At 41.5% G+C, this 72,089-nt stretch overlaps 2 protein-coding genes across 3 annotated transcripts in view; both read right to left on the bottom strand.

Annotated features, from left to right (window-relative positions):
* ttc21b (tetratricopeptide repeat domain 21B) overlaps nt 1-7,467 on the bottom strand; it is an 18,551-nt gene extending 11,084 nt beyond the window's left edge. The window contains exons 1-10 of the mRNA XM_024388925.2: nt 7,251-7,467; nt 6,954-7,005; nt 6,240-6,369; nt 5,505-5,615; nt 5,252-5,418; nt 4,821-4,943; nt 4,225-4,382; nt 3,435-3,519; nt 3,032-3,130; nt 2,578-2,770 (exon numbers count right to left, since the gene is read on the bottom strand). Of these exons, the coding sequence (XP_024244693.1) occupies nt 2,578-2,770; nt 3,032-3,130; nt 3,435-3,519; nt 4,225-4,382; nt 4,821-4,943; nt 5,252-5,418; nt 5,505-5,615; nt 6,240-6,369; nt 6,954-6,986 (1,099 nt within the window). The 5' untranslated portion in view covers nt 6,987-7,005; nt 7,251-7,467. The remainder of the gene's footprint in view (nt 1-2,577; nt 2,771-3,031; nt 3,131-3,434; nt 3,520-4,224; nt 4,383-4,820; nt 4,944-5,251; nt 5,419-5,504; nt 5,616-6,239; nt 6,370-6,953; nt 7,006-7,250) is intronic.
* Nucleotides 7,468-28,136: 20,669 nt separating this feature from the next.
* Nucleotides 28,137-71,079, bottom strand: scn1laa (sodium channel, voltage-gated, type I-like, alpha). 2 transcript variants are annotated; one of them, XM_042306408.1, is made up of 27 exons: nt 70,799-71,079; nt 61,866-62,179; nt 59,824-59,942; nt 59,492-59,581; nt 59,268-59,396; nt 58,375-58,466; nt 55,940-56,203; nt 55,385-55,448; nt 55,028-55,169; nt 50,986-51,192; nt 49,482-49,760; nt 47,025-47,363; nt 46,296-46,428; nt 45,939-46,177; nt 45,653-45,826; nt 45,164-45,520; nt 44,545-45,042; nt 38,562-38,694; nt 38,211-38,365; nt 37,275-37,448; nt 36,915-37,037; nt 35,355-35,624; nt 35,132-35,185; nt 32,759-32,896; nt 32,501-32,605; nt 30,983-31,253; nt 28,137-30,889 (listed from the first exon to the last, which is right to left on the bottom strand). In XM_042306408.1, the coding sequence occupies exons 2-27, from the start codon at nt 62,124-62,126 to the stop codon at nt 29,724-29,726; spliced, it is 5,976 nt and encodes a 1,991-aa protein (XP_042162342.1). In that variant the 5' UTR covers nt 62,127-62,179; nt 70,799-71,079; the 3' UTR covers nt 28,137-29,723. The 2 variants fall into 2 exon arrangements, with proteins under 2 accessions (XP_042162342.1, XP_042162343.1); XM_042306409.1 differs by lacking the exon at nt 47,025-47,363 and having other exon boundaries at nt 70,799-71,064.
* Between the last annotated feature and the right edge of the window lie 1,010 nt (nt 71,080-72,089).

Genomic DNA, 72,089 nt, shown 5'->3' with positions numbered 1-72,089 from the left:
ATGAAGAATAAACGTTACCAAATTCTACATAGAGTTGATGTCGGAAGTTTACATACACCTTAGACAAATACATTTAAACTCAGTTTTTCACAATTCCTGACATTTAAACCTAGTAAAAATTCCCTGTCTTAGGTCAGTTAGGATCACCACTTTATTTTAAGAATGTGAAATGTCAGAATAATAGGAGAGAGAATGATTTATTTATTTCATCACATTCCCAGTGGGTCAGAAGTTCACATACACTCAATTAGTATTTGGTAGCATTGCAATTTCATTGCCTTGAAATTGTTCAACTTGGGTCAAACGTTTTGGGTAGCCTTCCACAAGCTTCCCACAATAAGTTAGGTGAATTTTGGCCCATTCCTCCTGACAGAGCTGGTGTAACTGAGTCAGGTTTATAGGCCTCCTTGCTCACACATACTTTTTCAGTTCTGTCCACAAATGTTCTATAGGATTGAGGTCAGGGCTTTGTGATGGCCACTCCAATACCTTGACTTTGTTGTCTTTAAGCCATTTTGCCACAACTTTGGAAGTGTGCTTGGGATCATTGTCCATTTGGAAGACCCATTTGCGACCAAGCTTTAACTTCCTGACTGATGTCTTGAGATGTTACTTCAAAATATCCACAGAATTGTCCTACCTCATGACACCATCTATTTTGTGAAGTGCACCAGTCCCTCCTGCAGCAAAGCACCCCCACAACATGATGCTGCCACCCCTGTGCTTCACGGTTGGGATGGTGTTTTTTTGGCTTGCAAGCCTCCCCATTTTCCCTTCAAACATAACGATGGTCATTAAGGCCAAACAGTTCCATTTTTGTTTCATCAGAGCAGAGGATAGTTTTCCAAAAAGTACAATCTTTGTCCCCATGTGCAGTTGCAAACCGTAGTCTGGCATTTTATAGCGGTTTTGGAGCAGTGGCTTCTTCCTTGCTGAGCGGCCTTTCAGGTTATGTCGATATAGGACTCGTTTTACTGTGGATATAGATACTTTTGTACCAGTCTCATCCAGCATCTTCACAAGGTGCTTTGCTGTTGTTCTAGTAACCGAAGATCAAATCCCTGAGCTGACAAGGTGAAAATCTGTCATTCTGCACCTGAACAAGGCAGTTTACCTGCTGTTCCTAGGCTGTCATTGAAAATAAGAAAAAATTATTAACCGACTTGCCTAGTTAAATAAAGGTAAATAGATACCCTTATTATTAGGAACCTGCTTGCAGTTCCTATGGCTTCCACTAGATGTCAACAGTCTTTAGAAATTGGTCGATGTTTTTCTTTTGAGAAATTAAGAAGTAGTGCTATTCATTCCATGTGTCACTGACAGCCCCTACTATTTCTGTGCACGTGAACAAGAGTGCGCTCCGTGTTATTTTTCTTTGGTATTGGAAACAGATTATCCCGTCTTAAATTTGATCGATTATTTGCATTTTAGCATACCCGAGGTTGGATTACGAACGTTGTTTGAAATGTTTGGACCAAGTTTACAGGTAACTTATTAGATACTTTGTAGTCATGTTGGGCGAGTTGTAACTGGTGTATTTCTGAATCAAACGCGCCAAATAAATTGACATTTTGGGGATATAAAGAAGGAATTTAAAGAACAAAACGGCCATTCATTGTGTCACTGAGACATTTGGGATTGTAAAAAGAAGATCTTCAAAAGGTAAGGCATTTATTATATCGTTATTTCTGACTTTTGGGGCAGAAAAATGTAAAAATTATTTTCATGTGTTTGTATGCGGGGCGCTGTCCTCAGATAATCGCATGGTCTGCTTTCGCCGTAAAACCTTTTTGAAATCTGACACTGTGGCTGGATTAACAAGAAGGTAAGCTTTATTTTGATGTAATACACTTCTATTTTCGTGAATGTTTAATATTGATATTTCTTAAGTTTGAATTTGGCGCTCTGCAATTTCACTGGATGTTGTCAAATCGATCCCGCTAAAGGGATTGGCGCGTGAAGGGATCACTAAGAGGTTAAAAAAAGGTCAAATAAAATAAAATACATTTGCACTTTTCACACCAAAGTAAGTTTACCGCTAGTAGACAGAACGCGTCTTCTTCCTGAGCGGTATGACGACTGTGTGGTCCCATGCTGTTTATACTTGCGTACTATTGTTTGTACAGATGAACGTGGTACCTTCAGGCGTCTGGAAATTGCTCCCAAGGATGAAGCAGACTTGTAAATTAGCCTATCAGAAGCTTCTAAAGCCATGACACCATTTTCTGGAATTTTCCATGCTGTTTAAAAGCACAGTCAACTTAGTGTATGTAAACTTCTGACCCACTGGAATTGTGATACAGTGAATTATAAGTGAAATAATCTGTCTGTAAACAGTTGTAAAAAATTACTTGTGTCATGCACAAAGTAGATGTCCTAACCGACTTGCCAAAACTATAGTTTGTTAACAAGAAATTTGTGGAGTGGTTGAAAAACGAGTACTAATGACTCCAACATAAGTGTACGTAAAACTTCAGACTTCAACTGTAGGTACAGAATTACATGCATAGCTACATTACAACTAAAAAGTTTGAGATCTACGGCATATGTCTAAACAATCAGGGAAGCCCGTCTCACCTGTCAAAGCCGAGACACTTGTTTCGTCCAGAGTCATGGCAGTCTTGTACCACTTCATAGCCTCTTTGATTCTTCCCTGCAGAACCAACTGGTAGCCCAGCTCTGTGGCCAGATCAGAATCCCCTTGGGCTTGGGAGAAGGCTCTGTCCACCATGATGTGAGTCTGCTGAATCACTTTCTCATTTCTTCCACACTAGCAAATGACAACAGAGTTAAGTCTGTGTATACCTCATGTCAGACATGCAATTGTCCTGGTTCAGGGACTGTAATGTCACAAGGTGAAGTGAAAGGGTTCTCGATCTCTTCAGAGGTGAAACCTAGTCACACTAGTTTCCATGTAAAAACATTTCTTATCAAAAAGCATTAAACACTGAATACAGTGTCTTATAAGCCCATGTGGGCTGGGCATCCTGAAGATGCAATACGCTCGACTAATAAATCAAATTAGTCTTACCACCCGCGTGAAAGCCAAGGACATCCTGTAGAAAAGGTCTGGGCTGTGAGGCTCTTGGGCGTCCAAGTTGCTGACGAGACTTGAGAGCATGTTTAGTGACTGCCAAAAGTAAAAAGGGTATCCCACTTGACCACGTACACATCATGGGAATCATTATGTACCATTCACACGTAGTTGTGTGGCAACAGGTTGAAGTGCATGCTAGCTGATCCCTAAGACTTCCAGTCTTTGCAGCAACTCTAGTTAGCAGTGGCTCGCGAAACTACCTCCAACTTCCTTCATACTGGAAGCAGAGATATAAAAAATGGTATCCGCGAGTTCATCTGACTCTAGGGAAATATATAAAGGGCTTCATTGCCAAAATCCCGAACCATCCCTTTAACTATTCATGTTTGGAAATTACCTCTGTGATGTCCCCCTCTCTGCATAAGGAGTGAAGAGCGAGCATTCTCAGGGCTTCTAGGTTGTTTTTATCCTTCTGCAAGAGCCTAGAATAGGACATGAAACATCTCTTTAATGATCAGCACTGTTTGATGCTAATGAAAATGTGGTGTTGTCAGAGTATTGTATTCATTTCTTCCCATGATGGCTTATATGCCTGACAAGGCTGGAGGAAAGGGAGAGAGAATACAATCTAAGGAAGACCACCCACTTAGACAATGAGAAAAAAAAAGAGAGCTGGACTGTGCACTGCATGTGTCCATTCCTGTTCAAAGAGCTATGACTCAGCAGGGCTAAACCAGTGGCTCTGGCCTTGGGCTTAGTCCCCTTAGAAACGGGCTCCACCTGAGTGATCCTCCTTCCTGCAGTTCATAGAACCTGGAGAAGTGCATCCTGGGAAACGTGTGGCTCTAGCGCTTCAGCTCAAAAGCCTTTTCATATTCCCTGGCTCTGGCCAGGGTCCAGCGGGCGAGCAGTCAGGAACAATGGCTCAGTCATTATGCCACTGGTTCCAGGCATCACGCTCCATTTTAATTTGCACTTCAATACGGGCCACTTGCAAAGGCTGACTGGCTCGTTCTTTATATGGCTGCTATTGATTGACCAAATCCATCAATGAAAGTATTTATTTGATCCAAACAATTCTTTACAAACTAAGATTAAAGCCAGCTATTATTTCCAGTGTCATTAGCTTAAGTAACAAGAAAACAGAAATTCTAGAGCAAAATCACCTCTAATATGAGATACTATACCTCTGTGCTGCATCTACAGTTTGCTCCCAGTCCTGCAGGGTCAATAGAAGCTTCATCTTCTTGATAAAGGCAGGAAGGAACCCAGGGAAACTAACAATCACTTGGTTGACTGTCTCCAATGCTCCAGAATAATTATGCCGATACTCATAGTAATGTGCCTGAAACCGATAAAATATCACACAATGTATGGACATGTTGAGGGAAAGTAAAATGCACTGTTGTACATCTGTTTCAAAAGCTAATTACTCTACACAAAGAGCAAAAGATAGCAAGCTAACAATTGGTCTCACTGTATTACCACAGATAAGGCAATATAGAGCTTTGGCATTTCAAAACAGTCCATTCAATATTCAAGATATGGTACAAATTGAGAAACAGATTGTGTTAGTGAATAATAGACTGACATCCTAGTGAGGTTGTGGGATATAGAGAATCCAGCACAATGGGGGATTATCATTCAGGCACAATAACTAGGTGCCACATGAAATATGAGACGTGACAAAGACCTCAACAATGTCTCCAATATCTTAACATCTCTTCCCATTGCAAGTGAAGTAATCTATTCATGGCAACACAAGGGTTGTGTGCCTTCTTACCTTTCCCATCAGAGCAAAAACATCTGCTTTCTCTTTCAGGCCTTCGTCAAAGTATTTCCCAGCCTTCTTGGCATATGCATCCTTACCAGAGGTCAGATCTATCCAGCCTTTTAGGATAATCCCCTGAACAACAGACATTAATCCAAATGTTAGAAGGGTAGACAAATATAAATCAGAGTAGACCTCTACCTGGTTGTCAAGTAAATCCACTCAAAATGCTCCTAAAACAAATTCTCAAATAGCCTAGCGCTGACAAAGGCCATCCCTAGGCAACCCTATAGTGCCCTAGAGTGGGCATAATTTCATCCATTTAACTGTTTGAGGTATGTATACAGTGACACTTGCAGACCTCATAAGTTTTTGCAAATGCATTTTCAAAAAATATATATATTTGATAGAATTTGAGAGAAACACAATATAACCAAACTCACTTCTCGGGAACCATTAGAGACTTTGATCATTCTCTCTATGTATTCCCTTGCTTTGTCATTTCGTCCCAGAAGCCAGAGGAACATCCCAGCGTAGTAGAGACCCTTAGGTGTTGCACTTTTACGGTCCTCTTTCACCTTAGCATCCAGTTCCTGAATGACATCTCGATCTGAAGTCAACATAAAAAGTGTATAGATTCAGCTACAGAAAAATACACAGAGAAGTAACCATGGATCAAGACAAATATGGGTTTACCTGGGTTTGGCCTTTTCTTTTCAGCAAAAACAAGAGCCATGAATGTACAGAGGGACATATCTCTTCTGTCTTTTATAGTCTCAAACTCATGGATGGCTTCCTGAATTTGATCTAAAACGAAACATATAAACCATTTGTATTTATTATGGATCCATATTAGCTGCTGACTAAATTAAGGCAGTATACAATAAATAAAAAAAACACACTGTGATTGATATTACATGAAACAGATATACAGGTCCAAAAGTATTTGGACAGTGACAGACCTTTTGTTGATTTGGCTCTGTACTCCAGCACTTTGGATTTTAAATGATACAATGACTATGAGGTTAAAGGGATACTTCGGTATTTTGGCAATGATGTCAGATGAATTCATGGATACCATGTTTATGTCTCTGTGTCCTGTATGAAGCAAGTTTGAGGTAGTTTTGTGAGACAATGCTAACTAGCGTTAACAATATTGACTTCCAGTCATTGTGCTATTTACAATAAAAGTGACTCCAAAATGACGCAGGGGGTCTATGTACAAAAAAATGATGCAATTTCTAAAAAGTGAACCTGATATGGATGAAAATACCCTATAACTAAAGCTGACAGTCTGCAATTTAACCTCATAGTTGTATCATTTCAAATCCAGAGTGCTGGAACATACAGCCAAAACAACAAATAATTGTGGACCTCCCTGTAGCTGCTTTATTTAATTGTTTCAAACTATGCAATGGAGTACTCATTGACCTTGCATCAGGGTGCCGTAGGCATGGAAAAAGCTGAAGATTGGATCATTGCTGAATTTCCTCTGTGCCACAGCTGCAGCATTTAATACATGATTGAAATACTTCTCGTGGCAATAGTAGTTGATCAAGGCCTGGGAACAAAAACATGAAATGTAGAGCTGTGATAGAAAATTGCTTAATTTATGGCAGAGATCAAAATCACAAAAACATTTCAGAAAATACCTGAGTAAATCAAAGTAGGCTGTAAACCAACATTGTGCTGATAAAAAAAAAGAACAACTCTTATGGAATGCAAACGGTCAGCATGACAATACTTGTCCGTAATATCCTCCATGTCCAAGTTGGCCTGTGTTACTGATATGAAGTCGTGTGTTTACTCAACAATGTAACCAATATGCCGATGAAGACCATTCATAACCTGAATAACCTAGGAGCTTTATCCTGAATGTTTTGCCCCTTATTCTGTGAGGATAAATAAATACCTTACACGTTTTTATGATAAATGTCACTTGCATGTCATCATAAACATCCTGCCTGGCGGATAAGGTTAACTGTGCGTTTTTCATTTCAGAACTTTGAAAGAACCACTGCAGCTTGACATTCTAAACAAGCTAAACAGGCTACACGGTGATGTGTTGCTTTATTGTATACATTGAGGTGAACATGTCTACATGTCAAATAGAAATTGGCTACAGTGCAACACGACAACACTTACCAGCATTGACTCTTCGTCCTCCACTTCTGCCATGACAATGTTTCACCTCAAACTGCAGCAATGAAATAGACCTTAAATGTTTAACTGAATACTGCGTCCACATCTACTCTTAAAAGGCAAGATAGAAACCGATTATAGCTACATTTTTTGCCATCTTACAAACACCAGTAAGCGTCTTTCGTTTACTTGACAACCACCGCCGCCATTTTTAAATTGTAGAGGAAGTTGAAAATCATTGGTTTAACGATAATGTTTCACAAGGTGGCGCACCAAACACGCTGAACGTAAAATACTGACCCCACCCGCATGCCGCGCTTGTGGCTCTTTTGGCACAAAGGCTGTGAGAAGAGGCTTGTAGCTACTTTGTGGTGTTTTCTCGTTTGGATAAAAGTGACCTAGGTTCCCATCTTCAGTCTGTGACCCTTAAACCGATTCTAAGTGGTCGAGGTTTACACTAGTTACCACAAAGTAAAAATGTATATAACAATTCATGAAAACAACCATTTGAAGAAGATAAATTGTAGAAATAGGCGGGGTCTATGACTTTGTGGCTGTGGTAACTAGTGACGACCAGTGATCGAGTAGTGTCATTTCGTTCGTTGGAAAACGGAAGACGGTCCTCCCACAGAGTTTCATTAAAGACAGTACAGTATGAAAATAGACTAAAGCTGCTTGTCCAAAATAAATCCCCGATCACACTCGTAGGTGATGTCATGGCGACGTTGATTAGCTAACCTGAAACGTAGAAACACTTCATCGGGTATGACGGTCTCTCGAACCGAACTGCGCATGTGCAGGCCGTCAACTCAAAGGCACTTCTTCGATATAAAGTTGTTTTTGACGAAAATTAAAAACGTGAGGTTGTGGTAATAACATGTTCTACTAGCAAAGACATTGCCTCAAATCTAGGTTGTGCCTATAGATTTCGAGAAAATTAACAACTAAGGAAGAAGTGTTCCGTTCTCTCATTGACTTCTCAAACCCCAGACCCCGGCCTGGTCTTGAAAGCGTTTTGAAAACCATGCACACGTTTAAAAACAACATGCTACTTATATGTTTTATTTATAAAATGTCTTGCACAACTAACTTCACTTGTTTTTAGCCCTTTAAACATGTATTTGGTGATCCCCTCTGTAAATGTAATTTGCCTGATGACACGTGAGAATTTTCGAACACATTCTCTCTCCTTGCTGCCTTTCCTCGATTACCTTTGACAATTTTCAAAAGTAGGCAAGAGAAAATATAAACGCAACATGCAACAATTTCAAATATTTGACTGAGTTACAGTTCATATAGGGAAATCGGTCAATTAAATAAATTAATAAGGCCCTAATCTATGGATTTCACTTGACTGGGCAGGGGTACAACCATGGGTGAGCCTGGGAGGGCATAGGCCCACCCACTGGGGAGCCAGGCCCAGCCAATCAGAATGAGTTTTCCCCCACAAAAGGGTTTTATTACAGACAGAAATACTCCTCAGCACCCCCCACCTCCCCAGACGATCCCACAGGCGAAGAAGCCGGATGTGGAGGTCAGACCCGGCACCAGAACTAATCAGTTGGACAGGCATTTGATTTTTGTAGTCGGGCCTGTTTTTTCACTCGACCTCCTATGTGTGCACACGCCCGATCTGCGTGCCAATTATGGATATTTATATATGCACATTTTCGTGGAACAGTTTCATGTCAATAATTACGTTTTCGTTTCTCAAATCATTGTCACATGTTTAATTTTAAAAAATCAGAAGTAAAATGCAAACTCTAAAAGTTCAAATTCAACTATGGCGAGTGCACTTGTCTCTGCCGTATAAACTGTGATCCATTGGCGGCTAATGAAATGAGAGCTTAGAACTCCGATAGTCTATAGGCCAATGCAGCAGTAGGCCTATAACTTCCATCATCAACTAAGTAAAAGAATTAAGTCTAAAGCCGACAAATAAAAACAGTAGAATCACATTCATCTCTCTTCTCCGCCTGTCTGCCTCCCTTTCTACATTACATTACCAAAGGTTTGTGGACACCTGCTCATCGAACATCTCATTCTAAAATCACCATGGGCATTAGTATGGAGTTGGTCCCCCCTTTGCTGCTATAACAGCCTCCGCTCTTCCGGGAAGGCTTTCCACTAGATGTTGGAACATATCTGTGGGGACTTGCTTCCATTCACACACAAGAGCATCATTGAGGTTGGGTACTGATGTTGGGCAGTTAGGCCTGACTCGTAGTCGACTTTCCAATTCCCCCCAAAGTGTTGGGGTTGAGGTAAGGCATCTGTGCAGGCTAGTAACTTTATTATTAGCAATGTTAGCTATCTTATCAAGCTAATTGGTTGAAGAATTGGTCAAAACACACACAAAAAACCACTAACACAATCATGTCAGACTTTTGACAACCCACTTCTCGGTTTCCCACTTTCCACAAGCACATGAATGCCCCAACAGCCTTTGAGAGTACAGGTTCTTCTTCAATGATATAATGGCGGTACGCAAAACCAAAGTTAAAGGTGCTGGAGTGTGTGGTCAATCACGGTTTACAACATTACTAAATCCTCCTACCTAACTCAGTACCTCTGAGAAAATAAAAGAGACCTACGAACTTGTAATAGACCCTCCCTCATCCCCCAAATCCCTTCCAAACCCCCCCCAACCCCAATGACCCGACACTTCAATCTTTCCCTCTCTTCAACATACTTACAATATAACAACACAAGCTCCACCGTTTCATCGACCATACACTCCTGAAACAAACCATTCACATGCTTGCCAACCAGATGTAACGACGAGTTCAATGTACAATGTCCTAAGCGCAGTCAAGCGAACACCACCTCTTCCTTCCTAATCTGACCTTTGAATCTTGGTCCACCGACCTTTCTTTGGAGGGCATATAAATTCCATCCTTGGGTTCAGAGTCCATCTCCACACATCTATCAAAATGGCTCTAATCTTACATTTAGAGCATTAATATCCATTATATCTCGTTTTTCAAAGCTCTGTTGGCTAACTGGTCTACAATTTCATTCCCTTCCACACCCGAATGTGTTGGGACCCAGCAGAATCTCACAACCTCATCCATTCTCTCAATTCTCCATAACAACATTAACCCTAGGATGCATAGTAAACATGGCGCCCCAAGAATACATGTGCCGGGTCAAAATGACCAGATAATATTATGAAAATTCTTAACAGCTGTTGAAAATATTAGCATATTTTTCTTGCAATCAATCTTACAATATAAACAACAACATTAACAATTGTGAATTTAGAAAACATGAACACTAAAAGGAACAAAGTGTGCGGGTGTGTGATGCTTACTCATGCTGTCTCGGTCCATGCATTTGTTACAAACCACAAGCATGTATGTGACTGTGCTCTTTGCAGACGGGTGTGTTGCACTGAGAACACCAGCAGCTGACTTTTCTATCCTTTGTGTGTGGGCAGAGCTGGCACCTCTTCCTGTTCTGGCTGCTCTGAGTGGTGGTGGCATGGCTCTCTTTCATCACCCCACATTTTTCCATTGCCTCAGTTCTACTGTGGAGATGGAAGAACCTTCCAGAAGGACAACCATCTCTGCAGCACTCCAACAATCAGGCCTTTATGGTAGAGTGGCCAGGCGGAAGCTACTCCTCACTAAAAGGCACATGACAGCCCGCTTGGAGTTTGCCAAAAGGCACCTAAAGGACTCTCAGACCATGAGAAACAAGAGTCTCTGGTCTGATGAAACCAATATTGAACTCTTTGGATGGAATGACAAGCGTCACATCTGGAGGAACGCTGCAGTAAGACCCCCTTTTGACTGGTTTTCACTCTCCTCAGAGGAGGAGTCTTTCCCGTCTGTAGAATCATCTAGGACAGCTGGACTACCAGGTGCATCCACAACTCCAACTTGACCCACAGGCACATAGTCTGTATAATCTGAATTGGATACCTCAGATTCTGAGTCAGAGGCAACAAAAGCTTTCTCATCCAGCATCTGTAAAACCATTTTGGTTGTTTATCTGCCAACATGAAAACAATTACACACAAAACATGAGGGGAAACAGAGGGTTAAAAACAAGTAGTTTCACTGGGGAAATGCAAAGGCATGTAAAAAAAAAAAACAAGGTTATGTTCCTTTGAATATATAGAAATTAGTCCAGATAGCTCTGATTTGGCAATGGCTCCTATGCACAGAGGTCGAATCTGTGTGTGTGTATTGGTCATCTGTTTTTCAGACATGCACATTTCCACCAGCAAAGAGTCACCAGGGGGTAGCCCAGTCAAATATCCAGATACATAGAAAGAAAACCGGAAGATATTGCATAGTGTCAAAGAGGAGCGCTATGAGGTTCCTGTCTTGGGAACCTTCAGGTCAGATACCAATTATAAGCATAAAGTGGGCTAGGTTAAATGCAAGTTCAGTTACTGTATTGCCTACTTATCAGTGATGCCAAACTCCCACATACCAGTCCGTCTCATGTACGATGGAAATATGTTCACATCCAGTCAGCTTTAATTGGAGGTTCCATGTTACACAACAGAAACATTGATTGTGAAATCATAACCCTTTGATGTCTGGGCACTGACTCAATAGTAGGAGCATCCAATGCCCAGTGTTCATGGGCACAGAACAGCTGTCCCAAGGGAAACCTTTCCATGCCATGTCAGATACTATCTAACACAAGCACTGGCACATAATCATTACTCTCTGCAGCACACATCAATGGAAGAGTAAATCAGGTTGCTATCGAGCTCTGAGCATGGGCAACTGTGATAACTGGTTATGAGCTGTATAGCTGGTTCCCTTTAACGAGTGTACCACACGCTGTGTTGTGATCTAACAGGACTGCTGCGAAACAATCATTGATCATAAAGGCTACATTAATGAACCAGTGCATGTGAAGTGAGGTTTTAATTTTTTTCACGTAGTTATAGAAACACCCTTATAAACACACATCAACACAGTTTGTGTAGATGTTATTGTGGAACTGTAGTGTTGCAGGTTGAAGGAATAGCACTGCAAGGATAAGGAGGAATAGTATTTAACAAGAACACATCAGAGAGCCTGTTAGGAGAGACTGATAAATGTGTGCCTGTGGGATATCCTGCTACATGCAGTATGTTACTGGCCACTTCAATTTTGGATTCTCTCTTTAATATGCTACTTAATGTCCCAGCCAATAACACACACAGCTCTTTTGGCTGATTTACACTTGAATTTTGTCCATGTTGTTCTAAGACCATTTCATAAATAATTGAATACTTCAAATGCATGTACAGTATAGTTTAGTGTACAATCCTATTCATTAACATAACTTTATAGTGAGTCGATTTGGATTGTTAGCGATTGAGTTATGGGAGGGGGGGAGAGAAATTAATGAATGATGGTATTCTATAGCAGCATAAACTGGACTGGCATTTTCCTGAACGCATAATATCAAATTACTAACCATGTTTATTAAGAGTAAATACATTAGGCATCATCCCTCCTGGCTCATTACTCTGGGTATCCCAGCTAACCTGGCTGAAATAATTGCAATGAGCTCAAGTGTCAATGCCTGTCTGTGCTGTGTCAATATGTGTGTGTGTGTGTGTACTGGGGGAGGTGGGGCCCTTACTATCTATCGCTAATGGGAATCCCTTTCCTGTCAAGAACACTAGTCCATCTAAAAAGCAAAAATCTGTTGTTATAGAGTGGGCCCCATTTGGGACATCTGTTTCTCCTTTCCACAGTTGTATTTTCCCATCATATGGTCAGGATCAGAGCAAACTCCGTAGGTGTGTTTGCCCTCCAGATAGATAGACATTTTCACATGTGGCCATGTTACGGAAGGGAAAGAGTGGGGGAAGGGAGGACAGCCAGTGCAGGCGGACTCCTCGTTTGTACAGAGAATTCTGGGAGGCAGGCAGTAAAGGTTGAGCAATAAGGAACAGTGAGACACAGAGGAGCTGTGATGTCAAGTTGCTAGACAACAGGTGAGGAGAATCTGCAGCATCACTCCTCATTTAAATGACTCTCCAATAAGAGCCCCCAGACATGGCACTGTATCCATCTGCCATTTTTAATCCCGGCACAGATTTAGTAACACACTAACTCTTCCATTGATGGTGGATAATGCTGTTTTAATTAAGGACATACCGTATAGGTCACAGCAATGCATTTTAATTTCAATAATTCATAAATTGATCGTCCTGTCCACTACAGTGACGAAATATACCGAATGACCAAAAGTATGTGGCCACCGGCTCGTCGAACATCTCATTCCAAAATCATGGGCATTAATATGGAGTTGGTCCCTCATTTGCTGCTATAACATCCTCCACTCTTCTGGGAATGCTTTCCACTAGATGTTGGAATGTTGCTGCAGCCACAAGAGCCTTAGTGAGGGCGGGCACAGATATGGGGCGATTAGGCTTGGCTCGCAGTCGGCATTCCAATTAATCACAAAGGTGTCCGATGGGGTTGAGGTCAGGGCTCTGTGCAGGCCAGTCAAGTTCTTCCACACCGATCTCGACAAACCATTTGTGTATGGACCTCGCTTTGTGTCCAATGGCAGTGAGCTTTACACCACTCCAGCCGATGCTTGGCATTGCGCATTGTGATCTTAGGCTTGTGTGTGTGGCCTGCTCGGCCATGGAAACCCATTTCATGAAGCTCCCGATGTACAGTTATTGTGCTGACGTTGCTTCCAAAGGCAGTTTGGAACTCGGTAGGGAGTTCGGAGGACTGATGATGTTTACGAGCTAAGCGCTTCAGCACTCGGAGGTCCCTGTCTGTGAGCTTGTGTGGCCTACACTACCACTTCGTGGCTGAGCCGTTGTAGCTCCTTGAAATTTCCACTATATCAGCACTTATAGTTGATGGGGGCAGCACTAGCAGGGCAGACATTTGACGAGCTGTCTTGTTGTACTATGACGGTGCTGCGTTGAAATGTACTGAGCTCTTCAGTAATGCCATACTACTGCCAATGGTTGTCTATGGAGATGTGCTGGATTTTATTCACCTGTCAGTAACAGGTGTGGCAGGAAATAGCCGAATCCACTAATTTGAAGGGGTGTTAACATATATTTTGTATATATAGTGTAGCTACAGTAGATTTTGTGTTGACCTAGGGGTCAGCTGGAGGTCATCAATAACATTAAACAACAGAATGCCACCGGATATATACAGTTGAAATATACAGTTGAAGTCGGAAGTTTACATACACTTAGGTTGGAGTTATTAAAAATCGTTTTTCAACCACCAAATTTCTTGTTAACAATATAGTTTTGGCAAGTCGGTTAGGGCATCTACTTTGTGCATAACACAAGTCATTTTTCCAACAATTGTTTTCAGACAGATTATTTAACTTATAATTCACTGTATCACAATTCCAGTGGGTCAGAAGTTTACATGCACTAAGTTGACTGTGCCTTTAAACAGCTTGGAAAATTCCAGAAAATGATGTCATGGCTTTAGAAGCTTTAGAAGGCTAAGTGACATCATTTGAGTCAATTGGAGGTGTACCTGTGGATGTTTTCAAGGCCTACCTTCAAACTCAGTGCCTCTTTGCTTGACATCATGGGAAAATCAAAAGAATTCAGCCACAACCTCAGAATTTTTTTTTGTGGACCTTCACAAGTCTGGTTCATCCTTGGGAGCAATTTCCAAACACCTGAAGGTACCACGTTCATCTGTACAAACAATAGTATGCTAGTATAAACACCATGGGACCACGCAGCCGTCACACGCTCAGGAAGGAGACGCGTTCTGTCTCCTAAAGATGAACGTACTTAAGTGTGAAAAGTGCAAAACAATCCCAGAACAACAGCAAAGGACCTTGTGAAGATGCCGGAGGAAATAGGTACACAATTATCTATATCCACAGTAAAACGAGACCTATATCGACATAACCGGAAAGGCCGCTCAGCAAGGAAGAAGCCACTGCTCCAAAATCTCCATAAAAAATGCCAGACTACGGTTTGCAACTGCACATGGGGACAAATATTGTACTTTTTGCAGGAGGGACTGGTGCACTTCACAAAATAGATGGCATCATGATGAAGTAAAATTATGTGGATATATTGAAGCAACATCTCAAGACATCAGTGAGGAAGTTAAAGCTTGGTCGCAAATGGGTCTTCCAAATGGACAATGACCCCAAGCAAACCTCCAAAGTTGTGGCAAAATGGCTTAAGGACAACAAAGTCAAGGTATTGGAGTGGCCAAAGCCCTGACCTCAATCCTATAGAAAATTTGTGGACAGAACTGAAAAAGCGTGTGCGACCAAGTAGGCCTATAAACCTGACTCGGTTACACCAGCTCTGCCAGGAGGAATGGACCAAAATTCCCCCAACTTATTGTGGGGAAGATTGTGGAAGGCTACCCAAAATGTTTGACCCAAGTTAAATCAAATCACATCAATTTTATTTATATAGCCCTTCTTACATCAGCTGATATCTCAAAGTGCTATACAGAAACCCAGTCTAAAACCCCAAACAGCAAGCAATGCAGGTGTAGAAGCACAGTGGCTAGGAAAAACTCCCTAGAAAGGCCAAAACCCTAGGAAGAAACCTAGAGATGAACCAGGTTATGAGGGGTGGCCAGTCTTCTTCTGGCTGAGCCGGGTGGAGATTATAACAAAACATGGCCAAGATGTTCAAATGTTCATAAATGACCAGCATGGTCAAATAATAATAATCACAGTAGTTGTCGAGGGTGCAACAGGTCAGCACCTCAGGAGAAAATGTCAGTTGGCTTTTCATAGCTGATCATTGAGAGTATCTCTACCGCTTCTGCTGTCTCTAGAGAGTTGAAAACAGCTAGTCTGGGACAGGTTCATGTCCGGTGAACAGGTCAGGGTTCCATAGCCGCAGGCGGAACAGTTAAACAGTTAAACAATTTAAAGGCAATGCTACCAAATACTAATTAAGTGTATGTACACTTCTGACACACTGTGAATGTGATAAAATAAATAAAAGCTGAAATAAGTCATTCTCTACTTTTTTTCTGACATTTCACATTCTTAAAATAAAGTGGTGATCCTAACTGACCTAAGACAGGGACTTTTTTACAAGGATTAAATGTCAGGAATTGTGAAAAGTTTGTCAGGAATTGTGAAAATTGTGAAGAGTTTAAATGTATTTGGCTAAGGTGTATGTAAACTTCCGACTTCAACTGTAAGTGTAATTTTGCTTTCATGATAAGGCCGGACAGAGAAATACAACACAGCACAATCACTTAGATTGGGCGTGGTGTATGGTTATAATCACTTCAATGTGAAAAGGATTGATAGTAATAATCAGCACAGTGCCATTGTCCTCCTTTTGTTCACTGTGCTCTATAGAGAGCAGCACCAGAGAAGCCCCAGGTAAATGCCATGCAGTGTTTGGGCTATGATTAATTATTCATCAAATGTTCCACCCACTCAAGATGTTAATGGCCTCCAACAGCAGCCACTGCTGAACCACTCAGAAACCAGATTATTTCATCCTGACAAACAGCAGTTTGTGTATCCAATTGTAATGTACACAATACTTCCCTCATATTTGTTTGTTTCTTTTGTTCCCTTAGACCTCCTCGATAACCTTCTTAAACTTAGACGTTATAATTGAGTTTTAATTCATAATGGCCAAACCTCTCAAATAATACAATATGCAGTCTTTGATACACAGAATAAGTTAAAGGAAAAACAAAACAAAATGGAGGAACTTATTCAACAAAGATTAAGTGTAATATATTATAAAAATAAAGTGAACTGAATGGAAGTTGGGGAGGAATGCATCACATTATTTTTTAATCTTCAACATAGAAATGCTACCAAAAATTGTGAAATGAAACTTGACAAATGACAAATGATGGAGTCAACCATGACTCACCATACAATATTTTAAAAGAGGAAGCAAAGTACTTTAAGCACATGTTTTTGTTTCAGTCTCCTCCATCTCCACTAACCGAAGATAACTGTATGGATTTTTTTCTATGAATAATGTCAAATTAATAGCTGTACAGAAAGACATGTGAATTCCAAATTACAGAGGAAGAACTTCTTGATGCAAGCATGTTTTAACCACGCCTACAAAAATGGTAGATTATCAGATACTCAACAGGAAGGTCTGATTTAATTATACAGTATAAAGATACGATCCATTTAAAAAAATTGGAGGCCCCTTACACTTCTGTGTTGTGATGCAAAAATTCTAGAAAAATGCATAGTGCATAGAATTAAAATGGTATTGTCGGATATTATTCATCCTAATCAGACAGGTTTTTTACATTGGATACATTGGAGATAATATATGACAAGTACTGGAAACAATAGAACACTAAGAAAAATCTGGGAAACCAGGCCTTGTATGCATAGCTGACTTTGAAAAGGCTTTTGATAAAGTACGACTGGAATTTATATATAAATGCCTTGAATATTTAAATTTTGGAGAATCTCTTATAAAATGGATTAAAGTTATGTACAGTAACCCCAGGTGAAAAATAGTAAATAATAGTACTTCTCTGAAAGTATTAGACTGTCGAGAGGAGTAAAACAAGGTTGTCCACTATCGGCATATCTATTTATTATGGCCATTGAAATGTTAGCTTTTAAAATAAATCAGATCCAACAATAATATCAAGGAGTTAGAGATCCAGGGCTGAAAAACAAAGGTGTCATTGTATGCTGATGATTCATGCTTTCTTTTAAATCCATCATTTGGATCCCTCCACAGCCTAATAGAGGATCTCTTGATTACAACCAAATGATGATAAGTGTACTACATTAGCATGTAGTTAACCAATAAAATGGTCTGAAGGGGATGTGGACATACTCTGTATTCATATCCTGAAAGAAAGAAATGATCTCACTACAATACATTGTAATTGAAAGTTGGTAAAAAATAGATACGATTTTTCTACGATGGAAAGTAAAACATCTGTCTATTTCTGGAAAAATCACCCCGAGTAACTCTTTAGTCATATCCCAGTTTACCTATTTACTTATGGTCTTGCCTACACCAAGTGACCTGTTTTTTAAAATTGTATTAGCAAAACATTTTCCATTTTATTTGGAACGATGAGCTACGTAAAATTATACGGGCCTATTTATATTATGAATATAAATTCGGAGGGCAGAAATGATAAAATATTAAAGCATAAGACCTCTCACCAAAGTCAGTCATTCAAAAGTTATACTTAAATCCGAACTGGTTCTCTAGAAGATCAGTAAGAATGCCTCACCCCATGTTCAAGAATGGCCTTTTCCCCTTTATTCAGATTACAATCGCTCACTTTCAGGTATTTGAAAATGAAACAATCTCCAAAATATCGCTATTTTTATAACAAGCCATAGAAAGTTGGTTGCAATTTCAGTTTAATCTACCAGAAAAGACAGAACAAATAATACAATAAATATTCTGGTTAAACTCAAATATACCAAATGATTAAAAAAACACATTATTTTTCAACAAAAATAGAAAAAGTTATAACCTTTGTAAATTATCTCATAAATAGGACTGGTGGAGTTACATGCAGCTAACAGAAATATATGGAAATGTCTGCTCCACCCAAAATCACAACCAACTAATCGCAGCATTACCGCAAAAATGGAAGAGGGAAGGGGGAAATGTAAGAATCTTGTCTGTTGGCCAAAATTGGTTAAAGAAAATTGTGATGAACAAAAAAAGTATACCCGTTTCATTTAAGGACCAAAAAATTGACAGCTGTGCTATGTACCGATTCCATGGCACATGGTTTATGAACTGATACGCAAACCAACGCCAGATTCAAGACCTTAAATTATTATAAGAAAGTATTGCAACCAATAGAATGTTATATGTTATATAGGTGGGTTACAACCATCCCAGCTCTGAATATTTAGCTGTGAAGGGACAGAATTATTAGATCATTTGTTTTGGTACTGTCCATGTAGCTTGTTTTTGGTCTCATGTCCAGGAATGGGTGAAGAAGTGCAACATCTACCTGGAACTAACTCTGCTGATAGCGCTAATGGGGGTTTGAAAAGTCATTGTCAGTCGACCAATAATAGAATAATACTTTTAGCAACAAACAAAAAATACTTCATTTACAATCTGTAAAAACTATGAGAATAGAAAGGTTCAGAACTTTTGTGAAACATCCCAGCAGAGTTGAAAAATATATGGCAAATATAAATAATATAAATAAAACATGGATGGCGTTGGGGGATAGATGGAAGGGGTTGTGTGGAGCTGAAGGGTGGGATTAAAAACAACAAGACAACGAATGTAAAATATACTGTGTACGTAAAATGTACATGGTTCGGAACATTTGAGAAACAGCACAGTTAAAAATATATTGCAAAGTAGAAATCAAACATGAACAATGGATGGAAGGGGTTGATGGTAGCTGAAGGATGGGATTCAGAGATGGATGGGAGGGGTTGATGGTAGCTGAAGGATGGGATTCAGAGATGGATGGGAGGGGTTGATGGTAGCTGAAGGGTGGGATTCAGAGATGGATGGGAGGGGTTGATGGTAGCTGAAGGATGGGATTCAGAGATGGATGGGAGGGGTTGATGATAGCTGAAGGATGGGCTTCAGAGATGGATGGGAGGGTTGATGGTAGCTGAAGGCTGGGCTTCAGAGATGGATGGGAGGGTTGATGGTAGCTGAAGGATGGGATTCAGAGATGGATGGGAGGGGTTGATGGTAGCTGAAGGATGGGATTCAGAGATGGATGGGAGGGGTTGATGGTAGCTGAAGGATGGGATTCAGAGATGGATGGGTGGGGTTGATGGTAGCTGAAGGATGGGATTCAGAGATGTATGGGAGGGGTTGATGGTAGCTGAAGGATGGGCTTCAGAGATGTATGGGAGGGGTTGATGGTAGCTGAAGGATGGGCTTCAGAGATGGATGGGAGGGGTTGATGGTAGCTGAAGGTTGGGCTTCAGAGATGGATGGGAGGGGTTGATGGTAGCTGAAGGATGGGATTCAGAGATGGATGAGAGGGGTTGATGGTAGCTGAAGGATGGGATTCAGAGATGGATGGGTGGGGTTGATGGTAGCTGAAGGATGGGATTCAGAGATGGATGGGTGGGGTTGATGGTAGCTGAAGGATGGGATTCAGAGATGTATGGGAGGGGTTGATGGTAGCTGAAGGATGGGATTCAAAACAAACAGAAGATAACTGTTGTAAGGTGCATTGTGCACATTAAATGAATATAATACTTATAAGCTATAAGTAGAATCCTAAGTGTTGTTGTCCATTAGTTTACTCCAATTAGGAGAGGTTGGGTAGGGTTGTGGGAAATGAATAAAGGAACATATATAACAAATAGAAAATGGAATACAAATAAAAAAGTATTTGATCACATACTGCGCCATTAGGTGTTTGTAATTTAACATTTTGTGGTGAGAAGAGACGTGTTTCTGAGACACTTCCTCACTGCTACTCAGCGGTAAATATGAGTGAAAAAGTTTTCTCCCATCAAACGAAGATGACTTGCCGTTAAGTGCTCATTAAAATTTGCCACATGATAAATGGACACTGTTGAGACTATTGCTAATTATTGTGGTTTGGGTGCAACAACCATGGTCAAAGTCCTAAAGAGTGACTGGAAAAGCTTTATGCCTAATGCTTTTGCAATTATGTGGTTAGTCACTTGAGACAGGTCTGGTCCAATCAGTGAACCTAATCTTAGCAAGGAAAAAGTATATTGTTTAGGATGATGAACACAATATCCTGCTACATTTCCTGTTCAAACAGTAATGTAATAGAACACACAATGCAGGAATTAGAAAGCACTTACACAGAATTAAACATAATACAATTTCTCACAAATTATAGTGTGCTAAAGTCAGTCTGTCTCCATGAGGCATCCTTGAATCCTTTAGACACTCTGACAAGGATGTGGGCACACTGACAAATCATCAGTGACTTGGTCAGGATTTAGACACAGATTCAGCCTTTAAAAGGCACAGAGAGGAAGAACTGTTGTAGCAATAGATGTTTTTCAGATTGGATTTGGCAGCAACAGATTGTCCCCTTGTAGATTTAAGTCTGTTGAAATGTTATTCACCGGACAATAGCGCCTGAAAATCGTAACATGTTCTGTAAAATAGTGGACAGTTAGGTATTTTTCAATAGAGTGGAAATGTTAATTGAAAAATCACTGACCGAGTCTCATCTCTGGAATTGAGAGTGAATCTATTGCTTCATACAAATGTAATGTTAATTTGTCCACATTTCCAACCTTGCTATGATGCAGAGAATGATGGTTTCACACTGCCCTCAATCATTAGCTAGTAGCTATACTCCCAGCAGGGCCATGCAAAGCAGTGACTAAGCCTGAGCTGAGTAGCAAACATTAGCTGGCATCAGTGGAGGCTCCTCAGAGGAGGAAGGGGAGGACCAACCTCCTCAGTGAATTTCATAAAAATAAAATTGTAAAACATAAAAGTTAACCTTTTTAGATAAACAATATCAAATATATTCACGTCATCAAATAATTGATTAAAACACACTGTTTTGCAAACACACTGTTTTGTAGCCTCAACCACACTTTGTAGGGTAGCACCATGGTGTAGCCAGAGGACAGCTAGCTTCCATCCTCCTCTGGGTACATTGACTTCAATACAAAATCTAGGAGGGTCATGGTTCTCACCCCCTTCCATAGACTTCCACAGTAATTATGACAACTTCCGGAGGACTTACTCCAAACTATCAGAGCTCTTGCAGCATGAACTGACATGTTGCCCACCTAATCAAAGGATCAGAGAATTAATCTATTACTGAAAGCATAAGCTACAGCTAGCTAGCACTGCATTGCATAAAATGTGGTGAGTAGTTGAATCAAAGAGAGAGAAAGACAATAGTTTAACAGTTTTGAACAAATTAATTTCTTATAAAATGAAGGAGAAGCAAGAGAGAGATAGAAAGAGTGATTTTTTTAAACATTCAGTTTCACTTACTTAGCTAGCAAATGCAGTTAGCTAGTTTAGCCTTCTCAAACACCCTGCATAATTGTAGTGGGTTTATTAACGTGTTAGTTCTATTAGCTATGTTGCTATGACGTTACTTCAGCTAATATGGTGACGACGATGTAGGCTGTGTGTAGCGGTTATGATATGGTTTGGCTTTCACCTGGTCACATACAGTCGATGTGTTGTGCATTGAAGCTCACAAACAAAGGGCAAAAGGTGAAAGGAGGAGAGCTCATAGATGCAAGAAGGAATACAACGTGGATGCTATGAAAGTGTTTACGCATTTACTGTGTTTACGCTTGATCAGGGGTGTGTTCATTCCGCAAATTCCACAGTGCCTCTTTAACCTCAGGAGGCTGAAGAAATTTGGCTTGGCACCTAAAACCCTCACAATTTTTACAGATGCACAATTGAGAGGATCCTGTCAGGCTGTATCACCGCCTGGTACAGAAACTGCACCTCCCGCAACCACAGGGCTCTCCAGAGGGTGGCGTGGTCTTCCCAACACGTCATCGGGGGCAATTTACCTGCCCTCCAGGACACCTACAGCACCCGATGTCACAGGATGGCCAAAAAGATCATCAAGGACAATAACCACCCATGCCTGTTCCCCCCGCTATCATCCAGAAGGCGAGATCAGTACAGGTGCATCAAAGCAGGGACCAAGAGACTGAAAAACAGCTTCTATCTCAAGGCCATCAGACTGTTAAATAGCCATCACTAGGCTGCCCCATATACATAGACTTGAAATCACTGGCCATTTTAATCATGGTAAACTAGTCACTTTAATAATGTTTACATATTTTTCTTTACTCATCTCATATCTATTCTATTCTACTGTATTTAGTCTATGCCACTCCGACATTGCTTGTACTAATATTCATATATTCCTTAATTCCATTATTTTACTTTTAGGTTGTGTGTATTGTGTGTATTGTTGTGAATTGTTAGATATTACTGCACTGTTGGAGCTAGAAACACAAGCATTTCGCTACACCCGCAATAACATCTGCTAAACATCTGTATGTGCCCCCCGCACCAGGCTGTCTCTCCGTTTTCTGCCTACAGGTGCTCCCGCCTGTCCAGCGCTGCCAGAGCCTTCCTCCTGTCCTGAGCCGCCAGAGTCTCCCGTCTGTCCTGAGCCGCCAGAGTCTCCCGTCTGTCCTGAGCCGCTAGAGTCTCCCGTCTGTCCTGAGCCGCCAGAGTCTCCCATCTGTCCTGAGCCGCTAGAGTCTTCCATCTGTCCTGAGCCGCTAGAGTCTCCCGTCTGTCCTGAGCCGCTAGTCTCCCGTCTGTCCTGAGCCGCTAGAGCCGCCAGTCTGTCCTGAGCCGCCAGAGACGCCAGTTTGCCCTAAGCCGTCAGTCAGCCAGGAGCTGCCAGAGCCGTCAGTCAGCCAGGAGCTGCCAGAGCCGCCAGTCAGCCTGGAGCTGCCAGAGCCGTCAGTCAGCCTGGAGCTGCCAGAGCCGTCAGCCAGCCAGGAGCTGCCAGAGCCGTCAGCCAGCCAGGAGCTCCAGAGCCCAGATGCAGCCAGCCAGGAGCTGCCAGAGCCGTCAGCCAGCCAGGAGCTGCCAGAACCGTCAGCCAGCCAGGAGCTGCCAGAGCCGTCATTTTGTAGGTCTATGGTGGCCTGGTTTGGTTCCCAATCAGAGGCAGCTGTTTATCGTTGTCTCTGATTGGGGAACCTATAAAGGTTGCCATTTTCCAGTTTGGGTTCATGGGTTATTGTCTATGTGATGTTGCATGTTTGCACTCAGTTTTGATAGTGGTCACGTTAGTCTTGTTATTTTGTTTGTTTGTTTGTTTAGTGTACTTTGTGTTTTTTTGTCTTTAATTAAAAAGATGTATTCACATCATTATTATAGGTTTAGGCTACTACGTGATACTCAAATTTCCCCTATACGCATCATGAGGTTGCTGCAACCTAATCAAATCAAATTGTATTTGTCACATACGGTCATGATCGTCGTAGTGAGGAGACCAAAGCTCTCCTCACTACGACGATCATGACCGTATGTGACAAATACAATTTGATTTGATTAGGTTGCAGCAACCTCATGATGCGTATAGGGGAAATTTGAGTATCACGTAGTAGCCTAAACCTATAATAAGGCTATGCTATTCTTAAACGGCACCGACCGCCACTGGCTGTCATTGACTGTCTTTAGAGACAGGCTCAGCTGCCATTCCTACTAGTGTACCTGGCTCCACCACTATTCCTTCACCCAAAAGCCTTAAACAGGTTAAACAGGGACAGTCAGCCCTGACCTCTCAGCATAGACGTCAGCTGCTACTGTATCTCTGATGAACTCTCAGGTGTTGAAATATAGCTCTGATTTTGGTAGCAGAGTTGCTGTTGGCCTAAAGCAATTCCCCCTCTCTTGAAACCCGAGTGCATTCAAGACATTTACACCACTTAGGAAAAAAATGACAGACAAAAATAAAATGTATAACGAAACTGAATCTTGTGAAAAATAACTTTATCGTTTTCCATTCAAGAACAGTACATCATAGAGTTGAGGAAGAGTTATGCTATGCAATGGGAAGAAAATCATACTACTTGATACCCATTGATACCCAACAGTAACTTAGAATTTACTAATACCAATTCATATCCAGCATTTTGTTCACAAAATCTAAGACTGCATTGAACTATGACAGGTACAAGGTATTCACAGATCAGCATACAGATAGTTCAACCTGAAAATGTATTCCAGCTGAATATTGTATTGTGTTCATATTTTGTTTGGAATATATTTGAAATGAAACAGTATGCTGTAAAGCAGTAGTATTCAAACTTTTTCAGCGGGGACCCCATTTATTTCGCAATAATTTCTGGGGAGTTTTTCTACAAGAAAAACTCATCTTTAATTCATTACATTTTAGTTTATCAAAATGAAAGTTTTACTCAATAATTTTTTTTCTAATTATCTTTCTCAAAAACATTTATATATAGTCCCATACAATAATCTGTACTCTTAATCTTTTGTTCCAAAAATGTTTATAAAACACTTTTATTTAAGGGTCTCCCCAGTGGCGCAGAGGTCTAAGGCACTGCTTGAGGCGTCACTACAGACCCGAGTTCCATCCTAGTGTAACAGTTTAGCTTCCGTCCCTCTCCTCGCCCCTACCTGGGCTTGAACCAGGGACCCTCTGCACACATCGACAACAACCATCCTCGAAGCATCGCTCCACAAAAGCCGTGGCCCTTGCAGAGCAAGGGGAACAATTACTTCAACGTCTCAGAGCGAGTGACGTCACCGATTGAAATGCTATTAGCGCGCACCCCACTAACAAGCTAGCCATTTCACATCGATTACACTCACCACCCTTTCGACCTCCTCCTTTTCCGCAGCAACCAGTGTTCCGGGTCAACAGCATCAATGTAACAGTTTAGCTTCCGTCCCTCTCCTCGCCCCTACCTGGGCTCGAATCAGGGACCCTCTGCACACATAGACAACAGCCACCCTCGAAGCATCGTTACCCATCTCTCCACAAAAACCGCGGCCCTTGCAGAGCAAGGGGAACAACTACTTCAAGGTCTCAGAGCGAGTGACGTCACCGATTGAAACGCTATTAGCGCACACCCCGCTAACTAGCTAGCCAATTCACCTTGGTTACACTAGTCTGTATCACAACAGGTCATGATTGGGAGTCCCATAGAGCAGCGCACCACTGGCCCAGCGTCGTCCGGGTTAGGTTATTGTTTGGCCCAGGGGGGGCTTTTCTTGGCTCATCGCATTCTAGCGACTACTTGTAGCCTGCAGGCTGACCTCTGTCGTCAGTTGAGCAGTGTTTCCTGGGACACACTGGTGTGGCTGGCTTCCGGGTTAAGTGGGCAGGTGTTAAGAAGCGCGATTTGGTGGGTCATGTTTCAGAGGACGCATGACTCGACCTTCGCCTCCCTAGCCCGGGCAGTTGGGGAGTTGCAGTGATGAGACAAGATCGAAATTGGGGAGAAAAGGGGGTAAAAAAATAAAACAATAAAATAAATGTTATTTATTTTTGGCTGTCCGCACTGCAGTTCTCCCAAGACCTCACTAGGGGAAGAAACCAGACTTTGAACACCACTGCTGTAAAGCGTATTAAGAGGCACCTATAGCTAAAAATAGCTAAAAAATGTTGCTGGAATGCTGCCGATGGAAGATAAACGATGGACGAACACATTTCTCCTCTGAAGTACACAGGGGGGAAAAAGAGGAATAGAGTACCAAAAAAAATGAAATAATGAAATCAAGATGCCCTACATATATGAATGATTGTGCTTACTCATATCGATCATTCAGAGCTTTGGGATTTAGGTGCGGCTCTCAATCATCCTACTAAAGTGCATACAATACAGTAGTACAATTTTTTATGCATACTGTAATACTGTACATGCATTTACGTTTCTTGGGTTAGTCATGTCAGGAGTAGATTCAGTAATCATGTGCCTTTGGTGAGATTAATGAGGAGTGGTAACAGCACATGGTTCAGCAACATCCACAACAATTGCCAATGCATGCAGATGGAAGGTGATTGTGAGAGATGGCTGATGGTTGTTATAGCTCTTGTTTTATATAATAGATGGCTGGGTTGGCATTGTGTAATTGTCTTGGTAGTCCACGTACTGTAATTCATTCCAATGCACATGTTATGTCCAGTCAAATCAAGCCATGCTTAAAGTGGCACTCCAGTCTCCTTTTCAGCTCATTCTAACACCTGATTTATTTAGCAAAAGGCATTATCTCAATAACGTTAGGTGGTCCAGGTACTGTAAAGGCATGCTTTACAGCTGAAACAGTTCGGTAGAGTTTCTGCATATGTGACGTTTTTGTACGTTTTGGACTTTGTTGAAGACTGTTTTGGCTGTTCAGCCACACACAACAAAATCTGAAGGCAAGCCGAAGTTCGGAGCCGAAGTCTACCCCCCTTTGTCGGTGATTGGTCAACAATAGGGATTCTTCAATAAAGTTTTTGTTGTCATTCAACGAGACAACTCATTTTCATGCTATTTTTATATTGAAAAATACTGTACCAAACATCGTAGATATAAAATTGTAGGACTAAGATCTCTTCAGCAAAAAAAGTCTAAATTAATGACAGATTTCTTGAGTTATCTTAGATTAATTCTGACTATTTTGAGGAAGCGTATACTGTCTATGGCATCTCAAAATGGACAAACAGTAGTATTGCTGCTATTTTCTAGTTTTTCAAGCGAAGGTCTTTTAACGGTAGTATATGAGCACCCGCGTTCAGTTGGGCTAACTGGGTTTGACTAGGCCAGCCGAACTGAAGCATGCTAGCGCCTTAAGTCATATCATAGCACAAGTAAAGGGGAAGATTGATGACATCACATCAGACCAACTCCTTGAATTGTCTACAACAACAACAAAAAAACGTTGTTTTTTTTAACCCTTAAGTGTATGTACATTATTGTATTACTGTAATTAAACTTGGGATATTGTTTCTCAACAGGATAAGTCATTTGTTTTAAATCTTTAATATGTTACGACGTAATGTATTTAGTGTTGTGAAATGCAGTGTAATGGTCAGGATATACTGAATACAAATGCTTAAAAAAAATACTTCCGTTTAGCGACATGTGAGGCTTTTCTTCTGGAACACCATAGGCAACTACATGATGGATTTATAGTTTTTACTGGTCAGGTCACATAATCAAGAAAAAAGTGTTCCCTGACACGGGAAAAACTCCAGGGCCTTCGAAGAATTCATTTAACTCACTGGGCACTGCTTTGAAAACATTTGTTTAGTGTGCAAAACCACACTGGTAACTGGGATAACAATGTATGTATAGAGTATGTTGATGTCATGTATCGATGGCGTCTGCTAGATGACTAAAATGTAAATGGATGGCAAAGTTGTAAATTAATAGACATAAATACGTGCAATGGAATAAATTAATATTTTACAGATATGCATTCTTTCTTTATTCATTTAGCTTTTCAATGGGATGGGTTATAGCAATATAAACTGCATGCAGTTTACTCATTCACTACAAGCATTATGCATGTAGAAGACGGGATGTATTAACTGTTATGTAATCAAAACATGAATTGTGTATAAATGTATTATATTATGAATGTTTTTATTACATGCGAAATATACTCCTATAAATGTATACTTTATAACATTTTCATTACAGATACTTGTGACATATTATACAGAGTGAACAGCTGGCAAAAGTAACGTCCTGAAGAATTGAATAACTATACAAATGTAAACAAACGCAGGAAACAATCGAAGACCTGAGACAATCACATTCAGAATTCCCTGAACCTGACGTTCCATCTTAGATATTTATTATGATAAAGCATGTGAGGTAAGCTGTGACCACAGTTTACAAAATGACACATGATTAAAAAAAATGGCAAGAATCAAAAACGAGAAGTCCACTTCCCCTTCACGAGATCACATGGGGAGTTTCAGAATGAAAAAGTGCAGTGAAGCTGAAACTGAACTAAAGTGGCTATGGTGCAGACAGTGTAGCCATATTGTGTAGCAAAATTATTTACAAAGGGGTTATATAGTACAAAGAAAAATTATTATATTACAGTATTTATATAGACATTGAGTGAAATCTTAAACACAATCTCCTCACAGCCTCAGCAGGATGCATCATACTCTGGTCTGTCTGCCATATAGAGCAGAGAATGCAGAATGTAATATATACATTTATATGTACTAAATGACACTAACAACTTCATATATTCCATTATACATGAAAACTACCACCTAATATATCAAATATGTTTGTATATTTCATATATTATAGAATGTGTACATACAGATACATCAATAACAATGGAAAACTATTTGGGAAGTGAGGAAAGGTGCACACAAATGAACTTGGATTTGGTGAAAAGACAAGGACGTTTTCTTTTAGCATTCACCACTGTGAAGACAAAAGGCAGTATAGACATGTGTTTGAAGCCATTGAGGTACAAGCTGGACAGAAGAGATGGATAATGAATACTATGGGTATCAACTCTGTGAACCAGCTGTAAAGATTCATGTATTCTGTATAGTACGGTAGATTCTGGTGAATGAACGCAGGAAAACTAAGTATGTGTTACTAGATAGCGTTTGGCATTATAGCCCATGTTATTGTTCTGAAACTGACGGTAGATGATCATTGGTGGTAATGGTATTTGGACTGTCTGCTCTGGAGACATATGTTCTTGTTGATTTATAATAGTGTGAGTAAACATGTAATAATGTTGCCGATTCATCAGAGTATGAAAAACATTTTAGTGCCTTCATGCAGGTCTACATTTAGATTGAACTGCAGCACTCCCCCTAACTGCACTACAGCAATAATGCTCGCCATGAGTAGTCAAGTCGCATTAACATTTAAAGTGAACAAGACTACCTTTAAAGCAATAAATGAAACCCTTCTTTTTGCAGAAAATAAAACTGTTTACAAAAAAGTACAGTCACACAATCAACCTATGATTAAAAACAAGATTCTGTAAGAAAAATAAGTCAGTAAATCATATGGCAGCTATAATGCAAGACACTGGATGCAGCCTTGGTAGTACCGAAGTTACAGGACACAACATAACTAAATGTTTCCGATCGGAACAACACCCATAACACATTTTTCTACCTGTCGGCGGGCAGCTATTTGTTTTTGTCCCCACGGAAATATTTATCTGAACAATGGGTCACCTGACAGCCTAAGAATGTGAGTCACTACCTAATTAAAGACGCCAACCTTACATTTAGACTCAAGTAAGCGTTGTCAGTTTGGCATAGGTATCCACGCCAAAGAAGAAGGTCCACTTGACACATTAGTCACCTTCAAAAGGCTGTAAACAATTTGTCACGAAATGAAATGTCTACGTTGCATCTTCCCAACATCCATTCACTTCTTTTTCTTCTTTACCTCCTTCTCTCTCTTGACTTTTTCATATTTGTTTTTCTCTGGTTTTGTGACACTGTCATATGATGGGGGCGAGCCTGTGGAGTATGTCATGTCAGTTCTGTCTGAAGTAGAGATCTCGTTAAATTTGTCTATGACGAGAACTTCTTTATCAAGGAGCATCTTCTCTTTGTACATGGCAGAGGCCCGTTTAACAATACGTCTGAGCAGATATCGTCTGAAAGCTCTCTGAATTATCAGGGCAGACATGTCTTCTTGTTTACGGCGTAGCGTGGTGGTGATGGGTTCGTAGGACACCTTGGAGGGGTTGGAGGCCATAAAGCGCTCCTCCATTTGACCGCGGAGGATGTCCAAGCCTTCGCCCTCACCCAGGACGCGCTTGGTGAAGGCAAACAGGATGTCCAGGCAGTGGATGCGCTCCCCACTCACCATGGGCAAATCCATGTAGATCAACTGGATCTTGTTGGGCTTAGAAATGCGTAGCGGGGGGTCCAAGGCATCAGCGAAGTCAGACAGCTTCTCATACTCCATGAACTGGGTGGCCCTTGCATCAAACTTCTCCCAGACCTCGTAGAACATCTCAAAGTCATCCTCGCTCAGGGGCTCAGCGCTCTCCTCAGTGGCCACACTGAAGTTCTCCAGGATGACAGCAATGTACATGTTGACCACAATGAGAAAACAGATTATGATGTAGCTCACAAAGAAGATAATGGCTACAGGGGGATTCCCACAGTCTCCCCCCTTGTACTTGCTGCCTGGGTGCTCTTTACGGCTGTCACAGTCTGGCTCTCTCTTGTTTAGGATGGGTGCCAGCAGGCCGTCCCAGCCAGCTGACGTGGTGATCTGGAACAGGCAAATCATGCTGTTGCCAAATGTCTCAAAGTTGAACATGTCATCAATCCCAGACTCCTTCCTGACGTATGCAAAGTTTGACATGCCAAAGATGGCATAGATAAACATCACTAAGAAGAGCAGGAGACCAATATTGAACAAGGCAGGAAGTGACATCATCAAAGCAAACAAGAGTGTACGGATTCCCTTGGCACTCTTGATGAGGCGAAGGATGCGACCAATCCGGGCCAGTCGAATGACTCGGAATAAGGTTGGTGAAACAAAGTACTTCTCTATCAGTTCAGACAGAAACATACCTGAAAGGACAGAGAAGAATTACACGTAATAATCCCCAAAGCAGACTGTCAAATTGCAGTATTACAACTATGGAAATAGGTGACAAATCTTACCAATTATCGACAGGATAACAACAATAAAGTCAAATACATTCCACCCAATGGTGAAGTAGTATTGGCGGAGTGAGAACATCTTCAGAATACACTCTCCGGTAAACATGACAATAAACACCAGGTTGATCTTATAGAGAATTCCATCCATGTCGTCCGTCTGGTCGTCCGTCTCCACCATCATGGTGACCATATTAAGGCATATGAGAATCATGATGACAATGTCGAAGGCTTGCTTTGTAATGAAATCAAAGACATATCCTTGAAACTTGTTCTGGAGGAAACATAAGAAAGAAGCATTCTGAAAAACCAGGAAGTAGACATAGAGGTTCACGAAACAATGAACAAGTTAAAGAGTGGTATGACCCAACCTGTTCTCAGGGCAATTCATAGGATTTGGTGTTCATTTGTTCCCTCCAATTTGTATGATATATTATGTTATGTTAGCTTACATAATTAATGGAATAGTGGTCGTACAATATCATACAAATTATAGGATGTATAGTATCATACGTCTTACCCGGTCGTACAATAGCATACTAATTGAATGAACTTATCAATCACTTGGAGGACTTATAGCATTATACATCTTTCTCTGAAAACCAGCTTTACTTGTTGCATTGTAACAACAAAGGAGCATTTCGGGGAGAATTTACATTGGTGGTTGGTGTCACGCCTTGATCTGTTTCACCTGTCCTTGTCTTCACCCCCCTCCATCTTCCCCATTATCTCCTGGGTACTTATACCTGTGTTCTTTGTTTGTCTGTTGCCAATCTGTCTTGTTTATCAAGTCAACCAGCGTTTTGTCTCAGCTCCTGCTTTTCCCCAGTCTCGCTTTTCTCACTCACCTGGTTTTGACCTTTGCCTGTCCTGTCTCTGAGCCCGCCTGCCTGACCACACTGCCTGCCCCTGACCCTGCCTGCCGTCCTGTGCCTTTGCCCCTACTCTGGATTACCGACCTCTGCCTGACCTGACCATGACTGCCGTCCTGTGCCTTTGCCCCTACTCTGGATTACCTACCTCTGCCTGAAGCTGACCCTGAGCCTGCCTGCCGTCCTGTGGCTTTGCCACTACTCTGGATTATCGACCCCTGCCTGCCTTGACCTGTCGTTTGCCTTCCCCTGTTGCTGTAATAAACATAGTTACGTCAACACAGTCTGTATTTGGGTCTTACCTGAAACGTGATAGTTGGAAGAACTAACGACAAATGTTAGGATAATTTATGTAAAAGTTTACGAGAACTAAAACAACAAAGATTAGGAGAAAAATGTAAAGGTTAGAAAACTGTGATTAAGCTTAGGGAAAGGGTTAGGGACGGGGAAGCTAAAATGCTACACTTGTCCCTGACACAACTTGAACATGCAACCTTTGGATTGCCAGATGGTATACTACCACCAACCTCCCATCTTTAGTTTCTGTCTAAAGTAACTAGACCATTAGTACATACCATACGTCTTAGAGGTGCAGAAAAATACGTATCGTATATTCATATGGCTTTGAGACCAGGCTGCATGACCTTACCGCTGGCCTTGGGATAGGCTTTTGGGGTTTCTTTGAGCCAAGCTTCTTCATAGCATTGTAGTATTTCTTCTGTTCCTCTGTCATGAAGATGTCTTGACCTCCAAAGTAAAGAGGCAAGACAAACCTAGTTAAATTCCTGCAGCTCTTATACCTTTCTAGTCCATTATTGAGGGGAGAAAATCATCAATACCTTAAATACCTTAAATAGAAAATGTATGCACGTATCATTGCCTGATTACTACGACACGAAATACTTATCTTTTTCTTTTGCTGATTGAAGTTGTCTATAATGACACCAATGAAGAGGTTGAGTGTAAAGAAGGATCCAAATATGATGAATACCACAAAGTACATATACATGTACAGATTAACTTCATAGTCGGGTTGATCTTCCAACTGTAATAGAATAGCATAGTATTACCATACATTATAGAACGGGTGGGTCTAATCCATAATGCTGATTGGTTAAAACCGTAATCCAACCGGTGTCTATTCCCCAAGTTACCACTGGTTAAATCCATGATGTTAAAATGCCTATTTACTCTGTTCCATCTGACTGCACCATCCCATCAGCCCAGCCAGGAACATTATAAACTTGATCTCCACTATAAAAAGCATCTAGACATTATCTCACATTTCTTTTACACTAACATTTTGTTTTCAACAGCAGAGATTTGTATAAACCTTGTTGTCTGTCTCTCCTACATTTGCAACATTGTTTCAATATTCAAATTCTATCTCCAGCTCTCCCATAGTAATGAACGTGTTGGGAGCGGGGACGAGACAGACAGACATGCAGACAGCGTTTCTCAGCCAGTCGAAATCATGAATCAGCTGGTATCATTTTTATGAATAAATACAGTGCATTCAGAAAGTATTCAGACCACTTTACCTTTTCCACATTTTGTTATGTTACAGGCTTCTTCTAAAATTGATTAAATAAATAAAATAAATAAATAAAACAAATCCTCATATTAAAAATTAAAAACAGAAATACCTTATTTACATAAGCATTCAGAATCTTTGCTATATGATTCAAAATTAAGCTCAGCTGCATCCTGTTTCCATTGATCATCATTGAGATATTTCTACAACTTGATTGGAGTCCACCTGTGGTAAATTCAATTGATTGGACATGATTTGGAAAGGCACACACCTGTATATATAAGGTCCCACATTTGTCTAGCAAAAACCAAGCCATGAGGTCGAAGGAATTGTCCGTAGAGCTCCAAGACAGGATTTTGTTAAGGCACAGATCAGGAGAAGGGTACCAACAACATTTCTGTAGCATTGAAGGTCCCCAAGAACCTTCAATGCATTCTTAAATGGAAGTTTGGTACCTCCTTGATGAACACCTTCTCCAGAGCGCTCAGGACCTCAGACTGGGGTGAAGGTTCACCTTCTAACAGGACAACGCCCCTAAGCACAAAGCCAAGACAACGCAGGAGTGGCTTCGGGACAAGTCTCTGAATGTCCTTGAGTCGCCCAGTCAGAGCCCAGATGAACCTGATCAAACATCTCTGGAGAGACCTGAAAATAGCTGTGCAGCAACACTTCCCATCCAAGCTTGTAACATCATATCCAAGAAGACTTGAGGCTTCAATCGCTGCCAAAGGTGCTTCAACAAATTACTGTGTAAAGGGTCTGAATACTTATATAAATGTTATATTCCAGATGTCATTTTTTTATAAATTTGAAAGAATTTATAAAAAAACATTTTTGCTTTGTCATTATGGGGTATTGTGTGTAGATTGATGAGGGAAAAACAAAACAATTTTATACATTTTTGAATAAGGCTGTAACGTAACAAAATGTGGAAAAAGTCAAGGGGTCTGAATACTTTCCGAATGCAGTGTACAAAGACATGTCAATTGAAAAAAGGTCAAACAAAACTAATAGCAACTGGTCTTTCCAGCTTCAGTTTGAAGTGATTGTGTTAGCTGTGTTGTTGGCGAGCTCCTCTGAACAACAGTTTCCTGACGAGTGAGAATATTTTCTATGCCATGGGAAATTAGATCATTGTTATGGCTGTATCCAAATAAATGTCTCAAGAAAACAGCTTAATCAAATGCAAATGCAGCTACTTTGTTGTTATTCTGGCTGCAATTTTTGAAGTGACTGTAAGTTAGCCGTAGTTGGCTAGCTAGCAAGCAAGGGATAAGAATGTTGCCAGCCAGTATGGAACATTTAGAACGAACGACTTGGTCGCGTCTCTAGCAACCGAACCGATAGAACGAATGACCAGCTGGTTTGGATAGCAACCCTAGATTTGTGTTGGGACAATATCTTGTGGAAGGATTAAATTGTTTGAATAAATTAATCAAAATAAAGATTTTTTTAAATGAAATTATGTCAATCATTATTTGAATATGTTGGTAACCCGTTGTATAAAAGTGATAATGCCCTCGAAGCCGGTGTTTGCTATTGGCATGGTTTGCCGGTACTCGACTTCATCCCGTGCCTAACAACACCGTGCCAATATATCATTTAAACACCAACTTCTCAGGTATTGTCACCTAATTAACAATATCATACAAACAACAACACTATGATATATAAATTGAAAATGTGCAAACACAATCAGCCATTAGCCTGAAATACCTTGTGAAAGGTATTCCTGAAAATACTTACATTGCGAGAGTCCACAGCTGCATACATGATGTCCATCCAGCCTTTGAATGTAGCCTCAGAGAAAGTAAGGAAAATGTTATTACTTAGTAGTTAAGACACTAGTTCAGAAGTACATCGCCCTCACACAACTCACCTGCCCACACGGAATTGGTACAAAACCTTTGACGTAGATACAGTCTCTATCAATAAAACATTTCTGGTGATATGAGAGAGAGCAGCTCACCACTTGTAACAGTGCCAGATAGCCCGCTCCCACGTTATCAAAGTTGATCTTGACATTCTTCCAGTAGGCACCTTCCAAAGCCAAACATTCTGTCTTGTTAGCTACGTCTCTAACTTTGAAGCGCTCCTGTGTGGTGATGTTGACACAATGGTAGTATTTCCCTGCAAACAGGTTAACGCCCATGATGCTGAAGATGAGCCAGAAGATGAGGCAGACCAGCAGCACATTGAAGATGGAGGGGATGGCTCCGAGCAGAGCGTTGACCACCACCTGTAAGGATTCACACACGGCCTCAGTCTCAGATGTAAGAGCATAGACGATATCTCATTGGGTCATTTTCAGAACTGACAAGAAATACTTGTTGACTTTGGTGATGGTGAAAATAGGAAAACACATGAGTAAAGTGTTTAAAATGATGTGTACACATCAGTCAAAACTCAACACAAGAATCACTAACACCACAGCTTATTAACAACAATGACAACAGCAAGGTGAGAAGCAAAGGAAAGAACAAGGAGAAGAGGGGGAATGTATCTGTAAAGGAGATACTGTAGGCTATGTTTACGTTTTAGTGAATCACATTTAGGCTACAGTGGGGAAAAAACGAAACAGAAAAAACCTTGTAGAGGCAGGATGAAGTCACATAATTTGTTTACTGTAAATAAAAATACAAAACACACAAGTAGTGTTCACATTAAAGGCAGTCCCCCGCAGCAAAACACATCCAAACACAGTACCGTTTCAGAGAACATCAATATAGAGCCAGCGAAGCAATGAGAAGTCAGTCATACAGATGGGAGAATTCAGTGACAACCACGTGAGGAGAGACCGTCGTCACAGTACTGGTGGAAATCTAGCCAACCACAACATGCGAGAATCTGATCGATAAGAGCTACATTGATTATAGCAGTCGACACCCATCCTGCACATATGACATAAGCATCCAAACCCCTGGCTAGAGCTTGTATTTCACTGTAAAATATACATTCCAGTGAGAGTACCACACATTTTTAAGATGGTTAATTAAGTGCAGTAGCCTCCAAGACTTCAGTTTGTTCACATTTTTTTAAGTAAAGTGAATGCGTTATTCCGCGCCTTATTTATTCGTTTTCAATAACGCTGACATCCTCTGATGAGTGCACATGGCCTGCCAGTGGGACTGACGGAAACTCTCATCCTGAAAACCAGGGTTGGGATCGATTCCAGTCAATCAGTAAGTACACTGAAATTCCAATTCTCTTCAATGCTTTTTAAATTAGACAAATTTGGAATTGGAGTTTGGTTAACTTTCTGAATTGACTGGAATTCAAATGGAATTGACCACAACCCTGCTGAAAACACATATAGCTGGAAAATGAGGAATAGGAGAGGAAAGGTAACTCTAAATATACATGCATGGAGTGAGTGAACTTTACATTCTCCAGCTGTTGGGTTGCAGTGGACCTTAGTTTGACTACAGAGCTCTGTGCCCATGCAGGGCGCTGATGTCACGCTGGTAAAAGGCTGTGATGATATGCACGGTGAAGCAACAGGACAGGGCTCTGGTCTGATGACTCTTACCCTCATGCCCTCGAAGCGGGACAGCGCTCTCAGGGGCCTCAGTGCTCGTAGAGTCCTCAGGGACTTGATGGCACTCAGCTCAGCGTAGCCCAGGGCATTGGCCACAAGGCTGACAAGAGACACCTGTAAACACAATGACTCCATGAGAAGAGACGAAGGACTGGCTGGCACAGGCTTTCTCCTGGGCCTCAAACAATAGTTTTAAACCAGGAAATAGGTCACTCCATCGCCTTAGCTACACGGCCGTAGCATTTCTACATTGAAACGTCAAGGCAATGTCTCAAAACAAGCTAATTGGGAACCTTGCCAGACTACATATATTTTGTGCAAGTGAAAAGGTTGTTTCAAAAGAAGACCTACGTCGACAATGAGGAAGTCCAGCCAGCACCAAGCGTTGGTGAAGTATTTGGCGAATCCATAGGCCACCCACTTCAGCAACATCTCCAGGATGAAGATGTGGGTGAAGACTTTGTCTGCAAACTCCAACACCGTCTTAATGGTCTTCCTCTTCTCGATGTAGATGTCCTCAAATGCCTTGGTGTAGACACACTCAAATCAGATGATCCCGTCCTATACACCACAGTAATCTCACACTCTAGGGTAGTAGCTGCTGCCTTGTCAGATCTGTTGCCAGTTATTTCTGTGTCAAGCGGTCACAGAATTGTCAATGACACAATACTGAGCCCGTTGAACAACAGAGCAGCTACATGTGGTACTGCATTTCTACTCCTTTGTAGTTTTTCATAAGGGTCAGACAATGGAGGAGAATTTGCTGTCATTCGCTGAATTTGCTGTGAGCTGCTGTCAGAGCAGCTCACAGATCACTGCACCTGTACATAGCCCATCTGTAAATAGCCCATCCAATCCACCTCATCCCCATACTGTATTTATTTATTTATCTTGCTCCTTTGCTCCCAAGTATCTCAACTTGCACATTCATCCCCTGCACATCCTACCATTCCAGTGTTTAATTGCTATAATGTAATTACTTTGCCACCATGGCCTATTTATTGCCTTTACCTCTCTTATCCTACCTCATTTGCACACGCTGAATATAGATTTTGCTACTGTATTATTGATTGTATGTTTGTTTATTCCATGTGTAACTCTGTGTTGTTGTATGCGTCGAACTGCTTTGCTTTATCTTGGCCAGGTCGCAGTTGCAAATGAGAACTTGTTCTCAACTGGCCTACCTGGTTAAATAAAGGTGAAATCAAATGTAAAAAAAGAATAATTTGCCAGCCCCCTCTGCCATACTCTCAGATCCTTCCCCCGAATCCTTACTTCCCCACTTACCAGCGCTCCACTGCTGAGCAGGATCATGAAGATGATAAAGCTCTCAAACCAGTTGTGCTCCACTATCCTGAAACAAGTTTTTCTCAACGTCCACCACATCTTCCACTTGGCCTCATCAACGTTCACTTGGCAGCATTGGAATCTGCGGACACATCCTGAAAGCAGACAGCATGTAGGTACATTGGAACAGATGTTACAATTCAACTTATTTTCCCCCCAAAAAATGTGTGTCTTGTGTTTCTAGTTTCTGATCTTATCCATTCTATTTCTGGGTTCCAGCTTGTTATGCCTGAAGTTGTTATGCAAAAGACGATACCCACATCCTGAGACCTAGACTATTGTATCTCTCACCATCAGTGAAGCAGCCTTCAGGTTCCATGGACTCCTCAGGCTCCATGCCCACCGAGCCCTCTCCCTCTCCTGGGGGCCTAATGTCCACTGTACTGCCCTCTGAGGAGCTCAGCGGATGGTCTTCAGATAGCTGCTGCAAAGGGAGCCAAGCCATAGCAACATTAGCACAGCACACCCATGACAGGCCCTGGGACACTAGCATCTGCCCGGGAGCTGACATACTGAGCCTCATTACAATGGGTCACCCAGTGATGCAAGGGTACTGCCATATGTAAGCTCACAGGGTCTGTCTCTTTGTCTAGAGTTGTATATCATTTCATGCAGAATCAATCAAAATTACCTACAGACTTAGAAGATGAGACATGTATAGTATGGAAAGTCAAATTGCAGGCTAACACATGCATAAGCGCTGTTGAAATATATTTTTGTGTCTTAATAAAGGTCTGTAGGTAAAAATGATTTCACTTGAGTCATTATGGCATGCGTTCTCTAAAAGTGTATGCTTGAACCAAGCCTGTGATCTAAATTAATAGAACATGTGTGCTCCAGTATTTTCATGTCCAGGACTTTTTGACCCAAACAAACTGGTCTTTTCCCCTTCACATTTTCCTCATTGACATGAAAACACATATGTCCAGTTGCTAAGCAGTAGACAAGCCGTAGTCATTTCAAGAAGAGGGCAGCCTGCATTAGCTTAACAGCAGATATAACAGTGTTGTGCACTTTAACCAAGACAGGCATTAAGGAGTTCGCATTCCAGGCTCGTGTCAGATTAGAACGCATTAAACACCCGAGACAAGGTAACTTGAGAGAGTAATGTGATCATACTGGGGAAACAATTCATAGAAAATAGAATAGAAAACTGAACGCTTAGAACATTTCCAAATACAGTGTAAGAACTAGAGGACTAACATCTGCCAACCATGTGGATGTGACCAATAAAATGTGGTTTGATTTGGAAAGCTGATTTTAGGAGAGGTGTGCTGGATTACAAGGAATAGCAGCCTCCCCATGCAATGATGTCAAGCATCTAATACTGTTGACAATGTTCAAAGATGTTCCAGTTTTTCCAATAATTAAGCTTATTCAGCGTCTCTCCTCGAGCACTTTGTATCTTTCTACTAGGTGTGTCTTCCAACCGCCTTGAACTGAGAGCAGCCTTGCGTTAATGCCTTTCTGGGGAGTACAGTAGCACTGAGCTGTCATGGGACCCAGCTAATGCAGAATGGTGAATGATGTAAGCATGCTACGACGATATATGCGCTGGGAATACTCCATTTGACTACGCTACCCCAATCACACAGGTGTTTGACCTTCAATTTAGGTACTATTGTAGGCACTACGATATCTTCTCATTTCCACATACAGTACACTCTACTATCTGTTGGTTGCTCAAGAAGTTGCACCTCTTTTGGACTTGAACTTATCCAGGTACCGAAGTCAAATATAATTAGTCGCTACTATATACAGTAAGTACACGCTTTGAAAAATGCTATCTAGAACCTAAAAGGGTTCTTCCGCTGTCCCCATAGGAGAACCCTTTGAAGAACCCTTTTTGGTTTCAGGTAGAATGTAACTCTTTTTTCCCCCTGAGTATAATATGTCCTGTATTCTTACCTGCACTATCATTAATAACGGTATGCCTACTAGCAACAACATTCATTTTTTTAGAAACCCAGCTGATTGAAATAAGGATGGTCCTCTTAAAAACAAGCATTTGTAATCACCTGCTTTCGTCATTCCATTATGCATCATATTTGCCAAACGAAAATGCCATAGTAAATGTTCGGGCTGTGAACCATTCCTCCAATACATTTTTGACCGTCAAAAAACCCATTACTCTACAGCATATAAGTCAAATTTGTCACGTTCCAGGTGATCTCTGGCTGCTGAAAGATCCGCCCTCCAAAAAACTAAACCAAACTAAAGGGACAAAACTAATAACAATCATGGGTTGATCTGTGGATGAAAATGGTGGTTTTGCTCATTCATAAAAAATAAAGCATTGCAAAGAAGCCTTAAAACAATCAGGGTTGGCAGCATCAGAACGGCTGCTGAACGTATATAAAAATGAAGTAGGGAGTAAAGTATGATCAAGCAGAAACAAACATAGATGATCAATCTAACAAAAATGTTGTTCTTTGTTGGTAAATGGAATAGGCAATCTCCACGGTTAGTGTTATGTACAATAAAGTGGTCTTACAAGTCTCCTCTCATTGAAAACCTTGAGAGCGTCTGTGAAACAGCTGCAATAACAAATGGGGTTAAGTGTGGTAAGTTACTGTGCCACATGCTACCTTGTCTGGGAGCAAAGCAAGTTAGTCACATATTAACGTCTCAAAAAGTACATTTACAAGCGAAGGAAATACAATCTCACCAAATTTCCAACAGTCATTATTGTTCAACGAGAAATAGGAAGTACACTACCATAACAGCACAAACAGCACAGTACAACAACGTCAGCAAAATAAATCTGTAACACAGTGACATTTTATGATTGTCTGACTGCAATGATACCATAGATACTAATTGACAGTTGGCACTCAAGTTTGCACCATGTTCTGGGGGAGAGTGAGAGCCCGAAATGGGCCTTTTTACAACTCCATGCAATAAAGCTCCCTAAAGAGGAGGATGTAGCTGCAGAGCACTTCGATTTAAATGGCACATGTCTTCTGAAGACGAGGATTCCCTTGTCTCTGTGGCCTCTCCTCATTAAAGGGTTGTTGTATAAGGATCCATAATGTCACATGCATCATACTTGGCTTGCCATGTGGCGTGGGTTAAGTGCGTCAGCATGACCACGGCAATGGAACGTTCTACTCATCTGAAACAGCAAATGTATCCGCAGAGGACCACACCACAGACCAACATCTGAATCGGTCTTCATCCATCGCTCATGTTCTTTTCGTCTCTGGCTCCGTTCGGCCAGAACGTGAAACCGAAAGCCGTAGAGACATCGGAGGCTCACAGGAACATGTCAAAGTAATCACTAATGGCCCAAGCCTAACATGAGATCTGCGAAATGACCTCGACTCACATGTCTGTCTTTGACATCAATACGGTAAATGATCTCGAACTGTGATAAGCGTCTTGGAGGGACTAAGTGTTTATGTCCCCAGGATTTTTAAAAAAGTGATAATTTCATGCAGCGCAAATCGAGAGATTTAAGACCAGAAAATAAAAAACAGGTCTTAACGTTAATGCGGTTGGTAATGGCATGGAAACACAATCTATCTCAAAAGGCTTCTGGCTCGTGAGACTGCTTTGAAATACATCTGCGTCATCAAAGCTTTATTATTAAAAGGTCAAGTTTGGGAGCAGTAAAACAGTGAGCGGACATCACCTTTTTCTTTATCTATGTATTATTGTGTAGGCCTACAATATTTTCGCCAGCTCCAGTTTTGGGCCATATGCCGATCATGCAACGAGAGATCAGATAATGCTGGTGACCCTTGTGTTTATTTTCCGATAACAATTGCTTGTTTTCCATTTCATATGATTGAAAACCAAGCCCTCAATAGGCTACCCTTAACCTAGGCCTATACATTCTTAGAAAAGAAAGTGCTATCTAGAACCTAAAAGAGTTCTTCGGCTGTCCCCATAGAAGAACCCTTTGAAGGACCCTTTTTGCTTCCAGAAAGAACCCTTTTGGTTCCAGGTAGAACCCTTTTGGGTTCCATATGCATCCCTTTCCACAGAGGCTTCTACACGGAACCCAAAAAGTGTTCTACCTGGAATCAAAACGGGTTCTCCTTTGGGGACAACCGAAAACCCTGAGTGTAGGCTATAGTGAAGGCTGGTTCAACAGCAATCCATTGTCTTTTTTATTCTGTCTATTTTATACTATCACGCTTCTGACCCCAAGCTATTTACAACTATTGTTGTTGTTGTTTGAAAAAAAAAAAATGGACATCTTGTTTTCTGTTTCATTTTATTAAAAAACTAATCCGGCTCATGTAACAAATAACAATTTTGAATTCACCATCCTGGCTTCATGGTGAACGTCCAGCTCACATGCAATGCAATTTAGAGTCTGTCTGCTATTTCTGGAGAAGTTTGGGAGCAGCATAACGGTCAGTGGACATTCTCTTAATATTGGTTCTTTGTCCAGAGTCTGTGGAGAGTTGGATGTGCATAAAAGCCTCCATTGTCTGAGTTGCCTTAATATTATTTGCACACGGGGAGACATTATGGTGCCTGTAACTGTATTTAGACATAACCTACAGTATTTAGACATAACCTACAGTATTTAGACATAACCTCCAGTATTTAGACATAACCTCCAGTATTTAGACATAACCTCCAGTATTTAGACATAACCTCCAGTATTTAGACATAACCTACAGTATTTAGACATAACCTCCAGTATTTAGACATAACCTCCAGTATTTAGACATAACCTCCAGTATTTAGACATAACCTACTGTATTTAGACATAACCTACTGTATTCAGACATAACCTCCAGTATTTAGACATAACCTACTGTATTTAGACATAACCTACTGTATTTAGACATAACCTACAGTATTTAGACATAACCTCCAGTATTTAGACATAACCTACAGTATTTAGACATAACCTACTGTATTTAGACATAACCTCCAGTATTTAGACATAACCTACAGTATTTAGACATAACCTACAGTATTTAGACATCACCTACTGTATTTAGACATAACCTCCAGTATTTAGACATAATCTACAGTATTTAGGCATAACCTACTGTATTTAGACATAACCTCCAGTATTTAGACATAACCTACTGTATTTAGACATAACCTACTGTATTTAGACATAACCTCCAGTATTTAGACGTAACCTCCAGTATTTAGACATAACCTCCAGCATTTAAAACAAGTTGTTGTTTTGTCTTGATTAGAATTTGATAGAATTGTTGACTCTTTTGAAGCCTTATCAATAGTGAATTTAATATTGTTTCTTGACAACTTTTGGTAATTCCATGGCTCAGACATGGCAGACATAATGCAACTGAACAATATATTTCCATGTTGAAGCCATGTAATTAGGCTTCTTACAACGTCGACTGCAAACATGTAGCAAAGATGGGTAAATTTTGTTTCCGTAGGTTATTTAACAAATAAGGCAATAGCAGACTAACATCGGAATTGGAGTTGATGACAACGCAATACATAAAAGACCATAAAAACACATCCTGAAGTAACCACATATTTAGCCATGGAGCACGTTCTAATTGGCCAATTAGGGTTCAAGCCTTGACACACCTACAACTTTTTTTTTTCTTCATCAAAACCCAACCCTATCGCGCCACTGCTAGCTGCTACTAATTCCGGGTGTGAAAACAGCCCAAAATATTTCTGACAGCCCCCCCCAAACCTATACCGCCAGCACAAAGATTCACCATTGCGTTAGGTTTGTTAAAATACAGCCCCGAGAGTGTTTATGTTAGCTCCCTGGTACATATGAGTCACTGCAGCTGTTCTACCTCCCTGACCTACAATTGATTAACACCCCAGTGAGTGAACAGTAGGTGGCAGGCCAGCAATCCCCTCTTTATAAGCTCTAATGTGCCAAACAAGCACACTATGATTACATTTGACCATCACCTGGCTCTGGCTGTCACAATTTGCAGCAGAGGAGGCTGGTGGGAGGAGACATAGGAGGATGGGCTCATTGTAATGGAATGGAAACCACGTTTGACTCCTTTCCATTTTTTACATTCCAATGAGTCCATCCTCCTATAATTCCCCCCACCAGCCTCCTCTGATTTTCAGATACTACATCAGTGCAATAATCTCTAATGAGTCATTCTAACGTACATTTTTTAGATAATGTGTACAAACAACAGAAAACAAGCAGATTTGCATAACATCACTGTCCTTTTTTTAAAGCTCATAACGTCGCTGTCCATTTTTCAAATCCTTAACCTAGATCATCACTTGATTTCAAACTATGTACAAGAATCTGAGACTGTGAACTACTTCCACATTGTTCCATGCTCACCTCTTTGCTTTCCTCTATGTCCGAGGAATCGCTGCTGAAGTCCTCAGTGTTGAGGTCCGACTCTCCCACAGCGATGGGCACTGTGACGGTCAGGCTGGCGTTGTGGATGAACGGCATATAGTCAGTGTTGTCATTCATTATGTACTTCCCTGCTGCATTGCTGCACACCCCCACTCCCAACCCACTGGTGGCGCCATTGCCATCCTTTATGTAATCAGGGTCTTTCATGATCTCCACAGTGGTGTGGTTGGAGTTCCAGTTGGTCCCCATGGTTTTGTGGAGGTCATCCAGGGTCGTGTCCTCGTTCAGGCTCCTCTTCTTCTTCCTCAGACAGATGCTTTGGAAAGAGCGGCGCACCAAGGCCTTGACGAAGGCGACGCCCTGGTGGATGCGGTCTATGGCCACCGTCAGATTGTTCATCTCGCTGTCATCATCCGTGGCCGCCAGGTTATCAGCACTGAACGAGCTCAGCAGCAAGGCCAGGAACAGATTCAGGACCTGCCACACACACACACACACACACGCTCAACTGATGGTTTAAAGTTACTGTAATTGATTTACGGTGGATTAACAGTGTTGTTAACAGTCATACGGAGATACAGTAGAGCTGAAAACGTACCACTAGGTTCCCGATGACCATGACCATCAGGAAGACGATGAGACACATGCTCTGACCAGCCACCTCCATACAGTCCCACATGGTCTCGATCCACTCCCCACACAGCACCCGGAACACAATCAGGAAGGAGTGGAAGAAGTCATGCATGTGCCACCGGGGCAGTGTGCAGTCTGTAGAGATCTTACACACACAGTCTCTGTAGCTCTTCCCAAAAAGCTGCATGCCCACCACGGCGAAGATGAAGACAATGATGGCCAGTACGAGGGTGAGATTACCCAAGGCCCCCACTGAGTTACCAATGATCTTGATCAGCTTGTTCAGTGTGGGCCAAGACTTGGCCAGTTTGAATACTCTCAGCTGCATACAAAGAGAAGAATGGGATTAATATTCATTTCTATTCCAATATGTTGACAGTCTACTTTTATACCAGTGATTATTGACTGAAACTGCAGCATTTTGGATGTTGTGCTGGAGTGTCGATGCTCTTACCAATCGGAATGATCTGAGGACAGACATTCCAGACACGTTGGCCAAGCCAAGCTCCATCAAGCTCAAACTGACAATGACACCATCAAAAATATTCCAGCCTTCCTGAAAATAAATGTATGGATCCAAAGCAATAATCTTGAAACACATCTCAGCTGTGAAGATACCCGTGAACACCTGAGTAAAACAACACACAAGAACAGTGACAACAGTAATTAACATGTCATGTGCTTAAAATGGACGATTTTAAAGTGATTATGGCAAAAACAAATGACATGTGACTGCGTACCAGGTTTCCCACATAAAGCATGGTGTTGAACTCCCCAGACATTTGGTAATGCTCCATAGCCATGAACACTGTGTTCATAACAATACATATGGTGATAGCTAGGTCTACAAACGGGTCCATCACGATCATCTTGACTATTTTCTTGATCCTCAGCCACTTCGGACAACAGTCCCAGATGAGGAAGGTGTTGGCAAACTTGTACCAGCAAGGAGGGCACTTCTGTCTCGATTCTTCAAGTTCTGATACATACAGAGGATAAATAACAGAGAAACATTTGTTTTATGAATGTGCTCTCATTTTGTCTGTTCATGCTATTTGTTCTAGGGGGTGTATGGGGTATGGTATAGTCGTACACACCTTCCATAGTGTTGGTTATAACACTAGCTACACTGAGCGCCCTCTGCCTGGCAACTGGGTCTTCCAGGAAGTCCATAGAGGCCTGGTACGATCCATATCGGGCCTTTCTATACTCTGTCTCCGTAGAGTTTTCCTGGAGTTACATCATTTGGAAGCATTATCAATGTATTAATAAGTCATGGCAAACCAATTGCATCGGCAATATTCTGTATCTCAGCACAATGTAACCACCAAAGATGGCCATGTTCAAGGGCCAATTAATCTCTTAACCAGGAAGTCATCTGTTCATCCAAAAAATACTGTATTTCTAATCACATCAATAGAAATATTTTAATAGTTTCTTATCTATATGGAATAAATAAAAATCTATATGAACATCCAAACCTGTTTAATACTGCCTTATATTTATTATTTTTAACAAAATGTCATCTTTAGTGTGTAACTGTATGTAAATATACCATAAGTAATGTTTAGGTAGTCAAGGAGAGAAAGAAGGAAGAGAGAGAAGGAAAGGAACAAGATGCACACTACAAGACCACAGCCGAGCTAGAGTAGAGGCACGGCAGGCAGTAACAGAACAGAACTGGTTTAGAGACAACAGAACAGAACTGGTTTAGAGACAGCAGAACATAACTGGTTTAGAGACAGCAGAACATAACTGGTTTAGGCCATCCAGGCTAAACTACACTTCCTTGCATTGTCACCAGTAGAGGCCTTATCTACTGTCACCTCTGGCAGAAGGAGTCCCTCAGGTGACTTGGGGAGTGAAACCCCGCCCACTAGGGACACCACCCCGTTGCAGTCGACGGAGCTGTGCATCTTCCCATTTGCTGGCAGCACGACGTGTGATGGCATGCTGGTCTGGCTCACGTTGCTGGAGCGCCGGTTGCTCTGCCGAGGGACAAACAGAGAGCCCCGGCAACTGTCGTTGTCCTCGAAAGTGCTGTTCTCATCGTCGGCAAAGTCGTTCTCTGAGCCTATGTCCCGCGCACGGTCCCGGAAGCTGTAGAGGCTAGCCCGGCTGTTCCGTCTGGACGAGAACAGGGGTCCGCGGATACTCAGGAAGGACTGGGAGAAAAATACATTCCTCAGTGCCTGTCACTGGCATAAGCATGGGTTGAGAAGTGGAGTAATTTAAGATGGAAGAATGGGTCCTGCAGAGGGTGATTGTGATGAAGATGATGCAATGATGTTGATTATCTAGAGCAGTGGTTCCCAAACTTTTTATAGTCCCGTACCCCTTCAAACATTCGCCCTCCAGCTGCATACCCCCTCTAGCACCAGGGTCAGCGGACTCTCAAATGTGTTTTTTTCCCATCATTGTAAGCCTGCCACACACACATACAATACGATACATAAGAATGAGTGGCATTTGACATTTGACATTGTCCGTAAACTTAAGTTCATTTGCACACAAAAAATCATACAATGATGGAAAGACCTGTGTGTTGTCCATGCTAATGCAGACAGAAAAGAGCTCCAACTTCTTAATCATAGCCTCAATTTTGTCCCGCACATTGAATACAGTTGCGGAGAGTCCCTGTAATCCCTGATTCAGATCATTCAGGCGAGAAAAAACATCATCCAGGTAGGCCAGTCGTGTGAGAAACTCGTCATCATGCAACCGGTCAGACAAGTGAAAATTATGGTCAGTAAAGAAAACTTTAAGCTCATCTCTCAATTCCAAAAAACGTGTCAATACTTTGCCCCTTGATAACCAACGTACTTCTGTATGTTGTAAAAGCGCTACATTGCATAAGCAGAAAATACACGAGAGTTCAGGGGCCTTGATTAAAAAGGGTCAACCATTTTCACTGTAGTGCCCAAAACATCTTTCAAGCTGTCAGGCATTCCCTTGGCAGCAAGAGCCTCTCGGTGGATGCTGCAGTGTACCCAAGTGGCGTCGGGAGCAACTGCTTGCACGTGCGTTACCCCTCCACTTTGTCTCCCTGTCATGGCATTTTGCGTCATCAGTACAGATACCAACACATCTTGACCACCAATGTCCATTTAATGTCACAAAGCTCTCCAGTACTTTCAAAATATCCTCTCCAGTTGTCCTGGTTTCCAGTGGTTAGCAGAAGAGGATGTCTTCCTTAATTGACCCCCCATTAATGTATTAGACATATACCAGGAGCTGTGCCAGGCCCTGTTGACTCATCCAGCTGTAACGCATAGAATTCACTGGCTTGTATGCGAAGCAGAAATTGTTTCAAAACATCTCCTGCCATGTCACTGATACGTCGTTGAAACAGTGGTGTTTAATGGAGACATTGTCTGTATAGTTTTTTTGGCCTTTCCCCCCAGCATTGTACCAGCCATATCCATGGCAGCAGGAAGAATTAAGTCCTCCACAATAGTATGGGCCTGCCTGTCCTAGCCACTCGGTAGCTCACCATATAAGACGCTTCTAGCCCATTCTTCTTAATGGTATCTGTTGCTTTTATACGTCTTACTACTCTAAAGTTGTCTTTATTCTCGCTTAAAAAAATTCCCGTGGCTTATTTTTCAAATGGTCATGTTTCGTTTCTAAATGTCTGCGCAAGAGTGAAGGTTTCCCGCGAGAGAGTAACAGTTAATGTGATTGGATGTTCATTATTTGACACGTCTACCTGTATTTGACATTGTGTTGTTATTTCCCTGAACAGTAGATGGTTTCATCTTATTTTTGGCAGTGAAATGAGGGTACTCAGGCGGGAAAAAAACCTCACCCAAATGTATAGCCCCGTTGGAAAATATAAATGTACTGTTTGAAAATGTGAAGAAGAATTTATTTTGATTTATTTGGCATACCCCCGACGGCATTGTGCGTACCCCAGTTTGGGAATACCTGATCTAGAAGACGACCTCAGGGATAATATAAAAGGAAATGTGCAAGAGCACGATGAAGGGGATAATGATGATAATGACGCCAAGCACAATCCTGTTGCCTCTGCTGAGGAGGATGCTGATGAAGAGGATAGTGATTACGATGATAATGCAATTGAAAGATGACGGTGCTGCTGAAAATGGAGATGATAGAGTAGCGTTGATATTGATAATGCCGAAAATAATAATGATGATGAGATGAATAGATTCACTAAGGAGTGTGTAGCATGCACAGCAATTCACCAATACAGCGAACACACATGCTTTTGACAGCCAAAGGTAAAGGTAGGGTAAAGCAGTATGTTAAATTATCCTGACCTGGTATGGTGTTGAACAGTTCATGTCATAGTTGTGCAGGTTAGAGGCATCCATGGAGAAGCGGAAGTGACTCTTTTTCATACTGCTTTCGGACTCAGACCTGTGACACTTGTCATTGTCCTCTCTCTCCTCCTCCTCCCTCTGCTTCCTCTTCTTGCGCCTATTGCGCCTCTCCTTGGCGCTCTTGGAGCTGAGTTTGGAGGCCTCTGAGGAGGACTCAGTGAGGTCCCCTCTCTCACTGAACTCCCCACTCTCAGCCGCCATCACTGTTGCCGCTGCCTGTAAACCAATCAACACACCTAAGCTTTGGCCGTCAGGGGAAACACGTGACTCAGCAGGGCAACACGTCAGAAATAGACACAATGGGCTATTAAATGCCTTCTAAATTTAGATTAAAATACATTTACCTTTGAATACCTTGGAACATTTGTTATCTGAATTCTTTAAAAAATCTTGGCCATTTTCAGTTTAAGATAAATAAGAATATGAAGAGTATATTTCCAAAATGCTATATCCACTATTTTTTCACATTTGTGTTTTTTCACGAGAAATGATTGTTTATGGGTGCCTTCATATGTGTGTAAAACTGCTGAGCATGAAAAACTCATCAGCGTTGCAGTTCTTGATACAAACCAGTGCATCTGGCACCTACTACCATAACCCGATCAAAGGTACATAAATCTTTTGCCTTGCCCATTCATCCTCTGAATGGCACACATACAAAATCCATGTCTCAATTGTGTCAAGGCTGAAATATCCTTCTTTAACCTGTCTCCTCCCCTTCATCTACACTGATTGAAGTGGATTTAACAAGTGAAAAAAATCAACAAGGGATCATAGCTTTCATCCTGTATTCACCTAAGTCATGGAAATCATGTTTTGTGCACTCAGTGTATATCCATTGTTTAGCTGGAATGGAATGTTCATATCCTTTGTATTTGACCTTTAAATATGTGGTTGTTTAAATATGTGGTTGTTTAAATATGTGGTTGTTTAAATATGTGGTTGTTTAAATGTGTGGTTGTTTTACCAAGCTATCTTAAGAGGAATAAGTTGCTCTGGATAAGAAATGTTTGCAAAATTTGTTTTTAAAATATTAATGTCACAAATGTATCATTTGTACAGCTCTATTAAAAATGTAAAACCTAGCAGTACTACTTATTTGAGGCAGAATGAGGCAGATATCTAGCATTTTTGCAAAAAAAGAAACTTGATTATTTGTCTCTCTGAAATGAAACCGTCAAGCGATAGATTTTAAACAAATACATGTCTGTCACTGAACAATTAGATAGTGGAAAAAACACCCATCTCTTTCACCATTTCTTTAAACAACAAAAGGTTGTACCTACATTTCTGATGATGGATATATAGCGTTTAGGAATGAAACTCTTCATACATCACCAGCAATGGAAATGACTATTAAAGGAATTCCATGGTTGTTGTAATTAATGAGTGTGCTGTAATGTTTGGCATATTAGAGTTGAAATGGGGGGATATCCTGTACCTGTGCATCCTCCTGCTGTCTTCTCAGCTGCTCCAGCATGGCCTGGAACTCCTCCTCCTTCTTCTGAGCCTCCTCCATGGTGGCCTGGTTCTGCTCGTCGTACGCCATGGCAACCACAGCCAGGATCAGGTTGATCAGGTAGAAGGAGCCCAGGAAGATGACCAGCACAAAGAAGATCATATACGGCTTCCCAGCAGCCCGCAGGGTCTGGAAGAGGAACAACACCTCTTGTGACACATTTCTTACAACCTCTTCGAACATATCTCCCAAGTAAATCGCCAGTCGTTCGTATTACACCCCGGATAACATATCTCCATTGAGAGGATGCTAGTGGAACACTAAAAGGACTATGATAAAACATGCATGAAATGTCTGCTCACGTAACAAGCCATTTGGAACATGCACATGAACCCTGTGACATTGCACACCTGATCTGGTGTATTGTTCTGTGTTATTTGCTCAGAATGCTTCGCTGATCTCTCTATTCAAGGGACAACAATGCATTCAAAAAGACATGGTGTCTTTGCTTTAGTCATGATGCGACAGATCTCTGTTTCCTCGAGCAGAAATGTACCTGCCCTCCATTAGGAGGTTGTTTGAACAGGCGACTGGCAATCTTCTTTTTGATTTCTGTTTCGTAATGGGAGAATGTACTCATTTTCATCACACAGCAAATGATGCCTGTCTTTGTGTTTTCAAGAGAACCTGTACCCATGAAGTTAAACATGTCACAAACTAGGGCCAGGATCTATTTTAACAAACCTAACGCATTGGTAAATCTAAGCACAGATGGTAGTGTTATATGTCCAGGGGTGTGTCAGAAATATTGTTGCTGTTTTCACAGTCGTTATTTTGAGCGCAATTGCTGGCGGTGGTATAGGTGTGACGAGGGCTTGGCCACTCACTGGCCAATCAAGGTGTTCCATGGCTTATTACTGCATGCTTTTGTCTCAAGTTCTGCAGGTCTTTGTGTTGTTATCAACTCCAATTTGGCTGGGGACACGGAATATTCGGGTCCTAGTCCAAAATAGCATTGGTTACAGTAACAAGGGATAGCGACAGTAAAAAAAAAAAAATTAAACATCCAGTGGTTGCTCAATATGGTTGGTGTTGACAGTCAACATTGTTGTAGTTGGCTTCAATGAGTATAGGCCTTTCCGCTCCCGTAAATTGTGTTGTATGTGCGAGGCACATTCTCAATAAGCAAGATGTAGCCTAGTCATTATGTAGCCTGCCATTATAAGACAGCACTATTTTATTAGCCTACGTTTGGAGGAGCGTATCTGGTAACCGGACAAGAGGCTGGTGACGTATCTGGTAACTGGACAAGAGGCTGGTTACGTACCTGGTAACCGGACAAGAGGCTGGTTACATATCTGGTAACTGGACAAGAGGCTGGTTACGTATCTGGTAACCGGACAAGAGGCTGGTTACGTATCTGGTAACCGGACAAGAGGCTGGTTACGTATCTGGTAACTGGACAAGAGGCTGGTTACGTATCTGGTAACCGGACAAGAGGCTGGTTACGTATCTGGTAACCGGACAAGAGGCTGGTTACGTAACTGGTAACCGGACAAGAGATTGGTTACGTATCTAGTCACCGGACAAGAGGCTGGTGACGTATCTGTAACCGGACAAGAGGCTGGTTAATCTGGTAACCGGACAAGAGGCTGGTTACGTATCTGGTAACCGGACAAGAGGCTGGTTACGTATCTGGTAACTGGACAAGAGGCTGGTTACGTATCTGGTAACCGGACAAGAGGCTGGTTACGTATCTGGTAACCGGACAAGAGGCTGGTTACGTAACTGGTAACCGGACAAGAGATTGGTTACGTATCTAGTAACCGGACAAGAGGCTGGTTACGTATCTGGTAACCGGACAAGACGCTGGTTATGTATCTGGTAACCGGACAAGAGGCTGGTTACGTATCTGGTAACCGGAAAACGGGGATGGATACAAGCCGAATGGAGCACAGCAGGTATGCCGATGGGAATTGTGAATAATACAAAAGTATGTCGGCAAAAGCTTCGCGACTAGAATCCTTTTATGGATAGGCTGCTCGGGAATTATAAAGACACCAGACGCTTTTCTGTTGAAGCAGCTTTCGTTATAGTAGGGTACGATTTTTTTTGATCAAACGAAACAGAAAAAACAACTTAAATGTTCCTAAATATGAGTGTCCCCGGATTATCTAATCTTTTGCTCCATTATGGGCATACAACCTAGATGAAGAGTTTTTTTATGCACTTCCAAAATAATAACAGGAGCTGGCGAAACAGGAGCTGGCGAAAACAATGTATTAGCCTACATAAAATGTGGATGTCCACTCACTGTTTTGCTGTGAAAGCTTTGGTGATGAAGATTCATTTCAAAGCGGTCTCACGACCCAAACCCTGTGTTTTCACATGTACATTGATTGTTTTAAAAAAAAGATAAGATCAGAAACGTACATTTTTCTAAACTAATCCAATCTGTAAGTGGTTGGATTCATAGCAGCTGTTAGTGAGATAGTTGTTCCAGTTTGATGTTGGTAGTCTCCATGTACTGTATTGTCTTCCCTACTCTGACAGGTGTTCTAAATGCAAGTTAGGGGTGATGTAAAAGTGCCGGATATCTTCCTCCAAATTGGACCTAACAGAGATTGAATATTATATTGCAAACTACCATAATGTGACACATTAAGAAATATTCAAATAAGGCTTTACACCCTTATTACTTAAAGGAAGTCAACCGAAAGAGAAATGTACTCTGCTGGAGTTGATTGTCAATTCATTTAGTGTCGTGTTAACTCCAGCAATATCAACACCATGACCAGAGTAGTTTTAAGACAAAATGGGGGTTGGACCATATAAACACCAAAATGTTGTTAAAATCGACTCCATATGAGTTGAATTAACTCTTGGAATTTTACTGTGTATGCTTGGTTTTTAATGAAATGAAATTAAATGGGGAAAAAACATTTGTTTTTCACGTTTCTAAATACGAGGTTTACAGGCACAAAAAGCTCATCTCACTTGCGCCATGTGCACATGGGCACTGTGTGTCACAGCTGGATAGGCTTTGCTTCCATTGTTAAAATCCATTGTTAAAAGTCCAGTATTCGGTTAGTCTTAAATATTCCAAGCAGCGCATACTGAAATTGGCACTTTGGCGCACGTTTTTAAGGACACACCTTAGATCATGCCAACCCTCCAATCTTAGCACATGCAAGCTCATTTAAGACAGTTAAATGACCAATCCTGGCATATGTTTTGAAAATAGAAGAGTGCCCGGCTTTAACAGGTTGAAATTGCAAACAAGCATGCATTTGACAATTGCGCTGGGCGTTGGTTTAACACCAGACAAAATTAGAGCCCATAGTGTTCCTCACAGGTGCAGTCAGAAGCACAGGAACACAGGGATCTCCACTGAGCACAGAAGCTGGCACAAATGGGTCTGTCCAATGCAACGACAACACTAGCAATCCTTTTGCCTGTAAAAAAGCCCCCAGTATCACTTCATAATGCAGACAGACCATAGAGTTGGATAGAGGGCGCACTTGGCCCAAAGCCTTTTTTGGCAAGGGTAGTACCCCTTGAGGTAGGCTTGAGGAACCAGCCTGATCGCTGCCTTCACAATTCTGTAAGGGATGGCAATCAGGCTGGTTCCACCAGGCTTCCAATGAGAGCTTTCACCATTTTGAAGTAGTCAACATGGTGGGACTTGCTATGGGTTAACGAACGATCACAAAATTCCATCCTGGTCAGCGGAAGGGGTAAGCCAATGAATTATACTGCTGAGCAAACATTCCACAATTACAGGTGGCAGTTAATCACCAACCTTGGCTTTATACCTGTTTAGATGATACACTCCAGCACAGTAAGTGGTATGCACCTATTCAATCTATGTACAAACTACCAATACACTCATAGAAGTAAAAGAGGAAGTCATGGACTACTTTAAAATGGAGATAGCCCTCAATGGCACTTGCCAAGCTGTCACAAAAAGCGGCCATTGCAAAGACAGGAGATGAGCTCTCTAGTACATCTCTATGAGACAGACCTGCTGGTAGAGGTTCTCCCAGTAGTCCTGAGTCATCAGTCTGAACAGAGACAGGAAGGCCCAGCTGAACGTGTCAAAGCTGGTGTAGCCGAAGTCTGGGTTCCGGCCCGCTTTGACGCACCAGAATCCCTCTGGACACAGCCTACAACAAACAACAAGCCTGGGAAACTCAAACAGAATCAGAATCACCATCACTGCATTCCCAATATCCTGTGAAGTCTATTGTGATGTTAACGCACAAAGTCATGCACGACCGCACGCAGGTACGCACACGCACACACACAAACAAACGCAAGCACAATCAGTAGTGCATCCTGACAATCAGACACAAAGGTAGTAATGTGGGCTCAATCTTACCCAGCACCACTTCCATTTCCACAAAGCAAAGCATCCCTTTTACCTGGGAGGTAGTAATAATTATCTACAGGAAAAAGAGACAAGTCAATCTTTCGTCAACTGCAAAAAAGAGAAATGATTTTCATTCTCACCTCCATCATCACAGCATTGTAACTAGTGAACAGTTCAAAGATTTAGTCCTGAAAAGCCCTTTCCTTTTCTCTTATCTATTGTCTCCCCTTTGACCACATGGCTGCCCAGGTCCTAGTGTCATGGCCATCCAGGTGCCGTTTTCCCCATTTGGGAGGTGACTCAAAGCCCTCCGTGTTGACAAGCTAAACATGCCACTAGTATCATCCACAAACCGGCAGTGTTATGATGAGCAGCCACACTACTTCCCACCAGAAGCTCTTACAAACCCCTCTCAGCCATTCCTGTCATTTTACATTATGCTCTTCAGCCAGGGCTGCTTGTTTGGCTATTAGCAATGAGCTGTGACTCACTCACTGTGGTCCGTGGTTACTAGCATGGCGTTCACCCTCCAATGACTGTCTAAAGCCAAAGAAACATGCTTACCAGGATTATTAGTGTAATTGGTCCAGTTGAACGGGACGGTCTCGTTAAAGTCCCCATCATTATACTCCTTCCCATTAAAGTCCAATGTATCATTCAAGAGGTTGGTTGAGTTAGGACGGATCCTTAAACATTTGTTTCTTAAATTGCCCATAAACAGCTGCAGCCCTACTAGGGCAAAGACACTTAGGCAGAATACAGTGAGGATCATCACGTCTGACAGTTTCTTCACTGACTGGATCAGCGCTCCCACAATGGTCTTGAGGCCTGCAGGACACGACAGAACCTCACTGTTATTCGCATAGGAGTCTTATACAGTGTATGCAAAGAAGAAGTGTCATTTGTATACAATGTGAACATCACAGCATGAAACGTCATCTCCGTTGCTCATATTTAAAAACAAACCGTGTGGAGGTGTCCAAAAGAGTTTATTTCCAAAACGCAAAATCCACACATTTTTCATTTTGTGTTTTTTTTTCTCACTAGAAATGATTGCTTAATATGTGTGTAATATATGACTGTTCTCAGATTTTTTTTATTCATAGATTTCTAGATGTGTATTAAAATGTGTTTTATTTTTTCCTAAATGCTATATTTCCGTTGTTTAGCTGGAATGGAATGCTTGTATACAGTGTATTTGACTGTATGCGGTAGTGTCACCTAGCTTAAGATCAATTACCTAACTGTGAGTCTCTCTGGATAAATAACTAAAATATTACATGTCAATGATTTACATGCAGATGTTGTATGACTGTATTGATTTGTTTTATATTGATGTCACAAATGTATCACTTGTACAGTCCGTGTTATTTGTTACTTTGGACTGTGTAAAACCCCTAGCAGTTCTACTTATTTCTCTGAGAGGGAGGCAGATATACACTGAGTGTACAAAACATCAAGGACACCTTCGTAATATTGAGTTGCACCCCCCCTCCCCCTTTTGCCCTCAGAACAGCCTCAATTCGTTGGGGAATGGACTCTACAAGGTGTCAAAAGCGTTCCACAGGGATGCTGGCCCTGGTTGACTCCATTGCTTCCCAAAGTTGTGTCAAGTTGGCTGGATGCCCCTTGGGTGGTGGAGCATTGTTGATATACACGGGAAACTGTTGAGCGTGAAAAACGCAGCAGCTTTGCAGTTCTTGACACATACCGGTGCACCTGGCACCTACTACCATACTCTGTTCAAAGGCACTTAAATCTTGTGTCTTGCCCATTCACCCTCTGAATGGCACCCATACACAATCAATGTCTCAATTGTTTCAAGGCTTAAAAATACTTCTTTAACCTGTCTCCTCCCCTTCATCTACACTGATTGAAGTGGATTTAACAAGAGACATCAATAAGGGATCATAGCTTTCACTTGGGTTCACCTGGTCAGTCTGTCATGGAAAGAGCAGGTGTCCTTAATGTTTTTTACACTCAGTGTTTTGCAAAAAAACATGATTATTTGTCTCTCTAAAATGAAACCATCAAGCGATAGATTTAAAAAAAAATACATGTCTGTCATTGAACAACCCCATGCCATGATTAGATAGTGAAAAAAAACACACCAACCTCTGTCATACGTTCTTTAAACAATAAAAGCAAATGTACCAACATTTTTGAAAATGGATGTTTAGCGTTTTTGAAAGAAGCTCCTCAATTGTCAAAGAATGGTACGCTGGCAGTGCAGTGACACATTCTACTGTCTCAATTGGTGGTCTTACACCATAAGAATGTTTAATCTGTTATATAACGTTCCTTTCTCCACTCGAATTATATGAGCCATGATAAGCACATCATATTTTCTGACTAAGATCCAAATCCCGGTAATATGTTTAAAGCACACAATGTAGCTTCAAATGAAGTCCCTGATTGCTCTACGGTTGATTAAGAAAACAAATAAGCTGAGGAGCATAGTTGTTCTAATGGCCAGGCAGTTCTGGCCACAAATTGACATTTGTTGTAGTAGATATTATACCTGTGTGTTATACACCCTACCAAGAGTTTGGTCAGAAAATATGTCGTAGAGTATAATAACAAAAGCATGCATGTCTGTGAGGAAGGGGCATACGTCACAATCAGCTCTGACACAGTCTGTCTTCACTGAACAAGAACAGTTGAATGAAGACAAACACCAGTCAGGGAGAACACTGACAAGCAACCATCCCAAACAGCGAAGGAAGGAGAGAAGAGCTGGACAGCACCACAAACACAATTAAAGCTGGATTTAAACCAAGTCCCATGCAAACAAAATCGACTAGACCCCCAAGGCTGTTCAATAAAAATGAACCAATAAATAAATACAATAGTCTAAAAGCAAGAAATCCTTTTCCATTTGAAATGAACTGCTTCAGATTTCTGCTTTTACTGGCAGCATGAGAGGCAAACCTAAAGAAAAGCGTAAAGTGGTAGTAACCCCTTGGCCCCGAAACCTTGTCCCTTAACCTGGCTCTCACCTGGGATGACCGATATCGTTTTCAGTGCTCGGAGAACCCTGAACGTTCTCAGTGCTGACACGTTGCCCAGGTCCACAAACGATGTGACATATCTGTAATAAAAGGGAAGTCGCACACAGACGCCATGACAGGACAACAAAGAGCAGTCGGAGGAAACATCACACAAGGAAGGGGCTGGCTGACAGCTGGCAGCAGGCACTTCTTACCTGGGATAACTGAAATAGTTTTCAAAGCTCTCAGTACTCTGAAAGTGCGAAGAGCTGAAACATTGCCTAGTTTTACAAACTCTGTTACATACCTGCAGGAAAATTCACAATTACAATAGAGCTTGTGTAGTTCAAATACATTCATGTCACGTGGCAACGTCCCTAAACCCCTCAAACACCATTACATGGTTGGATAGACAATAGGTGTGAGGAGTCTGAGGAAGGACACTAGCCAAGCTAAGGTTAGACTGAGAAGTGCCTCGATATTCCTCATGTCTGCATGGTATTTGTACTTACAAAGACGTGCAACCATTCCAACACAGTATTGTAAAACAACTGTTGTCTTGTGTATGCTCCAACAATTAATACACTAGCAACACAAAGAATAAACTAAGGGGACTTGTTGCCCCTCAACAACAAACAGAATCAATGTACTAAACTACATGGACTGTTACCCAATACTTGTAACTCCTCTGCCTCAAGCAGCAAAAAACAAATGGTAGTGAAGTCAGGTAGCTGTTCGTAGAAATAGGCAAAATGACTTGTAGTGTAGAAGTGGGTTTGTCGTGAGAACTTTACAGACTGAACATTAGTGCATAGTGTTGCCACTAGTCACATCATACAGCTAGGCACGCAGGATACAGTCTCCTGTTTCAGCTCATAACAGGAAAGCGTGTGAATACTTACGCCATGACAATGACACAGAAATCCAACCAGTTCCATGGATCTCGTAGAAAGGTGAACTTCCCGACACAGAAGCCCCTTGCCAATATTTTTATAAGAGACTCAAATGTATAAATTCCAGTGAATGTGTACCTGTTGGAAACAAAGGGGACTGGTTAGTCGACATAGATCATTGTGGATGTGTATTGTGGATGCATGTCGATTTTTGGCGTAAGAGGATGACTTACTCTATATTCTTTGCCCAGTCCGGGGGCTGACTCAGGGTCATAAACGCACAGTTGGTAAGGATGGTGAACATGATTACCATGCTGAACAATGTGGAGGCAGTTGTCAAGGAAACTGAACTGTCCAGACGGGTTAATTCAATGTTGCTTACACATGACATACGATACAACGCCTGACATCGGGCATAGAACGTATCAGGTGACCACATATCTTCAGTACACAAATGACTATATTGCACTAATTACTAGGATAAAGACATGGGATATAGGATATAGATTTAATTTGACCTATAAAAAAAACTGAATTAAAAAAAAAAATGTAAATGAAAGGATATGAGTGAACCAAAACCTTAATTGATATTCTTCTAAGAGGGTTGAAGGGGCTTAAGACATACAAGGCAGGAGTGGCGTTGAAGCGGAAGATGGCCTTCCCTCGGTTCAATACTATAAAGGTCTGTGTGTATGAGAGAGAGAGAGAGAGAGAGAGAGAGAGAGAGAGAGAGAGAGAGAGAGAGAGAGACCCATGAGACTGTTAACACATATTCCTGGTCAGTTAGGAGTGATGGAAATGAACTATTCACTAAACAAAAATATGTGAATTGTACATTTTTCTCTTTGAGAAGTGATACTCTGTGGTAGGAAGCACAGTGATACTCTGTGGTAGGCCTGGGCGATATGTATATATATATATATATATATATCGATATATAAACGTCTATCGTTTCATATTATGCTCTATCGTTTATTTAATTGGGTCGCAAATAACACTCTTTACAGCAATATTTTCCGTCAATTGGACACGCTTTGCATTCTTCCAAACGTGCCTTGTGGAAGGAAATTTGCAACACAAACAAACATGGAGGAGAGTGAACGCGACACAGAGCACGGAGACTGTACCTAAAAGAGGGGTTATGTCGGTCGCATGGACGTGGTTTGGGTATGAAAAGTCTGACACAGACCAGAAAACCGCCCTCTGCAAAATATACCAGAAAACAGCCCTCTGCAAAATATACCAGAAAACTGCCCTCTGCAAAATATACCAGAAAACAGCCTCTGCAAAATATACCAGAAAACAGCCCTCTGCAAAATATACCAGAAAACTGCCCTCTGCAAAATATACCAGAAAACAGCCTCTGCAAAATATACCAGAAAACAGCCTCTGCAAAATATACCAGAAAACCGCCCTCTGCAAAATATACCAGAAAACCGCCCTCTGCAAAATATACCAGAAAAAAAAGCCCTCTGCAAAATATACCAGAAAACAGCCTCTGCAAAATATACCAAAAAACCACCCTCTGTAAAATATACCAGAAAACAGCCCTCTGCAAAATATACCAGAAAACAGCCCTCTGCAAAATATACCAGAAAAAAAAGCCCTCTGCAAAATATGCCGCAGGCCGGTCCCGAAAACAGGCTCAAACACCACTAACCTCTTTTACCACCTACGCAAGAATCATGTGAAACAGTATGGAGAGTGTCTACGGATGAGACCCCAAAAAGTAGTCGAGTGCTCAAAACAAACCCCCGTCTCAGACGTTGCAATAGGCTTTGCCCGCGGCACACCATATGGCAAAGAACCACGAAGATGGAAGGAGAGAACAGCTGCCATTACAACTTACATCTGCAAAGACATGGCCCCAATTTACACGGTTGGGAAACGGGGGTTTTGTGAGTTGGTGCCAACACTCGACCCAAGGTACCAAATGCAAATACCTTTTATTTTTTTTGAGTATAATTTAAAAGGTAATAATAAATAGGCCTGTACATGTGGTCATTTTATATAAACTATTTATTCATTGAATTTACAGAAAATGTGTATATCATGATATGTATCGTTATCGGGATATGAAATTACCTATATCGGGATATGATATTTTGGCCATATTGCCCAGCCCTACTCTGTGGTGTGGTAAAATGTCTTCCCTGAAAGTGTCAGATGGTATCCCTATCGATCCTTGCTTTCCTGTCACCTTGAATACAAAGGCTCTGGTTGGATGACAGCGTGCTCCATCACCTGACCTACACAATAACAACTGAACCTGGATCTGAAAACAGAGAAAGCCTGTGCTACGACAACTCTGGGTGTCACAGCATCACAGTGCCCGACCCAGAGATCTCTCACAGCACGGTACACTGTACACATGACTGGATAGACAGGAGTATGCATCAACATAAACCCTCTGCTCAAAATATTATGCAGATCCAAAGTTGAGGGCTACTGTATCCAAAAAACATAAGCTACTACATCCGTTATGCAACGTTACAGACAACTGTGTGTCTATGCTTTCCAAGACTGCCATAACCCTTCACAACTCCTTCAAACACCCCCTTCCTTGGTTTCAAAGCCCAGCTCTTTGTGAAGACCAATCCAACTCACTTTCTGGTTGCTGTAGAAGGTGTCCAGGTCCTCCAGTGGTGTGGACACCAATCCTTTGGGAATGTCCCCGTATATGAGTGGCAGTGATTTGCCTGCCTCCAGGTCACTGCTGGGCTTGGGTCCGTTGTCGCCATCGTCATTGGGCTTCCCCTTGGGTTTCTTGGCGTTCTCCTCAGCGATCCGCCTCTCGATGGCATCAAGGGACTCACGACAAAACAGCCGGAAGCTGTCTGGTCCTGGAGGTACAAGCAGCTGTGCCATATTTTCATCCTGCACATTCAGAGTGACCGGCTAGCCTCCTTCAATAGAAAGGACTGGAGAAACAAGAGGGAGAAGCTCCAGTTAGAGGCAAGTGTAGTGACTCTGTATCAACTCTGAGGCATGGATATCCAAAAAATGACATAAAACCTCCGAAACATTTCTACTGAAGGAAACGTGCAACCTGTATGAGTGCAGAACACAGGGACTTGGACAATATTCTTCCGATATAATCTTACACTCACAATCATCCAGTGACAAAGGGAAACAGAAATGCTTTCCATACCGCATCTCTTTGGCAGTATAACAATCAATATGAGGTACTTTACAGTCTATTCTTCACACCTATTACTTTACTTAAAAAAAAAAACAAGCCCATGAGTGGAGGGAGATCTGCCTGTGGATCCCCCAGAGGACAAATAGCAATCCATTATCAGCCTAGGGAGACCTGACTTCACTCTTTAATCCACAGCAACTACCTGGCAATAATGAAACCAGACTTGCCATACAATACAGGCTTCTAGTTTAACCCATTAGTCTCTGCTCCAGAGCCAATCCTACCGACAACAGCTAGAAGGCATGGTTTCGTTCCGAGCCCAGAGTTTCCACCTTAAAATGAGTAAAGAAATTACAGAGGGAGAGGCAGATGTTCCAAATAGGCTCAGAGAGTAGTAAGATGATGCACAGGGACACTGCAAGGGCAATATCGAGCATCCCTTTTACTACAGCTCCCCTCTGCATCTGTCCCGCTGTGGAGAGGCCTCAGCTTTATCTTCTATGTCATAGGCTTTATAGTGCAATAGTGTCATAAAATAAGTCCATTGCTTGTCTTGACAGATCCAAGAACTCAATCACTAACACATTGGTCAATGCTAGACTGGATTGAATATAAATCACATCAATATGTCAACATAGTAAAACCCCATTGAGGAATTTAGTGAAACGGATGTAGTCGTTGTAACCTCTGTTTGAGGTATATTTGTGCTCTGCTATGGCATTAGGTTATATCACCCCATATTTAGGTGGTGGGTTGTGAATATGAATGATTTGTTACATATAACAGAAAAGCAAATCCTGCCTAAGGCAGCATATACACTATAATATAAATACCTTAATAGCACATCTGTGGTTGACTAGTTTGACTTTTCAGCCAGCTACACACAAATGCTAATTCAAATGAACCTGAATTTGGAACGTTCTCATAAGTGCGTGTCATCAGCATTAGTACTCTATACTACTCACACATCTTCTATTCCCTTTAATGGCTAGAAGCCACATCTAATTTCCCTTCATTAAATGGAAGAAGTCATTAGGAAATCGCTTAGTCTATCTATACAGAATTTGCCAGTTGTAGCTGTGTATCAAATACAGCTACAGTAGCTTATCTAGAATTCCTCCTTAATGCATCTGACATGTTGACTCCGAAGACAAAAGGCAACCTTTATAGTTGCCTTTACAGGTATGAGTGCATGCACGGAAGGAGCAGAGCACATACACAAGTAGAAGCAGTCATGAAAAGAGTACAATGAAGAGCTGACATTCTGCATTCTGAATAATAGAACCAATTATTCAGAATGAAATATTTTATATTGTTGGCTATAAACATATAAATGTCACGTTAAAGCACGGATGAATGACTAATCTATGTAGTATAGCCAATATGTTCTATTAGTTTAAAGTCTTTTTATGTTAAGTGTCTTTAAACCTTTTAGAGTTTACCCACTGGGCACAGACATCAGTTGAACATCTAGTTTTGATTTGTCTTTGATTGAGTTGTCAATTAACATGACTTCAACGTAAAGATCAACACACATCTTAACCATGTAATTGGTTTTAGGTTCAAAGTTGGGTGGAGAAAAAAAAGGCAAACATTCCTGAAATCTTTTTTTACGTTGATGACTTTTTTACAAATCCAATCAGTTTTCCACATTGATTCAATGTCATCACATTGAATGTTTTGGTTGAAATGATGTGGAAACAACGTTGATTCAACTCGTTTTTGGCCCAGTGGGCACCTTGCTCGACAAACAAAATCCCCCAAAATTGATTTAAAGATGAATGTAAATGTCTGTATGAATCATTTGATCTTTTATACGTGCACCACTTCCCAAAAGGTATATAGGTGAGAATGCGCCATGATGTAAAAAAAAAAACTTCCTGGCTTCAATAGTATCTGGGAGCAATCCCCACTTTCCAAAGTAATCGCTGAGGTGCCAGGTTGGAGTCATGCTATAATCCTGGTACTAACCTTTCTCTAGGCTCAGGGAGGTAGGCCTCTCCATTGGACCTACTACAAGCTGTTTAGCCTTCCATTTATGTTTACATTGCTTCTACCAGAGAATAAAGGTAAACGTTTAGTCACAATCCAACTGCAAGACAACAACAAAAAAACGGGCACAATCATTCATACTGTACGCTACGGTATCTCCATATAACACGACAACTCATTCAACACAATATAACATAAGGTCATTATGCCTATAACCTTGGTACATCAAACTCAATGTGCATTAAGATAATAAACAGATAATAGACTCGATACAAGATGTCAACTAGAAGGGATTCAGTCAAACGTATCTTACAGTCAGATGTGACCGCAGGTGTGTGGCCAAACTGTATCCAGCGAAAACATGGTGACTGTTGGCAGCGGTTGAAGAATTTCTGTTGGGTAGGCTATGTCCTGGGTTAACTCCTCGAATCTATGTTTATTGACATACTGTAAATACTGACTAGTGATTAGACTTAATATGTGAGCCAAATTAAATACTGAAGCGACTGGCCACCAAACATAGGCAGCATAAACAGATGGCCGCCCTCATTCGAGTTCCCAAGAACGATAAGGCTTCATGCCACAATGTCTACCGCTCTGTAGCACTCACATCTGTAATCATGAAGTGTTTTGGGAGGCTGGTTATGGCACACATCAACTCCATCATCCCAGACACCACTCCAATTTGCATAACGTCCCAACAGATCCATAAACGACACAATCTCAATTACACTCAACACTGCCCTCACCCACCTAGGTAAGAGGATTACCTTTGTGAGAATGCTGTTTATTGACTACAGCTCAGCGTTCAACATCATTGTCCCCTCCAAGCACATCACCTAGCTTAGGACTCTGGGACTGAACACAGCCCTCTGCAACTGGATCCTGGACTTCCTGACGGGCTGATCCCAGGTGGTGAGGGTAGGCAACATCACCTCCGCTATGCTGACCCTCAACACGGGGGCCCCACAGAGGTGTGTACTTTGTCCTCTCCTGTACTCCCTGTTCACCCATGACTACGTGGCCACGCACGACTCCAACACCATCCTCAAGTAGGGCTCCCGAGTGGCGCAGATGTCTAATGTACTGCATCTCAGTGCTAGAGGCATGACTACAAACCCTGGTTTGATTCCAGGCTGTATCACAACCGGCCGTGATTAGGTGTCCCATAGGGCAGAACACAAATGACCCAGCATCTTCCAGGTTAGGGTTTGGTTGGGGCAGGCTATCATTGTAAATAATAAGTTGTTCTTAACTGACTTGCCTAGTTAAATAAAGGTTAACTAAAAAAGGTTAAAAGTTTGCTGACAACGCGACGGTGATAGGCCTGATCACCGGTGATGATGAGACAGCCTACAGGGAGGAGGTCAGTGACCTGGCAATGTGGTGCCAGGACAAGAACTTCTCCCACAACGTCAGTAAGACAAAGGAGCTGGTCATGGTCTACAGGATAGCACCTCCCTAGATCGCATGGCACTACAGAGGGTGATGCAGACAGCCCAGGACATCAGGGGCCGAGCTCCCTGCTATCAGCTAATGGGGATTCTAATAAAATACCAAATATCAAAATCCAGCACCTCCAAATCAGGCAGTGTGAAAGGAAGGCCCGGAAAGTCAATAAAGACTCCAGCCACCCAACCCATAGACTCCGCTTCCGTATGGCAAGCGGTACCGGTGCATCAAGGAGTTGTACCTGTGGATGTTTTTCAAGGCCTACCTTCAAACTCAGTGCCTCTTTGCTTGACATCATGGGAAAATCAAAAGAAATCTGCCAAGACCCCAGAAAAAAATTGTAGACCTCCACAAGTCTGTTTCATCCTTGGGAGCAATTTCCAAACACCTGAAGGTACCACATTTATCTGTACAAACAATATTATGCAAGTATAAACACCACGGGACCACGCAACTGTCATACCGCTCAGAAAGGAGACGCATTCGGTCTCCTACAGATTAAAGTACTTTGGTGCGAAAAGTGCAAATCAATCACAGAACAACAGCAAAGCACCTTGTGAAGATGCTGGAGGAAACAGGTACAAAAGTATCTATATCCACAGTAAAACGAGTCCTATAACGACATAACCTGAAAGGTCGCTCCGAAACCGCCATAAAAATGCCAGACTACGGTTTGCAATTGCACATGGGGACAAAGGTCGTACTTTTTGGAGAAATGCCCTCTGGTCTGATGAAATAAAAATAGAACTGTTTGCCCATAATGACTAATGTTATTTTTTGTGGAAAAAGGTGAGGCTTGCAAGCTGAAGAACACCATTCCAACCGTGAAGCATGGGGGTGGCAGCATCATGTTGTGGGGGTGTTTTGCTGCAGGAGGGACTGGTGCACTTCACAAAATAGATGGCATCATGAGGAGGTAAAATTATGTGGATATATTGAAGCAACATCTCAAGACATCAGTTAAAGCTTGGTGGCAAATGGGTCTTCCAAATGGACAATGACCCCAAGCATATTTCCAAAGTTGTGGCAAAATGGCTTAAGGACAAAAAAGTCAAGGTATTGGAGTGGCCATCACAAAGCCCTGACTTCAATCACATAGAAGATTTGTGGGAAGATCTGAAAAAGCATGTGCGAGCAAGGTGGCCGACAAACCTGACTCAGTTACACCAGCTCTGTCAGGAGGAATGAGCCAAAATTCACCCAACTTATTTGTGGGAAGTTTGAGGAAGGCTATCCAAAATGTTTGACTCAAGTTAAAAAATTTAAAGGCAATGCTACCAAATACTAATTGAGTGAATGTAAACTTCTGACCCACTGGGAATGTGATGAAAGAAATAAAAGCTGAAATAAATAATTATCTCTACTATTATTCTGACATTTCAGGTTCTTAAAATAAAGTGGTGATCCTAATTGACCTAAGAAAGGGAATGTTTACTAGGATTAAATGTCAGGAATTGTGAAAAACTGAGTTTAAATGTATTTGGTTAAGGTATATGTAAACTTCTGACTTCAGCTGTACATATCTACCTCTATCACTCCACTATCCCTGCCCATTGTAAATATGCTACTGGAACTGACTGACCCTGTATCTAGTATGCTTACTTACTTTCTCGTGTTCTTATTTCTTGTGTGTTTTTGTTCTACCTTATGTTATTTGTAATATTACATTGCTATTGATTACTGCATTGTTGGGTTTAGAGCTGTCAAGAAAGGCATTTCACTGGACTTGTGCATGTGACATTAAAACTTAGAACTTGAAACCAGTGTTTCATATAGGCCTCTAGTATCTATTGCACACAACTATGAGCTGCTAACGTGCTTCAGATATTTTTCTTCATCTGCAAGCTGTTGCCTTGACATCAAGACCACGAGGAGGCCAGCAAAAATGGCAACTCATTTGTCTCCTTTATCGTTCACTGACCTCAAATGACACCCCTTTTGTTTTCTCTATCTTTCACCATGCATATTAGCCCTGTCCTGTTCATCAACAAAAACTGAGGAGGGGCCTTGACCTCAGTGACCTACACCCCCAGCCTTCCCCTCCATGTTTCATTAATTCAATCAGGTTATCCTCTTTCACATGGAGTTGACAGAAACCCCATGGTAAGCTACTGGTCTCAGTGTGCTTTTTTAGCCTAAGTGCGGGTCTGTTTTTTCTCTCTTGTCAACACATTATGAAATTGTCATGGACAATTGTCATTGCTGATAAGGAGTTAGCAAGAGAGGGGCACTCAGGCTAAAGTGTTTTAGTCTTCTTACTTGAAAAATGTACTGTGAACTCAGGAACAATGAAAAGACTCCAGGGAGGGAAGTAGCCCAAGGCTATAGACATGATATAGCATAGATTATTTCAAACATAATTCCCATGCATTATGACGTTTTAGTAGCTTGTTGTGTAGGCAAAAACATTTAGGCATTTCATAGCATCTGCACATTTCCTACTGTAGCCGACCATAAACCACATTGAAAGTCCAATTTGAGTTGCTCAGTCTGTTATCAAAATATACAATCCCAAATCAGTCTAACAGAGCAACTAAGGCTACTTGCTCGACCTCTCTTTCGTGGACGGGTGCTGTTGATTGACGGATTCTACCGGGTAGTCCTACTTTTCGCGCATGTGCTGCTGTCCAATGGTGCTCAAAGGTTAACCGCACTAGACTAAACGCAGAAATGCCAGTGGGTCTATCAGAAATGCGTGATATCCTCCCTCCAGAGTGTCTACTCGTGTGAATGGCACCGATCTATCCTCCATTATTTCACAAGAGATATGCCCAAGAGGGAGAAATCTAACGTTTATGGCATTACTCCCATAAGAGTGTACAAAATTATGCAGTCTAACTAACTATTCAAATCATACTCGCCTTAGGGGTATATCACTTAGCCAACTGTAAATCATGTTCAATTTCATGACAAAATATGCATGTTGACCTGGGTTACTCATGCAGGCAAATGTATGATATGATTTAGGAAAGTTGAGATAGGACTTAAATTAATAAAAGCGCTAGGAATTGCTGTTTTGCCGACTACCCCAACGAAATGGTACAAAAGCAACGTTCTATATCAGCTCCAAACAGAAAGCAACACTAAGTGATTGAGGTAAAATAGCTTACATATGTGTTAACTTAACCAATCAAACGGATGAGTATTGAGAATGTATGACCAATATCGTATTTATACCGGCAGCCAATAAATGACACATTTATGACATCTGCTTGACTATTGCCACAACCTTGACACATCTAGCTGACTGACTTCTGTGTGTTTATGCATTTCTGGGTCTCGTCCATAAGAAGGTCCACCCTGAGAGGCGCGCTGAGGGAAAGTATATAGAGATATGTCCACACAACAGAAAAGGAGCAAGGTGTACGGATACATTCGAAAATGAATGACTTGATTAGGCTAATATGTTGGATATGAATATGAACATGGCCTCATGCGATGATACAGGAGGGCATCAAACAAGTTACCTTATCAATGGTAGATATGACGTACAACTGCTGTCGCCATATTGGAGGCTTCAATTATTTCCATGGAGAAGGCGCTCTCATAGCAAAATCTCCGCCCTGCCCAGCGAGTCTGGTAGAACCAACACCCTCAAGCCACCCTTCCCATTCACATACACGACAGTAGGCTATAGCCAAGCGCCCACAACCACTGCTTGCATCACGCCTCGATTTTTATGAAGAAAAAAAATGGGCTAAGTTGTAGAATGATTAGAGAAGTGTGACACATTTAGCGCGTCGGCGACACTATAAATAATGTAGACCTACCTATACATTGTGATGACTTTAAACAGACTGATTACGATTTATAGCCTATAAATATATGTATATGGAAGAGTTATGACAGGCCTATGTCGCAGATAAATGCATACAAACATGTTTTGCTCGTGGGATAAAGTAAAATCGTTCTTTACTGGTATATATTCAATTCGCATAGTCTTTATATGGCAATAATCATATTACAGCCTATCTAGTCCCAGGTGATGAAGTGTTGGCTACAGTAGGCTATTTGTCCGTCTGTTCCAACGTCGCTAGCCTTATTGCCACTCTGTTGACATTAATCTAACAGGTTGGAATACCTGGAAGTGGCACCCAATTATAAACACTATTGATGGGTCAGCTGAAACAATACTGCAGCAGCAGACGGGACACTATTATGATCACAGTGATCAATAACATTCGATTCATATATCCGCTCTAACAAGGTTAAACTAGGCTACAGTAGGGCGCATTATATTTTGTGTTGAACTATATTCTCTATGGGAGATTGGACATGCCGAATGAACAATGTTTTCAGAGGTTAGAGGGGTTGGGTTAAATGCGGAAAGACACATTTCAGCTGAATACATTCAGTAGGACAACTGACTAGGTATCCCCTTTCCCTTTCCCCTTATATCTCATGCCTGATCCAGGGTTTGATCCATTGACATTATAAGACTAAGGTTTGATCACACAAATCTGTAATAACTAGCAGGATCATAGTATTATCTGCTAAAGAGCTTATTTCACCCAACAAGAATTACCTTTAAAACCTACGCCACAGTTGTTTTTTAAGATTAATAAATTACAGATCTGTAAAATCTGGTAATCCCCTGTCAAAATGACAAGATGCCCATAGTACGGATTAGCCTAAACTACATTATCTGAGTATATAATAAGGCCTATCATAATTATTTGAATAGGTCAGCTATAGGTTACACATCATGGAATATTATGTTACCAATAACGGATCATTATTGTATCAGGGCCCTCCAGGCATCTTCTTTACCCACATTTTTCCATCAGCCTTGCAATGCTTCACTTTTGAAAAACAGAGACAGCCCCCACTCCGTTTTCACCTGAGACATTAAAGATGGTAGAAATACATCTTTTTGAGAGATTTATTTAAATTACGCAATCATTTCCCACCTTTGGGAAGCCCTAGGGCATCCTTTCCCATCCCCTATACTTACCATTCGTTTTTCATCCAAGGCAGGTAAAGACAATAATCGCTAGGCACGCCTTGATGTTGCTTTCTCCCGAGTAAGGTGATTGAATGACACATGTGTATACTTGACTAAGTCAAATGTGTTTTCTTCTTTCGATTTAGTATTTCCCAGAGAAGGACAAAAAAATCACAGGAGAGCGTGATTAACTTGTTGCCACAGTCGTCTTGTTCAGAGCATTCTGTTGCGCTTCCGGTTGTTACCGGGTACTAATGACGGCAGAGAGTCGGGGTTGTGTGCGTGATCAAAAATAATGTCTGTCTGTGGTCGTGGATATCGGGAAGAGATAATGGACAGCCTACAGTTTAGTATCACTGAAATTGTGATTATTTGTAGGCATACCTACTGTAACACATTGAAGAACATTCTAAAAGTGTTAGTCATCTCTGGATGTTGGTGTAGTATGGGGGTAGTTTCTGATACACACAGTGCGTGACTGTGGTAATACGATGTCAGAGTGTGTTTTTCTCATTATGAAAATGCTGAAGGCTTCACAACCCATACACATTGTCACTACAATGTGTGCATCAATTAAAAAAAACACATTGTGGCACTAGAGACAGTTTCATATCATATTAGTATAAAATACCAGCTTTCTGTGTGATTTCTTAGTATTTTGAAACATTTTTATTAGAGGAAATCTGTGACAAATAAGAAGGCAGAGAAATGCACTTATTAACAAGTGTGAATATTGCCCTCTGTCTTTCTAGCCCAAAAATACCCCCAGACTATATGCTTTCAAGTGTTCTGATGGCACCTGGTGGCTGCAGGTAGCATTGTTCAGGGATCTAAACCACTGCACTGCTCTTTGCACGTATCATTCATGTGCTGAAATACAGCACCCATCAATTCTGTGTTTCCAGAAAAAAAAAACTTTATTTTATTGAACGTCTTTGTAGTTTTCCACTCAACATGAGAGGATCTCTTTAGTCTGATCCTGACTAGAGGTGTGTGAATGAAGGGAGTACATATAGATTGGTGTTACAATGGGGGAAAATGTATTGTTTAAACTCTAATTTGGGTCAATTCCAATGACACTACTTTTGAATGAACTTAATTTAGATGAATCTCTACAGGTTTTGTTTTCTGGGTAAATTCATTGTGTTGCCAAATGGGCCCACGCTGATGTATGACTAACAAACCGCTGTGGGACATTTACAGACTTCCCTATTAAATGTTTTTCCCTGGAGCCTTTTTTTTCATTTCGGCACATTGCTGGGTACATGTTGCTATAGCACGGTTGGCCAGTGTGTGAGTT

Source organism: Oncorhynchus tshawytscha, linkage group LG26 (assembly GCF_018296145.1).
Source record: "Oncorhynchus tshawytscha isolate Ot180627B linkage group LG26, Otsh_v2.0, whole genome shotgun sequence".
NCBI classification, from domain to species: domain Eukaryota; kingdom Metazoa; phylum Chordata; class Actinopteri; order Salmoniformes; family Salmonidae; genus Oncorhynchus; species Oncorhynchus tshawytscha.
This window is presented reverse-complemented; position numbering and strand designations above follow the sequence as displayed.

Bases quoted from the DNA above. Each gene is read 5' to 3' on its own strand.
- scn1laa (XM_042306408.1), bottom strand. From the start codon at position 62,126: ATGGCACAGCTGCTTGTACCTCCAGGACCAGACAGCTTCCGGCTGTTT. The intron at 46,178-46,295 runs GTGTGTACGACT...TGTATGTATCAG, and splicing joins TATAACCAACACTATGGAAG to AACTTGAAGAATCGAGACAG. The intron at 35,625-36,914 runs GTAAGAGTCATC...GAATCCTTACAG, and splicing joins CCCGCTTCGAGGGCATGAGG to GTGGTGGTCAACGCTCTGCT.